Source organism: Nesoenas mayeri (assembly GCF_963082525.1).
Source record: "Nesoenas mayeri genome assembly, chromosome: 26".
Taxonomy (NCBI): Eukaryota; Metazoa; Chordata; class Aves; order Columbiformes; family Columbidae; genus Nesoenas; species Nesoenas mayeri.
This window is the reverse complement of record NC_137552.1, coordinates 3,955,046-4,005,661: the sequence shown is the minus strand read 5'-3', so window position 1 is coordinate 4,005,661 and position 50,616 is coordinate 3,955,046. Positions and strand designations below refer to the sequence as shown.

At 58.5% G+C, this 50,616-nt stretch overlaps 1 protein-coding gene across 1 annotated transcript; it reads left to right on the top strand.

Moving 5' to 3' along the window:
• Nucleotides 1–10,854: 10,854 nt before the first annotated feature.
• On the top strand, nucleotides 10,855–47,271 carry SRCIN1 (SRC kinase signaling inhibitor 1; the record flags this gene model as incomplete). Its single annotated transcript, XM_080359857.1, has 18 exons — nucleotides 10,855–11,133; nucleotides 21,759–21,782; nucleotides 31,107–31,299; nucleotides 31,606–31,804; nucleotides 31,971–32,064; nucleotides 32,417–33,246; nucleotides 33,961–34,053; nucleotides 34,233–34,276; nucleotides 34,825–35,003; nucleotides 35,200–35,375; nucleotides 35,906–36,036; nucleotides 36,777–36,924; nucleotides 38,077–38,389; nucleotides 38,734–38,986; nucleotides 39,494–39,648; nucleotides 39,738–39,890; nucleotides 44,581–44,718; nucleotides 47,140–47,271. The coding sequence occupies exons 1-18, from the start codon at nucleotides 10,873–10,875 to the stop codon at nucleotides 47,269–47,271; spliced, it is 3,516 nt and encodes a 1,171-aa protein (XP_080215983.1). The 5' UTR covers nucleotides 10,855–10,872.
• Between the last annotated feature and the right edge of the window lie 3,345 nt (nucleotides 47,272–50,616).

The window sequence follows — 50,616 nt, the reverse complement described above, 5'->3', positions numbered from 1 at the left end:
CAGGGACCTCCCGCTGCCAAATCTTCCCCTCGGCTCCACCTGCTACCGCTTGGCAGCTCGCAGGTGGGATCTGCGCAGGGTCCTGCCGGCGCTGCCAGCCCGGGCAGATGTTCCTGCAGCCTCGGCAGCCATGCGGCCACGGTTTCTCTCCTGCAGATCCATTCCCCCGGCTCCGCCGAGGAGGCTGAGCCATCTTCAGAGCTGCCTTGACACCTCCGGGTTCTTGCTGGGGGTTTTTTATTACTCGAGAACTTATCAGCCATCACTTGGCTGAGTTTAATAAGAAATTACTCTCTCTGGTCCTTCAGCTGTGAAGTGCATTTAGCCGTGTGATGTCAAAAGGCCTCCAATGGATTTTTTTTATGCTTAATCTGGTTTCCTCCCCATTTCTGATAGCAGCAGGTATATGTCTGTGGGTATGGTGCAATCTGAAATGGGAAAGGCCTTTCTGTCCACCCAGCTTGAAGCTGCCAGCATCCATCCCACAGGTGATGCTGAGCGTCCATCCCGCAGGTGATGCTGCGCGTCCATCCCACAGGTGATGTTGAGCATCAGCCCACACGTGATGCTGGGCATCTATCCCACACGTGATGCTGGGCGTCCATCCCACAGGTGATGTTGAGCGTCCATCCCACAGGTGATGTTGAGCATCCATCCCACAGGTGATGTTGAGCGTCCATCCCACAGGTGATGTTGAGCATCCATCCCGCAGGTGATGCTGAGCGTCCAGCCCACAGGTGATGCTGGGTGTCCATCCCGCAGGTGATGCTGGGTGTCCATCCCGCAGGTGATGCTGGGTGTCCATCCCGCGGGTGATGCTGGGTGTCCATCCCGTGGGTGATGCTGAGCATCCATCCCGCGGGTGATGCTGGGCGTCCATCCCACAGGTGATGCTGAGCATCCATCCCACAGGTGATGCTGAGCATCAGCCCACAGGCAGACCAAACTGCAAGCCTCTCAGTGTGGATTCCCTCCTGGTTGACTCTCCTTTGCCGCCCAGGGAGCAGAGCGCTCGCTCCATCCCCGATCTCGTGCGGCTGGAATGACGGACAATAGGCGCGCTGTGTGCGGCGTGTCAGGGCACCGCATGGTGAATGTTGCTGTATAGACTGCGTGCGCCGAGCCCGGCTGGGAGCGGACACAAAGCCGCTGGCTGTCCCCCCTCATGACTGTCTTACTGTTGGCTGTGCCAGTGGGGCAGAGCAGGGCTGCTTTGTGCTCGGGGCTGTGCACGGGCATTGTGAGCAGAAATTGTGCTTCTGAAGAGCTTGTGGATTAAATAGGAGCAAGAAGAGGTAGCGGGGAGGAGGAGCTGAGTGGTGCAGCGACCCTGGGCTGGCACCAGTGACCGCAGAGGGGACACAAGTGTCCTTGTCCCCCGCAGGCTGGTGACGTGCTGACACTGGCTGGAAGAGGCTCCTTGGGCAGCTGCTGAGAGCAAAACCATGTTTGCGGTTGCAGGTGTAAATGCAGAATGTCTTACCCCGAGGCGTGAGCTGCTTTTTCCAGCCTTTCCCTGGGAATTGCCTCGTCGACATGCACTGCTCTGCCCAGCCAAGCCCGGCCCCGGTGACAACAAGGTGTCACCTGGTGATGGGCGCTTTGTGCACGAGTGGCTCTTGGCACCTCGCTGCCATGGCAGAGTGCGCGATGGATCCGGCGCCTGTGCCAGCCGTGACTCACGGCTGCGGCTGCTCCAGCACCTGGAAGGGCTCCAGCCAGAGGCTCAGCGCTCCCAAATTTCTCCCTTCTTGCTCTGCGCTCCTGCGGCCCCCGCCTCCATCTGTGCCTCAGTTTCCCCATCTGTAAAATGGAGATAAAGCCGACGTGCGTGTCTTTGGTGTGAGGTTTCATGGGAGCATGGGGAGGGCTCTAGGAGTGGTGCCAGTAGCTTGTGGCACATGTGTAGCCCATGGCACACCAGTAGCCCGTGGCATGCTGATAACCCATGGTGCACTGGTAGCCTTTGGCACACCGATAACCAGTGGTACACCAGTAGCTTGTGGCACTGCAGTAGCCCATGGCACACTGGCAACCCGTGGCATTCCGATAACCAGTGGCACATCGGTAGCCTGTGGCATACTATCACCCCATGGCACTCTGATAACCAGTGGCACATCGGTAGCCTGTGGCACTCTGGTAGCCCATGGTACACTAACAACCCATGGCACTCTGATAACCAGTGGCACATCGGTAGCCCATGGCACTCCGGTAGCCCATGGCACATTGCCGATAGCCTCTTGCTTTGGCAGGGCAGGGGCAGCCGGCGCCGTGCCGGCTCTGCCGCGGTGCGTGGCTGTGCACCGGCTCCTGGCTCCCAGCCCATGTGATGTGTTTTGAGGGGGCATGCTGACATTTCAAGAGGAAGGGAATAAAGAGAAAAAATAATACCCAGAGACCCACGGGGAGCTCGGAAACGCCTGAGCCAGAAAAGAGAGCAAGAGAGACAGACGCCCGCATGGAGCGGAGGAATAAAACCCAGCAGGGGGGGAAAAGTTGCCGGGGTTGGGGAAGGATGTGAGTGAAAGCGCTGGCGCGGAGCCGGGAGGATGCGATGGCCGCTGGCAGAGAAACGGGGACAGCGACTGGCGGCCATGGAGACAACCCCACTGCGCGTCCCCCTCTAGCTCGGGGACAGCAGCGGGGACCGGCGGGTGACAGGGTCCGGGTGGCAGCAGATCGTGAGCTCCGCTCCCCGGTGCGCAGGATTTGGATGTGAGGCGACGGCGGCCGCGCGGTTGAGCACCGGCTTCCCCGAGGTCAGCGCCGCGTGATAAGGTCGGTAACAACCCACCTCGCTGCTCCCTTTCGCTGCAAATGTGCTTAATAATGAACCGGTTCTGTATTTAATTACCATAAACAGCCAACGCAACTCGAAACGTCTCCTTAGATTTAACTTGACAGAGACGGCGTGTTGCTTTAAACGCCAAGCGATTAGTAAAACCATATTTAATTTGGTTCCAACATATGCCATCAGCCGCGTGTGTTTGTCACGCAGATTTTGGGGAGCCGTGCTCCGAGCCGCCTCCTGGTCCCTCTCGCCTGCCTGGGTGCCACCATGCTGCCTCGCTGGGCACAGCATCCCCTCGGCGCGTCCCCGAGAGCCGTGCCGAGACCCGCCGAGCACGGGGACTACCGGCTGCATCCCTTGCTGCTGGGTATGGATTTGGGGGAGACACAGAGGGGGACAACGGGTGATGCTGGCCCCTTGGGGATGGTACCAGCCCCAGGCTCTGCCCCGGGGGGCGATGGCGCGGGCAGGGCTGGATGCCCAGCGCGGGTGGGAGGATGCGGGCAGGGCTGCAGGCAGCTGCTGCTGCCCTCCTTTTGCTTGAATAACCTCCCTGCCTGCGCAGCTGCTGACGGGCGGGGGGGCTGCAGTGGGCTGGGGGGGTCAGAGGGGCAGGAGGCAGCATCAGGGCTTGTTTGGTGCTGGTGGGAACCATAGGGGTGGCATCCATCTCTGGGAACAGTGCGGTGACCTTGTCCTGGTGCCACCCACGGCAGGACATGGGAATCAGAGGTGGGATGTGTTGGGGGATGCGGTGGGTTGGGTACCTGGGTGTCCCCATGGGCGGAGGGGGGTGACACATCCCTGTGCCATGGTACTGGTGTCTCTGATCAGGCTGACAGCAAAGCTTGGGTGGATCTTAGCCCATGTTTTCAAATCGTGTGTTTTCCTGCGTCTGAGACATGGATTCGAGCTCTTTTTTTTCAGCGGTTTTGATTTTTAACTAGCTGTGACTAACCAGGCTGGCAGAGCAGGCGGTGACCAGCCTCCTACGTCCTACCTGTGTGCTCCTAAATAGGCTCTGTTCTCCGCACCCCATTTGGAGCATTCCTGAACCCTTCTGTAACACCAAAAATCTTCTTCCAGCCTCTCCCCGGCGGCTGCCGGGGCGCAGCATCACCCCACCTCATCAAACAGGCCGTATCCCCCAGGTTCCTGCCCGGAGGCTGTGGGATGCTGGAGGAGCGCTGGGCTGTGTGTCCAAGCACGTTGTGATGGTGGCAGTGGGAGCCAAGTCTTCGAAAGAGTTTGTTCCCCCTGTGCCAAGGCAGAGACGGGCCAAGCGTTGTGCCGGGCTGAGCGATCGCCGCGATCCCATCGCACCGTGCAGGGAAAACCCCATCTCCTGGGTGCTTCCCCATGGAGCCGCACTCTCTGGTGACTCCAGCCAGAGGCTCTGACCCCAAGCTGCAGGGCAAGGGCTGGAAAAACCATGGGTTTGGCTTAAATTCTTCCCTTAGTGGCTCTTTTGCAAGGAGGGGGCGTTGCGTCCCTTGGCTCTCCCATGTGCTCTCAGGTGCATTTGCTCTTGCTGAGGTGTGGTGCGCGGTCGGAGCTCCCGTCAGGCGAGCGAGTGGTTAGCGTGACCGCGTTAATGGCAGGAGATGAGAGGGAGTGATTAGCTTGCTGGAAAAATTGCACCGAGTGCATGGAGCAGAAGGGCAGCGGCAGCGTGGTGCATCGCTGCGTGCCGGCCAGGAGCATCGCCCGCTTTTCCCCGCTTTTCGCTGCTTTTCTCTTGTCCTTTTACCTTCCTCTCCAGCGACTTGTGGCCTTTTGCCTCTGGTTTTGATGGCAAGCTCTCTGAATCGGAGCTTGCCGGTGTTTCCAAGATGGTGCGGTGATGCTCAGGCTGCTGGCGCACGTCCCCCGTGGATGTGCATCCCCTGTGGATGTGCATCCCCTGTGGATGCGTGTCCCTTATTGCTGTCCCCAAGAGTGGGACACAGCTGCAAACGGCTTGGTGCCTGGCTCTTGGCGCTGCCCGTCCTCCCACGCAGCCCCTTTCCCCACCTCCCTCCCTGTGCTCTGGGCTGAGAGGAACCATCGATTTGGTGTCTTGAGGGGCAGTTTATCGCTTTCCTGATGCCTGATAGATGGGAATTGATTTCCTGAGCAAGTTGCTGGAGCAGCTCAAGGCAGAAACGCCCAGGACCCGGCTTTGTGGGAGCCGGGCGGTGGCAGCTGCATCCCTGGGGCTGTTCCTGGATTGTGGGACTGGTCTGTACTGGGAATTCTCCAGGGACACCCAGAGGGCAGGGGGGGTTCTTGGAGCAGCAGGAATCCACCTGCCCGCACGCTGGGACAGACCTTTTCCTCCTCCAGCCCCGTGCCTCAGTTTCCCTCTCTCATCAGGGCCAGGGGGGATCCCCAGGCTGGCGCCAGCAGGACTAATCCCACCCCGGTTGCCAGGCTGTGCCGCCCCGAATTGCCACTGCTGTGTGGGTGCGAGACAAGCCCACAATGTGGCTTGTGTTTGTGCTGTAAGGAGCCTGGCCCCTGCCATCCTCTCCTTTTATTTCTATCCGGCATCCCCGAGCTGCTGGCATCTCCCCAGCCGAGGATGCGGCCCCTTGCCAGCGGCTCCTTTCTCCTCCGGTCCCCAGGCAGGGATGCTGTCCATGCAGAGGGCACTGCTGACTTCAGCCTCATGCCGAGGGTCGGAGAGGAAGCTGATGGTGAGGGAAGCTTTGTCCCATCTGCCCCAGCTGTGAGCCATCCCTCCCTCCATCCCTCCTGCTTTCCCTTTCCAGTGTTGATGCTTCACCCCGCCAGGGTGTCCGGGACAGCTGGGGACAAACCCTCCCTCGGTCACTGTCCTTCCCGCAGGGCGATGGGGACATTCCTGCACTGAGTGCTGTGTCCATAGGACGTGAACTCGCCTCGCGTTTCAATGTGCGTGGGTGCGATAACACCCAGCGAGGTGGGAAGTAGCTGCTGCTTTTTACAGGGCTGGCCAGATGGGATTTCTCCTTCGGTTTGGGTTTTGACAGTGACATGGGGAATTTATCCGGCTGGTTCTCTGCTTCCAAAGCCAAGGAGCTGCGTGTCGGGGCAGCGTTGCGGAGAGATGCCAGCTGGAGCCCCCCGAGCTCCGGGAGCAACTGGTGCAACCAACGCACTGGTGCTCGGTTCAGTTTTGGGTTCAGTTTTGGGCCCCTCATGCAAAGAAAACCCTTGAGGTGCTGGAGTGAGTTGAGAGAAGGGAACGGAGCTGGGGAAGGGGCTGGAGCACAAGTGTGATGGGAGTGCTGAGGGACCTGGGGGGTTCAGTGAGGAAATGGCCTCAAGTTGCGCCAGGGGAGGTTGAGGTTGAATCTGGGGAACAATTTCTTCCCCAAAGGGCTGTGGGGCATTGGAACAGGCTGCCCAGGGCAGTGCTGGAGTCACCATCCCTGGAGGGCTGGACAGACGGACATGAGGTTCTCAGGACATGGGGCAGTGCCAGGGGTGGGGGAACGGTTGGACTCGACGAGCTTGAGGGGCTTTTCCAAGCAAAATGATTCTATGATTGCACAGCTTTGGGCTGGCTCTTCCTCCCTGCACAGCTCCAGGGCACACAGAGGCTGGGGACAGGCAGGGCCAAGTCTGCAGGGTGACATCCGGACTGTCACCTCCTGCGGGCACTGTGCCCCTGCCCGCCTTCGCGGAGCGGAGGGAGCCGCGGTGCCGGGGGTTCTGCACAAACCCTCTGGGGAAGTTCCCAATGAAACGCTTGGCGGGTGGTGTTTTATTTTCCTTGGTTCCGCTTGAATTTGGGAGTGAAAGGCACGGTGGGGAGCCTGCTGCTGAGCCGGGGCTGCCGGGAGGGACCCTCGCGATGGGGCAGGAGATGGGGAGCTGCATCCCGCCTGTCCTGGGGGGCTTTGTGTTGGGACGAGTGCTACTGGTTCCTCCCAGGGGCTTTTCCTAGTGCTGGTTGTCCCTAAACTGTGAGGAAGAGGATGAGGAAGAGTCTGTCCCGCTCCCAGCGTCCCCAGGAGAGAGGGGCACCCGCAGCCCAGGGGCTGTGTGGAACAGGGCTGCATTTCTCTGCAGATTGATTTTAAACGAACAAAAATCCGGCTGCAGCAGCCGCAGCCTTCGGGAGGAAGGCGAGCGCATCCCTCTCTTCCACCACTTTAATGGCCGGGTGCGCGGGAGCCGCGTCGCTCCGAGGGGCTTCTATTCTTTCGCTTCCCTTTCTCCCCAAACGCACTCTCGCCTTCCCCTCCCCTCGCCCCTTTTTTTTGAACAATCGCTTTCTGGGGCTATTTTTCATGCTCCGCTAACCGCCGTTTGCTTTCCCGGCCTCGCTGCCTCATGAAGATTTATGAAACTGCAGTAATAAACCCGGTTTGAGAGATCCTCTTGATGATAAACCCCCGCCGAGCTGCCGGCGGGGGGATCCGAGCGGACGGTGCCACCGACCCTGCGGCTGCTCTGGCCTGACGTGGCTCTCAGGGGGCCGTGCCTGCAGCGCGGGGCAGGTTTTTGGGGACATCTCCCACCCCCGTCTCGCAGCGAGGGAGGAGGGAGCTGCTGCTTGGGCTGCAAAGCCTGAAGAGCATCACCCAAAGCTCAGTTGGGCTCCGGTGCCTCTGGTGTCCCCAACCTCCAGGGAAGGAGGTGATGGATGTGTCCGGGCTGTGTCCCCGGCACGGGTGACATCTCTGCTGGTACCTAAGGAAGATGGATGGATGAATCGGCAAAGAGAGACGCGCTCCCCGAACCCCCCACTGCTCGTGGAGGGGCTGGCCAGGATTTTCCGTGGGATTTTGGCTGTCGTGAGAGCGCTGCGCCCGGCCAAGGAGCCGCCCGAAGCCCCCGCGGACCGGGGGGCTGCGTCCCCCGTCCCGCCGCAGCGCTTTGCCGCCCGCCGTGGGAGCTGTCCTGCGCCCGCGGGTAAGCGAGGGGACGGTCCCTGCGTGGAGACACTTCCCGCAGTGTCACCTCGCTGGTGACAGTGGGGACAGCGCTGAGATGGGGACCCTGGGGAGGCTCCGGCCGCTGGTTCTGCCACCACAGTGACCTACTTGGAAGCAGCCCCGGGAAGGACTTTCCAGGGATGTGCTGCTGCTCCTGCATCCCTGAGCGGGAGGAGAAACAACTCGGTGGAGGATTTGGGGTGCAGGTGTAATCATTGATATCCCCTTGGGGTGAGGCCAGGAAGGAACGATTCGAGTGCACCGGGGAGGTTTAGATTGGATATTAAGGCAAATTTCTTCGCGGAAGGGGTTGTTGGGTGTTGGAACAGGCTGCCCGGGGCAGTGGTGGAGTCACCATCCCTGGAGGGGTTGAATGGACAGAGATGAGGTTCTCAGGGACATGGGACAGTGCCAGGATGGGTTAAAGGTTGTTCTTGAGGGTCTATTCCAAGCAAATAATTCTGATTTACACTCTCTGTCGTGCATGAACGAGCACCGAGGGGTTGAAGGTCCCTTTCTGAAGAAGCCCCCATACCCCAGTTGTCTGTTCCTTTATCAAACGCTCTCTGCCCGCTCCAGCCTGCGATCTGGAGGGGACGGTCACCAGCGTGGGGACAGGTACACGTGTATCCGCGGTGGCTTTTCCTCTGGTTTGTGGTACTGATGCTGCCCCCCCCCAGCTCACTCCGGAGCCTGGTGACGGATGCGGGAGCGGATGCGGCGCAGCCGGGGGGCGGCAGAGCCCCCAGCAGTGCCCAGCGTTGCGCTGACCCCCGCGCAGCTTGTGCAGGGCTTTTCAAATCAGCCTTTTTAGTAGTCGGAGGAGAGACAGGGAGCTGGCGCGTTCTGCTCGCAGAGCATGTAATTAGGGAGCGGGGAGCTGCATGCTGATGTGCTGAGAGGAGGAGGAGGAGGAGGGTGGGAAGGAGCCAGGGCTGCTAAACCCAGGGCTGGTGGAAGCAGCTGCAGCGAACCAGCCCCTTTTGCACCCCAAACCTCCGTCCCTGTGCTCAGGCCCCCTCGCTGATCTCCACGGTGAGGAAGAGGAGCTGCAGCTCCTTCCTCCCAGCCTGGCTGCTCCCAGCCCTGTCACCGCTGCAGCCGGGGGATTTTGGGGTTCCCTGTCACCCCTCTTTTGCAGCTTGTGTTCTGGGGGGCTGTGACATGAAAGGAATGGGGGGACGGCAGCTCCCAGGGCTCTGCAGGCTGGGACAGGAGAGATTGCTCCGTCTGTGTCTCCCATTACTGCTGGTGTTTGGCAGAAGCTTCTCAGCCGGTGATGCTGGAGACCCTGGGACGATGCTCTCAGCCCCGCATCACCTTGTCCCCTCTGCAGCAGAAGGGTCAAGGTGGCTCTGCTGGCATCTCTCCGGTGCCACCATCCCTGGAGTGTGTGGCACGTGGCGGATGTGCCACCACGACCTGCCCCGTGCAGCGGTGACACTGGGACTCAGCGGAGACGAGGAGAGACCGGGATGTTCAGCTCTTGCTCAGATTCTGCTGTTGTCTTCTATATACAGGGGTATATACAGTCCCCTTGCCAGGGTGATGGAGCTGTGGGGGGAGCCGGACCCTTGTTTTCTGGAGGAGGAAAGTGGGAGGATCAAGCTTTGGAGGGGAAGAATGTCCCTGTGGCATTTACTGAGTTCGGTGTCCCCTCCTGGCTCATCGCAAACCTCTTGTATGACCTTGAGCAGAGGAGATTTGTGTCTGTAGCACACGCTGGAGTCTTGTCCTACATTAATACCACAATCAGTTGTTATAAAGCTAATACGTTGGGCTGATAAATAATTGAGGGGAAAGGAAAAACCCTCTATGATTTGCTTAACAGGAGCTCGGGTAGGAAGGGACGGGGGGAAAAAAAGGAAGAGGAGAGAGATGAATAATGGATCAAGGTTAAATGGGGAGCAAAATGAACACTTCAACATGGCAAATCCCTGCAACACACGCTGCGGGTTGCCAAACTAGTGAGTGGCAGCGAAGGCAGCTCGTGGCCTCAGCCAGGGTGGTGTGACATGGGCTCAGGTGGCATCAGGCCCTCAGAAGTGGCTTTTTGGGCTGGGGTTGGGTGCCCCGCATTGCTTTGCAGTTGGGTGTGGGGCTGGGGACCACAGGGTGGCCTTATTCCCTGAGGAGGTACCAGGGGACACCCTGGAGTTCGTCACCACTCGCCTTGTGTGTGCTCGGCAAAACTTCCTCAGTAATTAAAATTACAACATGTGGTTAATGAATTATTAGCAAAGGGATGAGTCTCTTTTGCTGCGCTGGGTGTGTGACCCCCTGCCTGCCCTCCTGCCTGTGTTGCCTGCCCAGGATGGGGGGAGCTCTGCGATGGGGCAGAGCATCCCGTGATGCCAGGTTTGGTACCCAAGGGCTGGAATGGGTCAGAGCATCCCATGATGCCAGGTTTGGTACCCAGGGGCTGGGATGGGGCAGAGCATCCTGTGGTCCCAGATTTGGTACCCAAGGGCTAGGATGGGTCAGAGCATCCCGTGATGCCAGATTTGGTACCCAAGGGCTGGGATGGGGCAGAGCATCCTGTGGTGCCGGGTTTGGTACCTAAGGGCTGGAACGGGTCAGAGTATCCCATGGTGCTGGGTTTGGTACCCAAGGGCTGGGATGGGGCAGGATGGGGGGTGCAGACCTCCTGGCAGGGGTCTCCGGCAGGACATGGTGGGACAGACATGCTGACGGGCAGACATGAGCCTCCCCTCACTCTGGCCCCTATTTCATTTTCTTTTTGGTTTGTCCGTGTGTCCATGTCCCTCTGTCTGTGCTCTGTAGTGGTGCCCAGCTCCTGTGTCTCGTCTGTGCCGTTTTAATGACCCCAACGCTGCTTTATTCATGTTTCGGTCTGAACGTCGTGGTCCCGGTGGCATCCCAGCCCCTCCGTCCCTCCTGCTGCCCCCTGCCCCATCCATCCGCTACCACCACCGTCCCCAGGAGTGGTGACACCGCTACCACCGCAGGGGACAACCCTGCACCCTCCAGCCCCCAGTGTATCCCATTGAGGGGTGCCCCCGCTCCCAGCTGGGCTCAGCCACCACTCCTACCCCAAAACCCTGTCTCCATCCTCAAATCTCAGCACCCCCCTGTGCCCCATAGCAGCATGGGTGTCCCTGACCCCACTTTTCTCCCCCTGCCCGCGCAGATCCCGAGCGGACCAGCACCCACATGATCTCGGCGGATGATGCCGAGTACCCGCGGGAATACCGGACCCTGGGCAACGGCACCCGGCGCTTCTCCAACGTGGGGCTGGTGCACACCTCGGAGCGGCGGCACACCGTCATCGCCGCCCAGAGCCTGGAAGCCCTCACTGGCCTCCAGAAATCCGAGATGGAGCGCAAGCGGGACGCCTTCATGGACCACCTGAAGAACAAGTACCCGCAGCACGCGCTGGCGCTGCGGGGACAGCAGGAGCGCCTGCGGGACCAGGTAAGGGACATCTTGGGGTGCAGGGGGACCCTATCTGGTCCTTGGGGGCTGTCTGGAGGAGAGGAGGGTCAGCGGCTTTTGTCCTGAAGTGTCACAGATCTCTGGGTTTTCCCCAATGTAATGTGTTTAGAAGCACGTGTGAGCAGCACGCTCCCTCTGTCACCCTTCCTGGAAAATGCGCTGTGTGTTAGACCTGCTTTTGATAATCAGAATGGTCAAAAAAATAACATATTGCAAAGGAAATGATCTGAAAAGGTGACCATTGATAAAAAAATACATACATCTCAAATTTAGCTTTATTTGATGGTGTATGAAATGGGTGGCTGTTTGCAGCAGCCTCCGTGGGGAGCATCCCCCAGGTCTGAGGAAGAGCATCCCCCGGGTTTGAGGAAGAGCATCCCCTGGGTTTGAGGAAGAGCATCCCCTGGGTTTGAGGAAGAGCATCCCCAGGTCTGAGGAAGAGCATGAGGCAAGGGACACCCAGTTTGGTCCCCACATCCATGTGGGGATGTTCCTTCATTGTGTGTTCCCTGGTGACTTGATCCTCCCTCAAGGACCAGGACGGTGCATGATGCACCCGGGCACCCTCGTGCTGAGCGGTCCTGGGGACAATGTCCATCCTGTGTGCCCAGGGGTGTCCCCAGGCCAGGCAGCACCCCGATCACTCCTCCTCTGGGTGACAGTGACTTCGCAGCCCTGGGACAGCAATAAATCCCCACCTGAACTGTCACTTATACAAAAAGGCACCGGGGAGGGCGAGCGCGGAGCAGCCGGAGGATGCGGCTGGAAAGGACTCTTAGATCATCTCCAACTAGACACCTCCCCGAGGACGGAGCCGGCGGCTCCCAGACTTAGCGCAGCGGGAAGACATTGAGTTTTGTAAGGAAAACCGGCATCGCTGCCTCCGATCCGCCACCCGCTTCGCATCCGCCTGGTTCGGGAGCACCGGGGGGTCCCCGCTCCGCAGCCCCTCTCTTTGCCAAAAGCTGCTGTGCAAAGGGAAGCGGCCGAATCCTGCGCGGCTGCGGTGATTTGCACCAGCCCAGCATCCCGATTTTGGTTAATTATGGACTTTGCCATCGCTCTTGGCCGGAGCGGGGCCAGTACCACACGCACGGTCCACATCTGCTTGTGAGCGGGAGCAGTGACATTTCTAGCTGTAGAGTGCTATTTCTCAGTAAATAACTAGAAATCTTTCCCTTATTATTACAATTTAAAGATATTATTTTTTAAGCAGTAGCTCTAAAGAATTCCGGTTTGTGTTGACCTGGGGTCTGATAAGTTTTGGAGGGTTTTTGGAAGGTGAAAGGAAGATGATCTGGATTCTGGAATGATCTGCTTGCCTTCTGCACCCCGTCACTCAGGGTCATGGGTGCCCAGTGGGACTGGGGGGTCTGTGCATCTATTGGTACCAGTCAAACCCATTTTTCCCCCATTTATCTTCATTTTCACTGCAGGTGGTAAATAATAATGGGGAGACAATGACATTGGAAACTAGAAACCCAGGGTGCCAACCTTTAAATGACATTGAGATCCAACACTCGGGGTTCGCCTGAGATGTTTGGAACTTGCCTTGCTGCTCTAGGGGAGCCTGGAGGGTATTTGGGATCACAGGCTTTGCTAGTTCTTTATTATCTTCTAAAAAATCACATATGAGAGAGTTTACAAAGTCAGAGGTGAATAGAAACATGTCATAAATGTCAACATCCCTTTCAGCGTGGCGAAGCCTCCAGCAAAATGCCGTTGTACTCGTGCATAGGAACGGGAAAGCAAGCACAATATTAATGTTAATCGCATGTGTATATAACAGAGTGGAGAAAAATCACACAAAGAAGGGCAAATAATTGTACCAACACCCTACAGACTGTGAGCTAATCTGCGGAGGAGTCCGAGGCGGCTGGTAGCTGATTTAAAACCCAGATGGGAAGATGCGTTGAATGGGCACGTTAATGACGAAAAGGATGGGAATGGGGCGCTGAATTTGGGGTCAATCCGGCAAGAATGGGATGGATGGCCAAGTTTCCCATCTCTGCGTGTGCACTGATGCTTTGGGACGGGCGACCCAGCCGAGTCCACCCCCGTGGTGGCCGATGCCAAATGTATAGAAAGTTAAGAACATTTAGAGAAATAATATGAGGGTTTAAGGGAGTGACCTCAAACCCCCCTCCCTATTTCTCACATTATTCTGCATGGGGCTCCGAGGGAACGTACCAACCGGGACCGCGTGTTTTTACACAGACAAGTGATAAACCCTGGAAAACGAGGGATTACAAACCCTCGTAACCAGTTAAACACCCGCCCGCCAGCTGGATCACAATTAAGCCGTGTCTACTCGGGCACCTCGCAGCTCCTAAGCTGCAGCGTGAGGTTAAATACCGCAGCGGGGCTGGAGCAGAAACATGCCTCTCTCAGGGCTAAAGAAAAGTCTATAAAAGCTGGGATTTAAGCTTGTCCAGTTCTGCTGCAGGGGAAAAAATATAAATAAAGAAAGGAAAAAAGGCTGGGGCTGAGTGTTAACGTGCCGGCGGCTGCCTGACAGCAGCAGATTTGCAGCTGCCCAGAATAAATCCGACTTTGGAATAAATAAATAACAGGCAGCGCAGATGTATGGACAGACCAGGCTGGGCAGTCGCCAAGGGGCCCCCCAGTATCGCTGCTGGGCGCACTGGTGTGAGTGGGGGGGCAGGCTGGGGAGGTGCTGCTTTGCTGCAGCTTTGTGCCTCAGTTTCCCCAAATAAAGCGGGGGGTCTCGGCTGCTTCCCCACCCTGCAGCGGGGTGCGCTGCCACGCTGGGGACCCAGCGGGGGCTGGAATTCGAGTGCACGTGGCTGGGTGTGCAGGCAGGGCCGGACACGGGGCAATTTTTCGCACGGGTCATTCTCAGTGGTGTTTTGGCCGGCTCTGCAGCTCTTGGGGTTCACAGTGCTGTGTATGCTCGTGGTTTGGGCTGGGGGGGGCGTTGGGGGCAGGCAGGATCCAATCTGTGGATGCTCAGACCCAGATCCCACTGATTAAAGATATTAGAAGAATATTGCACCCGCATGCACCCCTGCCCCATTGCACCCCCAGTCGCCCCAGCACCCACCCCTTGCCCCATTGCACTCCCAGTTACCCTATTGCACCCCCAGTTCCCTTCAACACCCTCCTGCCACATGCACCCCCAATTCCCCCCAGCACCCACCCCTTGCAACCCCAGTTCCCCTCAGCACTCTCTTGCCCTCTTGCACCCCCAGTTACCCTCTTGCACCCCCAGCTACCCCCTTGCACCCCCAGTACCCTCTTGCCCCATTGCACCCCCACTTACCCTCTTGCATCCCCAGCTCCTGCAGCACCCTCCTGCCCTATTGCACCCTCAGTTGCCCCCAGCATCCTCTTGCCTCAATGCACCCCCAGTCACCCTCTTGCTCCCCCAATTCCCCCCATCGCCCTCTTGCCCCAATGCATCCCCATTTCCCGCCCCCCAAGCCCCGCCCCCCAAGCCCCGCCCCCACCGTGCGCGCGCGCCCCCTCCTGGCCGGGAGGTCCCCCCGCCGCCGCCCCCCCCCCCTCCCCCGGCCCGCAGGTGGAGTCGCCGTTGCCGTGGCGACCGCGCCCCCTATCAGCGGCGGGCGCGCGCGGGGCCGGCGGCCGCAGCGGCGGGAGGTGGCGGGAGGTGGCGGTTCCGCTCCGCGCGCAGCGGCCCCGGCCCCGCCCGCCCCCCCCCCCCCCCACCCGGACCCCCCCCCGGGCCGCGCTGCCCAGCGGAGCGGAACGAACGGGAGGAACGGGGCTCGTCCGCGCTGCGGAGCCCGGCCCGGCTCACCTGCCGCAGGTACGGGGGAGCGGGGGGTGCGGGTCCGGTGTCGCGGTCTCCTCCTGTCCCCCGGTGTCCGGCTGTTGCGGTGCCCCCGCCTCTCCTTTCTCTGCTATCCTGGTGTTACCCCCGCCCCGGCGTCCCCTTCTCCAATCGTCCCGGTCCCCCTCGCCAGCCGGTGCCCCTGGTCGTGCCCTTCCCACGGCCGCGGCGCTCAGCCCCGGGGGGGTGACACCCCCCTTTCCTTCCACCCCCCCCTTTCCTTCCACCCCCCCCTTTCCTTCCACCCCCCCCTTTCCTTCCACCCCCCCCTTTCCTTCCATTCCCCCTTTTCCTTCCATCCCTCTTTCCCCTCCAACCCCCCCTTTCCTTCCATCTCCTCTTTCCCCTCCAAACCCCTCTTTCCCTCCATCCCCCCTCCCCTCCAGCCTCCCGACGTTCCCTTTCCTGGGGGTCCCCCCCTCCCATTGGGTGGCCATTTGTGGGTCCCATCGTCCCTGCGTTGCCCTTTGGTGCAGCAGCTGCAGGCTCCCCCTGCTCCTCCCGTTGCACATGGAGCCATGCAAACCCCCCCCTCCAGCTCCCACCTTCCCAGGGCAGCTTCGTGTTGTCACCCGTGTCCCTGTCCCTCTGCAAGAGACACCGCTCCCCTCTGCCCTTCTCGGGCTGCGGAGAGGGACAGATGGTGGCCTGGCTGTGCAGCATCCCTGCGCTACGTGGGGGCTTGTCTCACCTCCAGCTCGCTTGGCCGAGCGTCCTGCCTGCTGGGGGGGACCTGCTGGCACCAGGAGGACCCCCCGGGCACGTATCGGGGAGCGAGACCTGCATGGTGGAGGAGCAGCTTGAGAGCATCTTGCTCCATCCCCCCGAGAGGTGCAGGGGCAGCTGGGCACACGGCGAGGTGCCCGTGACCGTGACGTGAGGTTGGCATCTCTTTGTCCTCGCGGGGCGCCTGGCCGGGCTGGGGGTACCCCCCGTTGCACCCCCGGGGCGTGGGGTACCTGCGCGCTCTGCTGTTGCAGGACCCGCGGTGACGGGCGGCAGAGGCTGCGGGACGTGAAGCGGTTTTGGGGAGCTCGCTGGGGTGTCGGGGGCGAAACGTGGGGCACTTGGGTGCTCTTCCCAGGGTCTGCTCTCGGTCTCGGGTGTTGTGAACCGTTGCAAAGTGCTGTAATGGTGGAGGAGAACGTGCCTGGCTGTCAGGAGTAACATGAGCAAGCGTGTGTGTGTGTGTGTGTCCCTGCGACTGCAGCCTGAGCTGTCTCTATTGATTCTCTTATTTTTCCCTTGGTGGGAGCAGTTCCTGGCTGATTCAAAGAGACCTGGCCCATGTTTGGGCTGGGAATCAGGTCCTGGGGAGTCACGCAAAGGTCTGTGGGTCACCCCACTTCTCCTTGGGCTTTATGCACAGAGCAGAGGGGAAGAAGGGCTTGAGGTGCCTGAGAAGTGGGGAATAAATAGGTGATGGCAGCCCCGGGGAGGGCATCAATGAGCCCGTGGTGTAACCCATCGGGTGCCGGTCAGTAGCTGCATCCAACTCCATCCCAGTGGCAGGTGGGATGTTCTTGGCCTCCCAGTGCTCCCCAGTTCCTCACTGTGGTTTGGGGGATCACGGTGCCGGTGCTGCCATGGGGGTGTGGGTATTGCTGCCTCTCCGGCATGCACGTGTACATCCATCCCCATCCTGCCGCCGCCAAAAGTTTCCCGCTGTTCCTAACCCCAATTCTGCCTGCTCTGCTGCCTGCTCTGCTGCCTGCTCTGCTGCCTGCTCTGCTGCCTGCTCTGCTGCCTGCTCTGCTGCCTGGTTTACCTTGCACGTCCCCATTGTGTTGGTCCACCTACGCCTTTGCCGTTGCCATAGCGACTCTGCAATCTGATCTGCCCAACTTCTGTCTGATTTTCCTGCCTTCCCCCCAAAAAACCTTTGGCCCCGCTGCCTGGCTGCCCTTCCCACGCCCTGGGAGCAGGATGGGGGGGTGGAAGAGACCTTGCCCCCCCATTTTGGGGTGCACGGTCATTGCCAGCGCAGGGGACAAGCAGAGACCATCGCGAGCAGGCTGGGAATGTGCTGCGCACCAAACCCTGACCCCAGGGAACCTGCAGCACAAGAAGAGCCCTTGACCTTGGCTGTGGGAGGTTCGAAAGCCTGAGCAGGCAGCGGCACGGCTGATCCTCAGCGGAGCGTTTGTCCCCATGAGTCGCTCTGAACGGACGTTGTTGCTGATGAGATTTGCGTTGGTGCCAGGGAAGGGTCAGGAGCGCATCTCGTGATGGCCAGCGGAGCATCTTTGGGCTGGAGGCTGGAGGCAAGTGCAGTACAACCCAAGTCCCTGCCTAAATTTGCCTGTGTCTGCATGAGGAGCAGCAAAGCAAGTGTTTGGTGGCCGTGTCACCGTGGGGTCCGGGTTGGGTGGTCCCCAAGGCCTCGGGTTTGATGGGAATTAGCCCCAGGGCTCCTGCATCCCATCTCGTGTCACACTGGCCTCTCTCCTCTGTGCTTCGAGAGGCTCGAGAGCTCCTTTTGCAATAATTACGAGACCTCAGGTGACAGTATCTGCAATGCACAGCGGCGGTGTCGCTCTCCTCTCTATCTGGTTACTGTTTGCATTCGACTCTCCGTCTTGTCATCTCGCTATTGCCACTGTAATTCAGTTTCTCTTGTGCTGGAAAGCATTTAAAAACCTTTAATAAGGAGAAACAGATTAAATTCACTTTGCTGTTATTTTTCAAGGAGATTTTTGTTTGTCAAGACATCCTGCCTGAGGGGGATTCTATCAGAAACTGGAACTCCTGAAAATGAGTTAATTAAAAAGCCAATGAAACTGCCTCTGTCCTTCCCTTCGCTGGAGCGTGCTGGGGATGCTGCTGCTGTCCATTTTCGAGGGACGAATTTGGTCCTGCCTTGTTAATCTCTAACAGATTTGTGTTCTAATTGCTAACCAGGAGAAGTTTGCCTTGGTCAAGGCGGTGACTCAGTCGGATTTCTTTTACCTCCTGCTCTTCTCCTGGGACAATCACAAAGACCATATATATATAGATAGATAGATATATAGATAGATAGATAGATATTAAACTTAACTACGAAATGTTCTCAGCCACATTTCATTCCCCCAGCTCTGGTTTTCCTCTTGGCCGCAGGTGCGTGTGTGTTTGCAGGTGCATCCCTCTGAGCATCCATGTGTACACGGGTTCCCTCGTTACTGGGGGCTCGTGGGACCATAACAACCCCCATTTTACCCCTTGCACACGAGCTCCGGCCCCTGCGCACACACGTGTGCACACGTCTGTGCTCTGGGAGAGCCTCCAGTCCTAATTCATTCACCCGTTTGCAGCATCATGGCCATGACTTTCATTGCAATTTTCATCTCAGCCTTTGTAATTCTTCCTACCTTCTGCTGCCAGCGAGCCGCCCGCTTTATCGGCTGTAACAAGGGCTGTCGCTTCAAATCCTCTCGCAGACCATTATCTCCCTTTGATGCTTTTGAAGAGCCAGCGATATGTTAATTCTACCTTGGCCCTCTCCTCTTGGTACAAATCCAGCCCAGCCGTGCTGTCCCCTGCTGTTTGGGGACCTGCTGGCAGGTCCAGCATGTGCTGCCCTGGTCCCCCCATCCCTGCCAACCCTCGGGGTACCAGGAACGTGTCCTTTGGGAGCTTTGGGATGGCTGGAGGATGAGCGAAGGGCTGGGCAAAGCGCCGGCGTGGGGACAGATGGAGCCCCCCCGAAAACTCGGCGGGGTGCCATCCTGTGCCATCCCAGCACACCCTCCAGGTCCTGCTAACCAGCCCCAAATCGCTTCCAGAACGTTCTCATTCCCCCCCCCAGGCACTTGGGGTTCAGACAAGCTCGTCACCGGTTTGATGTGGAGCGGTTGTGCGCGGTGGGGATGTAATTTATGGGCTTTGTGATAAGCCTGTCCAGTCATCCTAAAATAATAAATAAAATACATACCAAGGGCTGGCACGAGATAGGATCAGTAATATCAGCGTCTGAGGAAAATTACTGAGACTCTTCAACAGCAAAATAAAGAGCGTGGAGGGGAAAAAAGTTGCAGAAAGAAGAAGTCAGGAGCATCATCTCCCACCACAGACTGGGATGGGGTCTTTGGGGACTGGGACACACTGGTTTGGCCACTACCCTGCAGCTTCTCCAGCCCAGGTGTGCAGGGGTCGGGTGCTTTGGTACCGGTGCTGCCAGCCTTGCCTTGCACTGGCATCTTGCACTGGCATCTTGCACCCATATCTATCTTGCACCGGCGTCTTGCACCTATATCGTGCACTGGCATCTTGCACCTGCATCTTGCACCCGCATCTTGCATTGGCATCTTGCATTGGCATCTTGCACCCACATCTTGCACCATCATCTTGCATTGGCATCTTGCACCCACATCTTGCACCATCATCTTGCATTGGCATCTTGCACCCACATCTTGCACCATCGTCTTGCACCCACATCTTGCACCCACATCTTGCACCATTGTCTTGCACCCACATCTTGCACTGGTGTCTTGCACCTGGATCTTGCACCATCGTCTTGCATTGGCATCTTGCACCCACATCTTGCACCATCGTCTTGCATTGGCATCTTGCACCCACATCTTGCACCATTGTCTTGCATTGGCATCTTGCACCCACATCTTGTACCATCGTCTTGCATTGGCATCTTGCACCCACATCTTGTACCATCGTCTTGCATTGGCATCTTGCACCATCGTCTTGCACTGGTGTCTTGCACCCGCATCTTGCACCAGCATCTTTTACCAGGAGCTCAGGCTGCAAAGCGCTGCTGGTGCAGCTGGGCTGTTAATTGCTGGATCTGACGGACAGTTTCATTAGCACCCAAAGGTGTTCTGAAGTGGTTTCTCACTTTCAAGCTCCTGATGGTTTGGAAAAGCTTTCGGTGCCCAGGACAGGCTTGGATCCGGCTGGTTGTTATCTAACAGAGCCTGGTAATCACAGCTCTGGACTTCTATTTCTGGTTCTGCTTCTGAGTCACGGCGTGCCCTTGGAAAAGACCTTTGTGCCTTGAGGCTTGTCTGCATGAAAACCTTGCTCTCATTGGACTTAAGTCACCTTTTAAACAGTTTTAGTTTAGTTGAGGCAGAGTTTGGTTCAGGTCTATTGATATCTTACGGAATATTGATATGAACTGCACCTTGAGTTTGGGTAAGAGTATCCTGTAGGTGCTTGAGATGAGTCCGACAAGTGAACGTGTGTATATACACATAGACTAGAGCTCTCTTCACCTTGGCAGCAGAAGGGTTAATACCCCAGCAGCAAATCTGCTGGTGGATTGTTAAAGTCCTTGAATAAATACTCTGCGATGGTCTAATGTTATTGCAAATTCTTCCTCTGCTCCCTGAGCACTGTGATGGGAGACTCCTTGGCAGCAAGCGGGGCATTGCAGGGGCTGGGAGCTTGCTTCCTATTTAAAATAATGATAATAATAATCAAATAATCATCCTCGAAGCGATGAGCTAGATTTGCATCTGCGGTGGTTGCGGTGAGGAAATAAACACTATAAAAAAGCGACAAGCGGGTGTGAGAGGGGAGAAAAGAGACGTTGAGAACTTCGCTCCCAATAAAAAGACTGTTGAAGCCAAAGCTGCTCTGCACCCGTTTCCCCCACCCCACCCATTGACTGCACCAAAATCCATCCCCTCCAAGCAAGGTGGCTCAGGCTTCTTGTCACCAGGGTGTGTGGCAGCCCGGGGAGGGGGCCACAGTGGGTTTTGCAGTGAGCGGCAGCGCCGAGCATCCTCGGGACATTCGGGGCCACGTCCCACGGGTGCCGCTCGGGGGGTGGCAGCTCCCGCGCCCTCCGGTTCGCTGGGCTGCGAGCGGTGCCAGCTCCCGTCACTCGCTGGAGCACATCGGCTTGACACCGGTGGCAACGCGGCGAAGGAGCCGCAGAGGGAGGTGGAAGAGGCGGAGAAGGGGGATTGCAAAATCCCTTTTAAAATAGACATTGTTCTGGCTGCCGGGGCAGCAGCCTGACCACAGCATCCCAGCTTGTGCTGGGTGTACTGGTGACCCCAGTAGGGATGCTGGGTGTACTGGTGGCCCTAGTATGGATGCCGGGCATACTGGTGGCCCTAGTATGAATGCTGGGCGTAGTGGTGGCCTCAGTAGGGATTCTGGGCGTACTGGTGCCCCCAGTGGGGATTCTGGGCGTACTGGTGCCCCCAGTAGGGATGCCGGGTGTACTGGTGCCCCCAGTAGGGATGCCGGGTGTACTGGTGACCCCAGTAGGGATGCCGGGCATAGTGTTGGCCCCAGTAGGGATGCTGGGCGTACTGGTGCCCCCAGTAGGGATGCCGGGCGTACTGGCAGCCCTAGTATGGACGCTGGGCATACTAGCGACCCCAGTAGGGACGCTGGGCGTACTGGTGCCCCCGGTAGGGATGCTGGGCATCCTGGTGCCCCCAGTAGGGATGCCGGGCGTACTGGCGGCCCTAGTATGGACACTGGGCGTACTGGCGACCCCAGTAGGGACGCTGGGCGTACTGGTGCCCCCAGTAGGTATGCTGGGCATACTGGTGGCCCCAGTAGGGATGCCGGGCTGTGGTCCTGCCCCCCACTTTGCTCTGCTTTGGTTCCCTTGCACCCCGCTCTGCATTCAGTCCCATCACCATCCCCGCATGGTCCCCCCCGAGCAGCATGAAAATCAGCGACCCGTTGGGAGGGGACTTTAAACAGAACCCAGAGCAGGTTTGATGTCGCAGTTTAAAGTCAACAATTCTCAAAAGGAAAACGAAAAGTCCAAACCAGAATCTTAATGGTATTTTTTTTTTGTTTTGTTTTGTTTTTCTTTCGTTTTATTTTTTGTTAGCAACCCAACTACTGGAGCTTTAAGGTCAGTACTTCTGATTTTTCATGCTTCTGTTTGAAATGCATGCATTTTTCCAGCCTTGCCTCATCCCCGTGTGTGTGGAGGGGGGTGGGAACTTGGGTGTTTCGGTGAGGACTCCTGTGCCAAAGCAGTTTGTTCTCAGCTCAGCAGCAGCTTAAGGTCGCGCGAAGGCTCTTTGTGCTTTTGGGTCGGGTGGTCGTGCGGATACAAACCTGTTCTCCGAGAGGGATGAATCTGCATCCTGCCCTCGTTTCGATCACTATCACCCCACCGTCACATCCTGCTGCTTTGGGGTCGTTTCATTGCAGCGGAGACCTTAATAGTGGGAAAAAGGACAGAAAAGAACCAGCTGGGCGCACAGACCCCCTGCGGAGCTGCCTATGGGTGCCAAGGGTTGCTCTGATTTTTGTCCCCTGTCATCATAGCGTGTCCGTCCCTTCTCTGCACAAAACAAGTTTTCCAACAGGAATTCCACGCGGAACCCCAGAGACCGGCTTTGGTTTGGCGTGTTGAGGGAGAACATAATAAACCAGCGAAGTTATTTGTTGGGCTGGTTGGGAGGGGCAGCTCTGTCCCACGTTGGCCATCGCATCCCTGTCACTGTCCCCTGTCGCTTGGGTGTTGTGGGACCAGCCCCGTGTCACGAGGCTGCTGCGGGAGGAATCATTGGCATTCGCTTTATCGCACCTTTGTGCCCAAACCCACCCGTCCCTGGGGACGCCGAGGGGACCCTGGGGCTGTCCCCACGCGGTGGCTCCTGCCAGCACCTCGCCAACAGTCGCCCCATTGTCTGGCGGGGTGACGTGCGCATGTCACCGCGCCTGCCCTTCCTCCTCCTCCTTCTCCTCCTCCTCCTCGCCCAGGCATGTGGTGGCACCACTTCAAGGTCAGGCGCGTTGCTGGGTGACCTTGGCGTGTTTGTCCCCGGTGGGTTTGCTCTTCCTGTGATAAAAAACCACCAACAAAACAAGCGTTTTCCTGGCGCTGGCGGCAGAGAGCGGAGGAGGCGCAGAGCAGGATACGTGCACTTGTTCCGAGTTTTCATTCTTGAGGCATTTGCAGTGTAAAACACGTGTGAGCGGCGGCTCCCTGAATATTCAGCTGTCCAAGTTCTCACCGGCTGATTCCAGCCACATGTTCTTGGGGACATTCCTGGGGGGGTGAAGGCACAAAAGCTTCTTTTTCCCTTTTTTTATATAAGTAAGAAATAAAATGGGGCTGAACCTCAGGGTCCACCCGCCCCAGCGGGTCCCCAGCTGCAGACAGCACATTTTCTATAACTATATTTTTCCACGTAAACCTGGAAATACTTTGCATTGCGAATGGCGCATCTTCCCCGGCTGTATCCGCTGGGGGATGCGTTATGGGTTAAATCACCCCCATTCCCTGGCCGAGGGGGGGTCCCAGCTGCCTGACCCCGCTACCAAGTGGGGCGTGAGGCAGCTGAGGACGGCTTGTCACTTGTCACAGCAGCGCCCTGCGGGGACCCTGAGCCCGGCAAGCAGGTGCCGGGGGCTTCCTCGAGGCCACCGCAGCCACCTGCGTCCCCCGGGGTCCCCTGGAGCTGCAGCCTTGGCCTCCCCCCCTGCTTCTTTCCCCAAGATGAAAGCTTCATGACCCTTTAGGTTCCCTGTGTGTGTCCAGCTGCCAGCAAAGGGGCCGAGCCGAATTCCTGGGGACATCCAGGGATGTGGTGAGATGCTACGGGCCCCCCCGGGCAGGACCCGCTCTGGTGTCCCCCTCCTGGCCCGGGGACAAGTGGTGACAGGTGCTGGCTGTGATTTGGGGCTCCCCAGGCCTGGGTTTGGGGAAAGGGGGGTTCTATGTGGCTGCAGTGCTGGGATGAGCAGACGCTCTTGGATGTCGTTGGCGGTGCCGTCATTGCGGAGAGGGGTCCAGGACATGGCCCTGTCCCCATCCCCATCCCTGCCTGTCCGTGGGTCCTGCCCTGCGCCGTCCTCCTGTCCCAGCGCATCCCTGGGGCATCTGCATGTGCTCTGAGATGGGGACAGCCCCACTCGTGTCACAAATGTCCCCTCCTGGGTCGGGCTGTGCGCTCGCACGGAGCCATCGATCCAGCCGCCCCGTGGCTGCTGTCACGTTGCTGCCGGTCCCCAAGTCCCTCGGCTGGGACAGCAAGGTACCCACCCCCTCTTCCATCACCTGAACTGTGTCCCCTGTCCCCACCAGCCTGGCTTCTGGGTGTCACCCCTCCAGGGCAGTGACATCTCAGCCTGGGGGTCTGCAGGGCTTGGGGGCTATGGGGACACATCCCTAGACCTGGCCGGGGGGCAGATCCCTCCCCAGGGATGCTGTGAGGTGGTGCTGAGGGGGGGTCCTACTGTGCTGACACGGGGGGTGGGCTGGCTCCCGACTGTCACCACAGAGCTGGAGATGGAGTGGGAATAACCGATGGTTATCCTTTGGTGTCAGGGCCTTAAAAGAACATCAAAGGCACTAGAGAAAAAGCTACTGGGGGAAAAAATGACTTGGATGTGGAGGGGAGAAAGAGGGGGGCAGGAGGCATTCATCTTTAAAACATATTTTGCTCTCTGCAACTATCTGAAAGGAGCTTGGAGCCAGGGGGGTCGGGCTCTGCTCCCCAGGAACAAGCGCCAGGAGCAGAGGAAACGGCCTCAAGTTGCACCAGGGGAGGTTGAGGTTGGATCAGGGGGATGCGGGTGTCAGAGGGATGCGGTGTCAGGGGGATGCGGGTGTCACGGGGTTGCGGTGTCAGAGGGATGCGGGTGTCACGGGGTTGCGGGTGTCACGGGGTTGCGGGTGTCACGGGGTTGCGGGTGTCATGGGGATGCGGGTGTCATGGGGATGTGGGTGTCATGGGGATGTGGGTGTCATGGGGATGCGGGTGTCAGAGGGATGCGCGTGTCAGAGGGATGCGCGTGTCACGGGGTTGCAGTGTCAGAGGGATGCGGGTGTCACAGGGATGCGGTGTCAGAGGGATGCGGGTGTCACGGGGTTGCAGTGTCAGAGGGATGCGGGTGTCACAGGGATGCGGTGTCAGAGGGATGCGCGTGTCACGGGGTTGCAGTGTCAGAGGGATGCGGGTGTCACAGGGATGTGGGTGTCACAGGGATGCGGTGTCAGAGGGATGCGGGTGTCACGGGGATGCGAGTGTCAGAGGGATGCGGGTGTCACGGGGATGCGGGTGTCACAGAGATGCTCGCTGTGGGGATGTCCCATTTCACCGGTGCGGGGGGGATCCATTGCAGGGCAGCAAGCGCCTGCCCGCCTCCCGCGCACATCTGGCTGCCCATGGCGGGCTGTGCACATCTGGTGGGGACGGGCCCTTTCCTTTAGTCAAGGGGTCCGGTTTAAAAAAAAAAACAAACCTAATCCGATTTTAACGCTTAATCCTGTTAACATTGAGATCAGGATTAATTCTGAGTTAATCGGGATAATCCTGACAAAATGTTGAGCATTAGACACTGGATGAATTATTGCTGCCGGGAGCGCTACGCTTTTAATTCGGTGGCGAGACCCATGGCGGGGTGAGAGGGGCGGGGGCCGGTGGAGAGCGACGGAGGAGCCACAACCCCCTTGGATGTGAGATACTCGTCGTATATCCCATCCTGTGATGCACAGAGCGCCCTGGGCCTCTCATTTCTTCCTACTATGCTGCTACAGTACCAGTTACCTCCAATTTTCCCAACTTCTTCCCAGATGGGCATCTCCTGGCTCTCCTGCCTCCAGAGGCAGGAGCTGTATCCTGGTCCAGGATGCTGTGTGCTGGTCCAGGATGCCATATCCCGGTCAGGGATGCCGTATCCCAGTTGGGGATGCTGTATTCTGGTCGGGGATGCTGTATTCTGGTCCAGGATGCTGTGTGCTGGTTGGGGATGCTGTGTGCTGGTCAAGGATTCTGTATCCCAGTTGGGGATGCCATATCCCAGTCGGGCATGCTCCCCAGGAGGGATTTGCAGCCAGACATGGGATGAGGAGGTACCTGCTGGGAAAGTGTCCTGTTACCTGAGCTCCTCTCCTCTTACAAAACAGCCGGTAGCTCTTTGCTGACTCGCTCCCTGGGAGCATCAATAATTAAGGACGAGTGGAGTTGGTTAGGAATGAATGAATGAATGAATGAACGAACGAATGAACGGAGCAGTTTGCGATGCGCTGGCATCTTGGAGGGAGGGAAGGGCAGATACCGCCTTGCTGAGACCCCCAAGCAAACAGATGGGAACAGGCTGGTCTGGTTGAAACCCCGCAGTGATGTTGTGATGGGGTCAGGCAGAGAAAGCGGGATGGGGGGTATCTGGAAATCCCTCCCTCTGTTTCTTTAACAGCTCTCAGAGCTGCTTCCAAAAAAAAGTTTCAAATTTCAATTAAAATCTTCCTTGGCACTGTTGACAGAAGCGGAGCGGCCGGAGGGACAGATGTTGTTTTTCTCCCAGCTTTGCTCGCAGCTTTATTTGCTGCTGAACCTCGCCAGCAGCACAGAACACGCGGCTGAGGCTCCATCCCCCTTCCCTGCGAGCCCTAAGGGGGTCCCGGCAGTGATGGGGTCCCCACGTCCCTTTGGTGCATCCTCTGCTTCTCCAGCTCCCGGGCACTGGGAGCATCTCCAGCTCTGCAGGGAGAGGTTTTCCCCATCGAGTTCTGCAGGCACAGACACGTTTCTCTAAGGATGGGATGGCATGGCATGGCATGGCATGGCATGGCATGGCATGGCATGGGAGAAGCTCAGCTCCCTCCCAGAACATCCCAAGGAAGCAGCACTGAGTCACTGTGCTTAGGGACAGGTGTTACACCCACAACATCCATGGAAAGGCTTTTCCAGCTGTGGGGAGGGCGAAGGGACCATGTCCTTTTTAGCTCCGGTGGGCTGAAACTTGGGAATTGGAAGCAGGAAGCACCAGCCTGCGGGGATGTTCATGCAGGCATGGGGAGGGATGCCTGAGAGGAATAGATATTTTAATTATTATTATTTCTTTATAGATAGGGAGACAGAGGCAGGGCTGGAGAAGAGCGATGGGTCCAAGCAGCGTTGGAGGGTCTCATTTCCCTCGTCTCCCTCTTGTCTATGGGATGCTGTGCCCGGAGATGGCACAGAAAGATGCGGCGGCTCCTCCATCCCACAGCGGAGCCTGCGGTGGCTCCCGGCACAGCTCGGTGATGCCCAAACATCCTCCATCCCTCCCAGCACTGCAGCGGGAGGCTGGGTGGTCTTCTTGCCCCCTTTTGGGGTGCTGAGCTCCTGCGCCCATCCCGAGAGCTCCGTACAGCACCAGATGGGACCCGGAGTCAGCTGCTGGATTAACTGATGAGAGGGGGGGATTATGAGGAATTAATCCAGATCAGTGTCCAACCAGGGGCTGCAGCCGGGGCTTTATGTACTCGGTAAATAAGCGGCTGCGTTGCTTTGCGCAGGGCCGGGCTCGCCAGCTCCTCGCCAGCTGTTTCCCAAGCTGGCCGGGGTGTGTTTTGGGGGGTCCATCGCCTTTATCCCCATCATGCGGCGCAGCAGAGGAGCTGCAAACGGCCGGAGCCAGGATGGTGACAGCAGAGCGGGGACATTCGCAGGGCTCCATCCACCCCTGTGAGGGTGATGCCTGCTCCAGCGCATCATCCCTGCCCGTGGGACAGGATGAATGAGCTTGGGGGGTCTGGGGGGCTGCTGCCGGACCCCCAGCCTGGGGCTGGTGACAGCAGGGGACAGCTGAGCTTGGGGACAGCCGCTGCCTGTGGCATTAACCCAGCGCCAGTTAATCCATCCCAGCTACGAGGACAGGTCGGTATTGGTGCTGGTGGGCTGTGTTCTGCCTGTCCTGGCTGGTTTTGGGGGGGAAAAGGGGCTGGTTTGTTCCAGGACAGACTGCAGAGCTCGGGCTGCGCTGGGTGCATCCCAATAGGGCTCTTGGTGATACCGCGGTCTCCTTGTTGCAAATAACATTCAGTGCAGGCTGCTGAGCGCTGGTGTGTGCGATGTGCAGAAATGGGCCTGAAAACAGCTGATTTTACCTTGGGTCGAGCCCGACATTGCCCACGGGGGCAGGAGCGAGGTGGCTCTGCTGTGACAAACCCTCTGCTCTGTCCCCAGGGTCCCTTTGCAGGATCAGGCTTGCTGCGGTCTTAGGAAACGAGGGGAAATATTAATGAGCTGTGGTGGCTTGGAGTTCTGCACGGGAGCAGCTGTGGAGTGTCCTCCTCTGTCCCAGGGCGGGATCCTTTTCCCCACGCATGTTTTTCTTACTTATTTTTATGTTTTCCTCCTATCTTTTCAGTTTCTGCCGTAGGTCCAGCCCTGAGCATTCAGCCTGCAAAGCTGGGGAGGGTCAATCGGAGAGGGGGTGCAAGAAGAGAGGGGAGGATGGGGACAAGAAGAAGGGAGGGGAGAGAAGGAGGAGAGCAGCATCCTTATCTAGCCAGGCAGATATAATGAAGTTGCTTCTGTGCTGACAGTAAAAGGGATTGTTGGGATTTTTCGGAGCTAAAAGAATCGCTTAATTGTATCTTTTTATAGCTCCAGGGAGATAAGAGACAAAAAAACCCCAAGTCTGTTCCCTATCCCACCTCTTCTCTATGAGGCCCCGAGGGGGTGGTGGAGGTGCTGGGGATGCTCCCGTCCCCACCGGCGTGGGGAGATGGATGTTTTGCTGGGTTTTCCCTGGGACGATCGCCAAAAGAGCCCCCCCGGTGCCCTCCCAGGCTGGAAAGGCTTTACCGATGCTTCCGCACCAACAACAACCTTTCCTTGGCTCCATCACGCAGGGGCTTGAAAAGCCCTTCCTGGCAAACAGCACAGCGGGTTTGTTCCCCAGGACTGGCTGTGGACACCTTCACCTTGGTGCCCATCAGCTCTACCCCCCCAAAAACCGCTCCCCACCTTCCCCACCCACGGTACCACCCGGGGCCAGAGCTCCCGCGCCCCTCCCTTGGTTTATTTTATGGTTTATTATGGTTTATTTTTTGGCGGTTTGTTCTGCCCTTGAACCTGCTGCTTCCCACACCAGGACCTCGGGGTTGGGGGTGATGCTGCCGTCCCCCCGCCAGGCACTGCGGATGTACCAGCCCCGCTCCCATGGCCCCAGCACCGTAAGAATCATCCCGGCGCCGTATTAACCCTGTGGCTGGTTCAGCGAGAAATGGGTCATTTCCCAGCGTGGCACCGCTGCGGCGTGGGGACAGCGAGCGCGGGAGCGGCGTCCCCCCCCAGCCCCTCGCTGCCACTGTGGGGCAGCCCACAGTGCCTCTCAGTGTCCCCAGAGAGTGTCGGGTGGGGTCCTGGGGGGGATTCCTGTGTAGGGTGGGGTCCTGGGGGGGATTCCTGTGTAGGGTGGGGTCCTGGGGGGAATTCTTGTGTAGGGTGGGGTCCTGGGGGGCGGTCCTCTCTTCTCACCATGATGTGGCTGTGGGGCTTTGCTAGGCAGCAGGATGAGCCTGTTCCCTGAGCACTTTGTGCTGAGCATCGGGCCAGAACGGTCCCTTCTGGGCTAAAAATCCATTAATTTCCATCTTGCCCTTTTTTACCTTTTTTTTTTTTTTCTTTATTTTCTTTTTTTGACTGGTGCCATAATTAGCTCCATTAGATGAGCTTAATTACTTGAGGTCAGCTGCAGCCCCGGGGTGGAGGCAGGAGGGGTTTGGGATCACCTGGAGCAGCCGGCTATAAGGGTGATACACTATAGGGACCGAGGTGCATTGGGGTGCTGGGCTATCGGGATTGCAGTATGATGGGGTGCTGGGCTATAGGGGCTATAGGGATTGCAGAATATTGAGGTGCTGTGCTATAGGGATTGCAGAATATTGAGGTGCTGTGCTATAGGGATTGCAGTATGTTGGGGTGCTGGGCTATAGGGACCCAGGCTCCAGCCCTGTTTCCCTTTCTTGCTGTAAGACTCCAGCATCTCTTGCCAACCAGCTTTGTGCTCAAACAACAACACAACTAAGCAGTTGATTTTCCAGCAATTAGCTACAGCAAGAACATTTCAAGTCCTAAAAAACACCGCCCCACCAGATTAATTAAATCCTCCAATTAATGTCTCATTTAAATGATGATGATGGCTGTTATCATTTCATATTGATTATATTATTTTTTTATTTTTTGCCTTTTTGGTCTTAAAATTGAGCTGCTGTCCCTTCCACGCTGCCTTTTCCACACCCCGGGAGCTGTTTGTTCTCTCTGTTTGATTTGCCGGTGTTAAACGCGCATCTGGAAACCCATACCGTGTATTTGGGGTATTGATGGGCAGTGGCTCCGCCACACGGGCACCTGTGACCAGGGGACCCGGTGGCACGTTTGGAGATGTTCGAGCAGAAAGCCTGTGTCTGTAGCCTGAACTTTGATGCTGTACGCTCGGCCAGGTGAAATTGGACTCCTGGCATATTAAATTTTTACTGCTATAAACCCAAAGCCATTACTTCCCTCCCCTGGCTCAGGCAGCCATAAACCTTGCCGCTGCTTTGCTTCCAGAATAAGCCGGGCATTTATGTTTCCCGGGAGCCGGTTCATTGGCGTAATGGATGTGTAACCTCCCGTAATTGCTAAGGTTATTCCGGCGCTTACATGCGAGCCCGGGCTCTGTCACCGCCGAGCGCTGGTTTTATTTCCAGTGCGTTGCTGGTGAGGGAACTCAAAGGCACCCGGAGGCTTTGAAACGCTGCCAGCCTGGAGTGGAAAATGTGAGCGAGCGATGGCAGGAGGCAAAGGGGACAGTAAACGGTTGTATGTGTCCCTAACGCCAAGAAAGCCCTTGAGGTGCTGGAGCGAGTTGAGAGAAGGGAATGGGGCTGGAGCACAAGTGTGATGGAGCGGCTGAGGGACCTGGGGGTTCAGCTGGAGAACAGGAGCTGAGGGGAGACCTTCTGATCTCTGAACTGCCTGAAAGGAGCTTGGAGCCAGGGGGGTCGGGCTCTGCTCCCCAGGAACAAGCGCCAGGAGCAGAGGAATCGGCCTCAAGTTGCGCCAGGGGAGGGTGAGGTTGGATCTGGGAATAATTTCTTCCCCAAAGGGCTGTGGGGCATTGGAACAGGCTGCCCAGGGCAGTGCTGGAGTCACCATCCCTGGAGGGTTGGACAGACGGACATGAGGTTCTCAGGGACATGGGGCAGTGCCAGGGTGGGGTGACAGTTGAACTTGATCTTGGGCGTCTTTTCCAACTAAAATGATTCTATGATTTGATGCTTAGAGCACAAGGTAGAGGAGCCTTGAGCTGGCGCCATGGCTGGACCACGTCAGGGATGCAGGACTGAGCATCCCTGGCCATGGCTCAGCCTGCCAGCGCTCCGGAGCAGCCCAGTGCCATGTCCGAGGAGCAGAGTGGGGCTGCGATTCCCAGCACAGCTCCCACCTTTCCTCTCCCCTTCCAGACAAGGAGCTCCCGGCACTCCCAGGGCTCCCAGCCCGGCTTGGCCGATCAAGCCAAACTCTCCTTCGCCTCGGCCGAATCCCTGGAAACCATGTCGGAAGCGGAGCTGCCCCTGGGGTTCAACAGGATGAACCGGTTCCGGCAGAGCTTGCCCTTGTCCCGCTCCACCAGCCAGACCAAGCTGCGGTCACCAGGTACCCAGGCGCTCCAGCCCCTCCAGGACAGGCGGATGCTGCATCTGCTGGGTGGGGAGTTGGTTTTTATCTGCCCACATAACCCCAGGAGGAGCTGGGGGTGCTGTGTGGGGTGACTGATGCCTTCAGCCTCACTTCTCCAAGGGGAGGTTGGGTGGCCAGAGGTCCCCAAACCCCCATCTGGGTGCACACAGACACTTCCAAGCAGGTGGTCAAACTTTCATCGCCAACCTTGGCCCATCCTTGGCATCACATGGAGAAGGGAAGCGGGCACATCTCACCGTTTTCTGTTCCTTCTGCTTCCAGGGGTCCTTTTCCTGCAGTTTGGGGACGAGACGAGGCGTGTCCACATCACCCACGAGATCAGCAGCATGGACACCCTGCATGCCCTCATCGTCCACATGTTCCCCCAGAAGCTCACCATGGGGATGCTGAAGTCTCCCAACACGGCCATCCTCATCAAGGACGAGTCGCGCAACGTCTTCTACGAGCTGGAGGATGTCCGGTGAGGATGGGGGCTCAGAAATCCAGCGCAGGTTAACTTTTCCTTTCTTTAAGAGCAATCACAAGTGAGGAAATTAGTGGGGTTACAGCAGAAGGGGGTGGTGGGTGCAATCATGGGGCTTGGCGGCTCCTGGCTGGGATGCTCACAGTCCTGTCTCCACTTTCAGTGATATCCAGGACAGAAGTATCATTAAAATCTACCGAAAAGAGCCACTTTATGCCTCATTCCCAGCCTCACACATCGCTAACGGTGACCTGAGGGTAAGGGGGGACAGGGTGTCATGGGTGGGGGTGCCCCGGGGGCGCTAGGATGGATGGAGATGGAGGGATGGGAATTGCCTGCATTTGTGGAAGGAGTAATGACCACAATTCATCTTGCCCGGTTCCAGCGTTATTACTTTAAGAGAATAGATGTTTGGGGCTTGACAGCAGGGCAATCACCACGATAATTAGGGGATTCATCAGAATAAATCATCCCAGCCCCAGATGGGGAGGAGGGAGCCACCGTTTGCCAAGGCCAGGTGACGATGCGGTAGATGGAGATCTTGGTCCTTTGTGGGGTGAAGCGAAGGTGGGGAACGTGATGCTGACCCCCCCCGCCCCTTTTTCACAGCGAGAGATGGTGTACACGTCCAGGGAGTCCTCCCCCACCCGCCGCCTCAACAATATGTCCCCGGCGTCCCACCTGGCCTCGGGGTCCCCCCCGCCGGTGCTGCAGTCCTCGTCCCCATCCCGCTCCCGCATGTCCTATAGCGGGGGCCGCCCCCCATCCTACGCCGGCAGCCCCGTCCACCACAGCGAGCGCCTCTCCAGCCTGCCCCCCGCCCAGGGGGTGTCCCCCAGCCCCAGCGCCATCCTGGAGCGGCGGGACGTGAAGCCGGACGAGGACCTGGCCGGGAAGAACGTGGTGCTGGTGAAGAACGAGGGGCTGTACGCCGACCCCTACAGCATGGTGCACGAGGGCCGGCTCAGCATCACCTCCACCCAGTCCCTGGCCGGCATGGGGGACCCTTTTGGCTACTCGGGGGGGCTCTACAAGCGGGGGTCCGTGCGCTCCCTCAGCACTTACTCGGCGGCCGCGCTGCAGTCGGAGCTGGAGGACAGTCTGTACAAACCCAACGCGCCCATCTACGGCGAGACATACGGACCCGCCTTGGGGTTCCGCATGCCCCCCTCCTCCCCGCAGAAGATGGCCGATGGGCGGCTGGTGGATGTGCAGCCGGGGCAGAGCCCCCACAGCCCCTACTCGGGACCCCCCAGCCGCTCCTCGCCCGTCCGTCAGTCCTTCCGCAAGGATTCCTGCTCTTCGGTCTTCATGGAGAGCCCCGTCAACAAACCGCGCAACCCCGGCTCCTCCGGCCCCCCAGAGCTGTTCCCCGGCCCCGGCGATCGCCCGCTCTCGGGGTTCGGCTCCCCTGGACCGGCCAAGGACACAGAAACAAGGTGAGAAGGGTTCAGTTTGGGGCTTCTCACGACACAAAAGCCCTTGAGGTGCTGGAGCGAGTTGAGAGAAGGGAACGGAGCTGGGGAAGGGGCTGGAGCACAAGTGTGATGGAGCGGCTGAGGGACCTGGGGGGTTCAGTGAGGAAATGGCCTCAGGTTGCACCAGGGGAGGTTGAGGTTGGATCTGGGGAACAATTTCTTCCCCAAAGGGCTGTGTGGCATTGGAACAGGCTGCCCAGGGCAGTGCTGGAGTCACTATCCCTGGAGGGTTGGACAGATGGACATGAGGTTCTCAGGACATGGGGCAGTGCCGGGGTGGGTTATGGTTGGACTCCATGATCTTGAGGGGCTTTTCCAACCAAAATGATGCAAAATCCCCCCAAGATATGAACTTTGCTGCTCTGTTGTCATCCATGGGTGCAGCTGAGGAGGGAGAGAAGGAGCAGAGGAAGGTTTTGACCCATCTCCACAATGGCAGAGGTGCTGGGATGGGTAACGAAGCACCAAATTGTGCAGGACTGAGGGGTACGATTGGGAGTGGCTGGGGCAAGAAGAGAAAGGGAACAAAGGGGGTGGATGTGGCTGATGACAGCAGCGCTGCCATGTCCCCGATGTCCTTCCTTGGACTCGCGGGGACACGGTGGGTGGGTGGCGAGGGTGTTGGTGGTGCCGGAGCCGATTCCTCAGCCTGTCCCTCTCCGTTTCCCCACACAGGGAGCGCATGGAGGCGATGGAGAAGCAGATTGCCAGCCTGACCGGGCTGGTGCAGAGTGCGCTGCTCCGCGGCTCCGAGGCTGAGACCCCCAGGTACGGAGCTGGGGACAGCGCTGGGACCCTGGGGGCTGCTGCAGGGAGGGGGACTTCCCCAGCTGGGCTGTTTGCTGCCAAGGCTGGGGGGTCCTGTCCCCCTCCCAGGGACCATATCCCCAAGCTGGTGGGGATGGGGGTGCCTGGTCCACACTCACCCCCTTCCTCTTTCATCACAGCGAGAAGACAGAAGCCACCAACGGCGGGACCCCCCCATCAGCATGTAAGTGACTGCAGAGGCAGCCCCCCCACCATGCAGCACCCCCCAGCGCTGCTGGGGGTCTCGGGGGTGCAGCAGCCCCCACCATGGACTAAGGCTCTGGGGACACCTTGTTGTGACCTTTCAATACATAAAAGGGGCTTATAAGAAAGATGGAGGCAGACTTTTTAATAGGTCCTGTAGCGACAGGACGAGGGATGATGGTTTTAAACTAAAAGAGGGGAGATTCAGGCCAGATATAAGGAAATTGTTGGCCCTGAGGGTAGTGAGAGCCTGGCCCAGGTTCCCAGAGAGGTGGTTGATGAACCATCCCTGGAGACATCCCAGGCCAGGCTGGACGGGGCTCTGAGCACCCTGAGCTGGTGAAGATGTCCCTGCCTATGGCAAGGGTGACACTGGATGAGTTTAAAGGTCCCTCCAACCCACATCATCCATGTGCAGGCAGCCAGTGGGACCCCCATCCCAGTAAGAGGCATCTCCAGGGTGGTCTGCAGCCCCCGCCCCGGGCTGGGTTATCTCCCCTCAGCATCCTCTGCCTGTCCCCCCCGCAGCGACCAGCCGCAGCGGCACGGGGACACCGGTGCCTGCGCCGCCGCCGCCCTCGGCCAGCAGCACGCCAGCGGGCCAGCCCACGGCCATCACCCGCCTGCACATGCAGCTGCACCTGCACGACCTGCAGCAGAACGCCAGCGACCTCCGCAACCAGCTGCAGCAGCTCAAGAAGCTGCAGGTGGGTACTGGTAGGGGACACCCCAACCCATCCCAGCTCTTATTGAGGTGGCTCCAGCCCCGGAGCAGGAAAATCCCCTTTTGCTGGTGAATTTCGTGTGGGAGAGCATGGGGATCCTGCTGACCAGCCCTGCACCCACACCAGTGCCCGTCGAGGGGGGTCTTGCTTACCCTGAGTCCCACACTTATCCCTGCAGCTGCAGAACCAGGAGACGGTGAAGACGATGCTGCGTCGGACCGAGACGGAGATCAGCGTGCGGGTGACAGACACCATGCGCAAGCACGAGGACCCTCTGCAGCGGCAGCGCAGCTTGGTGGAGGAGGAACGGCTGCGGTACCTCAACGAGGAGGAGCTGATCACCCAGCAGCTCAAGTGAGCCGGGACTGGGGACACGAGTGGGGACAGGGTCCTTGCATGCTGACCCCCATGGGTCAGATCCTCCATGGGTATGAATCAGCAGCTCTGCACGGTGACAGGTCACATCCTGCAATAGACAGGAGCAGAGGAAACAGCCTCAAGTTGCGCCAGGGGAGGTTGAGGTTGGATCTGGGAACAATTTCTTCCCCAAAGGGCTGTGGGGCATTGGAAAAAGCTGCCCAGGGCAGTGCTGGAGTCACCATCCCTGGAGGGCTGGACAGACGGACATGAGGTTCTCAGGGACATGGGGCAGTGACAGGGGTGGAGTAGTGATCGGATTGATGATCTTAAGGGGCTTTTCCAACCAACATGATTCTGTGATTCCGTCCTTGCCTGCTTGTCTGGCATGGTGAGGGGCCCCCAGCCCCCCCAGCCCAGTTGTCCTCTCCCCTCTGCGCATGGGGACCCACCAGGCTGGTCACCCTTGGGTCTCACCAGCATCCCAGAGCAGCAGTGACACCCCTGCCCTGTCCCTGTGCTCACAGTGACCTGGAGAAGTCAGTGGAGAAGATCCAGAAGGACTTGGCCCACAACCACCGGCTGATCCCGGTGCAGGAGCTGGAGGAGAAGGCCGTGGTGCTCAAGCAACTGGGGGAGACGCTGACGGACCTGAAGGGTGAGGAGGTGGCCGGGGCTGGGTGACATCTCCGTGCTCCATCTTCACAGCGAGGACACTCCAGGCTGCCCGTTGCCTCTGGGTTTGCATCTTTGCAGCTGCTGGGTGTTCACCTCCATCTGTCCTCATGCTGTCCCCGTCCTGTCCCCATCCTGCCTTTCACACACAGACGCCCTGCACCTCGATTCCAAGTGCTGAGCTCCTGCCTGCCAGAGCATGACAGCCCAAAAAACATGATTTGGCAGCAGTTGCTGAGGTTGTAAGAAGCAGGGATGGGGAGGGAGGGCTTGGGGAGAGATGAGGACACAGCGCAGGCGTAGGAGCATCTCTATGTTCCTGCAGCTTTCGCATACATTCAGGCTGATGCTGAGCAGCTGGGATGGTGGGCAGAGCATGAGCAGGGAGCCAGGAGCAACCTGTTCCGTGTCACCGTGTCCCCAGGGTCCTGGGTACCAAGTCCCCAGCTCCAGGGCAGAGTTGGGTGCCCTGGGTGTGGAGGGGACACTTTGAGGGGCCAAGATCAGTGCCTGTGGGGGGATGATGGGCACGGGGAGCAGGAGAGACACCAGCCTGGTGTCCCCAGGGTTCGTCCCGCTCCAGCCAGCGGGGTGTCCCTGCCATGGGTACGATGGCCAGGGTGGCTTTGGTGGGCACGGCATCCCCTGGCATTGCCAGCCGGGCACTGGGAAGGGGTCCCTGGCACGCCAGGACCCTGGTGACCTCCATTTCTCCCACTGCAGCTCAGTTCCCCAGCCTGCAGAGCAAGATGCGGGTGGTGCTGCGGGTGGAGGTGGAAGCCGTCAAGTTCCTGAAGGAGGAGCCCAACCGCCTGGACGGGCTGCTCAAGCGCTGCAAGACGGTGACGGACACGCTCGCCCAGATCCGCAGGTCAGCCCGACCCCCTCCCCGGCCCCGCAGACCCCAGCGCTGTCCCCAATAACCACATCTTAGGGGAGCCTTGGGGGACACGGCCAGTCCCACCGTCCTCTCTGCGTTACGGATGTAAATCCCAAGGGGAAAAAAAGGCTTGTTTTTCTGCTAAGAAACTGAAAAACGCCCTCAGTCCTCTCTGGTGTGTATGTGGGAACCCCTCTTTCTAAACTGACTTTTAAAGCGTGGTCGTGTCCAACCCTTGGTGTGATCAGAGATCTCTTTTGCAAGGGCAGCGTCAGGCCGGGGCTGGCACACCTGCCTCTTCCCATCACCGCACACTGGGGATGGGTGAGGGCTCAGCCGCGCTGCAGGAGGAGGTTTGCAGCGCCGGGTTTGCCTCGGGCTCAGCGTTAGCCTGGTTTGCTATGGAAATGAACTTGGATGGTCAGGCGGGGTCTGAATCTGCCTCCCTGTCATTCCCTGGCCCTAATCGCTCCTGAGTCCAAAGGGAAATCTCAGCCAGAGGGGCAGGGTTGGGCGAGATCTCATTTCCCAAGAGGTTCATGAAAAGGGACAGCGGGTCGGGGAGCTCCGTGTGCTCCCCGAGAGGCTGGAGTGTCAGCTCCAGCCCCTTCCCAGACACCAGAGAACCCAAACCCACAGCTAGAAATATACATATATATTATAACCTCAGCTTGTCTCCTCACCTGGAGAACAGGAGCTATGGGGAGACCTTCTTGCTCTCCCAACTGCCTGAAAGGAGGTTGGAGCTGAGGGGTTCGGGCTCTGCTCCCCAGGAACAAGCACCAGGAGCAGAGGAAACGGCCCCAAGTTGCACCAGGGGAGGCTGAGGTTGGATCTGGGAACAATTTCTTCCCCAAAGGGCTGTGGGGCATTGGAACAGGCTGCCCAGGGCAGTGCTGGAGTCACCATCCCTGGAGGGGTTGAAAATACACATTGATGAGGTTCTCAGGGACATGGGATAGTGCTGGGGTGGGTTATGCTTGGACTCGATGAGCTTGAGAGTCACTTCCAACCAAAACGATTCTATGGTTCTATATAACGCGCAGTTACAGAAGAGCGAGTTTCTTTGCGGGGTGGCTTGGTGAGGGTGCAGAACCCCCCTGTGCCATGTCCCCCCCAGCCCCTCCGCTCTGTCCCTGCCAGGCAAGTGGACGAGGGCGTGTGGAGCAGCCCCAGCACCCTCAGCCAGTCCCCCAAGAAGGTGCCCCCCGAGACAGACTTCAGCAAAGGGCTGGACCTGGAGATGCCCACCAGCCCCCCCGTCAGCCTCCACCACCTGACATCGGGCACCGAGGCCCTGGGCATGCCCAGCTTTGGCCACAGCCCCCCCCAGACCCAAACCCACCCCTCCAAGAGCAATAACCCTGCCCGAGCTCCAGAGATGGTGCCCGCCAAGACACAGACGGGGCCCGAGACCCCCAGCAAGAAGAGCGCGGACAAAGCCGTGTCTGTGGAGGTGAGAGCCTGGGGGGCTTCCTCGGCTTGGTGGGGGGCTCCAGAGGGTCTGTCCCAGTGTCTCCCGGCTGAAACTGGGAACAGGAACCGGGTCCATCCTCCTACTTGCTGAGTTTGTAGCCGATGGGTTTGTCTGGAGGGTGGGGAGCCCCTGGTGATGCCTTGGGAGCACCCCCAAGTGCACATTGCAGGGGGTGCAGCTTGGGGAAGGGGTCCATGCTGCACCCCCCTACTCCTTCCAGGCTCAGCAGTGTTTTGGGGGGCCGTGGGTCACATCCTGCCTGCAAGGGCAGGAGAAGCTGTGGTGTTTGGGGGGCTGCAGCGGGGTCTCCGTGCCGTTCCCAGGCAGCTGAGCGGGACTGGGAGGAGAAGCGGGCGGCGCTGACCCAGTACAGCGCCAAGGACATCAACCGGCTGCTGGAGGAGACGCAGGCCGAGCTGATGAAGGCCATCCCCGACCTGGAGTTCGCCGCCAAGCACAAGCAAAGCCCGGGTGGCAGCAGCAGCACAGCCTCCACCCCCGAGCACAAACCCTCCAAACCGCAGCACGCACCCAAATCGGGGGGCAAAGGGGACCCCAATGGCCGCCGGGGCTCAGGTACGACGTGGGGAGGGATGGGGGACGCCTCCACATCCCTGGTCCTGCATTTGTCCTGGTCCTGCTGTCACTGCTGGGTCCCCTGGGCTGAGCTCTGCTGTCCTGGGGGGCGTTTATCAGAGTCATGGGGTGGTTGGGGTCGGAGGGACCTCTGGAGATCCCCTACTCACATGTCTCCAGAGGAGGAGACTACAGCAATTCCTTGTCCTTCTTGAACCGGGAAGCCCAGAACTGGACCCAGAACTGCAGCTGGGGCAGAGCAAAGGGGGGGGATTCACCTCATGACACCACCGGCCCCAAGGACACATTGGTGGCTCATGGTCACCCTGTTGTCCCCCAGGTCCTTCTCCGCAGAGCTGCTTTCCAGCAGCTCAACCCCAACCTGTCCTGGGACACGGGGTTATTCCTCCCCAGGTTTATGCTTGTTGGGGGCAGCGGGCGAACTGGGGTGTTGTATTAGAGGGGCAGGGAAAGGTCTCGTGCCCTCACAGCACCGTTTGTGCCCAGACGAACTGACGGTGCCGCGGTACCGGACCGAGAAACCCTCCAAATCGCCACCGCCTCCCCCTCCGCGCCGCAGCTTCCCCTCGTCCCACGGGCTGACCACAACCCGCAGCGGCGAAGTCATCGTCACCAGCAAGAAGGAGCCCGGGTTCATGAAGGTAGAGAGTGGGGCCATGGGGTGGGGCCATTGCTGGGCTGGACCCACCCGGCGCCCCCCACCCCTCACCTCCCCACTCCCAACTTGCAGAAAGCCGAATCGGAGGAGCTGGAGACCCAGAAGCCGCAGGTGAAGCTGAGACGGACGGTGTCGGAGGTGGTGAGGCCGGCGTCCACCCCTCCCATCATCGCCTCTGCCATCAAAGACGACGACGACGAGGACCGCATCATCGCGGAGCTGGAGGTGAGCGCGGGAGGGGCCGCGGAGTGCCCCAGCTCACCCACACCGGTGGCGATGCCCCCCCTGCCCCGTCTGCTCCCAGCTCCAGGCATTTTTGGGGAACGCTTTGGGGTGGGTCCGGGGAATGACATCCCCAGCATTGGCACAGCAGTGGGCTCCTTGCTGGTCCCCGACAGGAGCACGGTGCCGCGGCGGGGGCAGCACAGGGCGGCTGCACCCGCCAGCCCCGAGCTGGCTCCCGTTGCCATGTGCCTGGTTCACCATCGCTCTCCTGCAGCACTTCCACCCCATCTTGGGCTTTAAGCCAAACTCATTTGTTTTTTAACACTACGCAGCTTCAGCTGGAGGTTCCTTGGGTTTTGTGCACGAGGCACCCTGCAGAGATCCCATCCGAGACGTCACCCTGAGGCTCTGAACCCCCCAGGCTGCCTGTGCCCCATGTCCTCCCCCCATTTGCTACGGTCGAGGTGCCCAAGTGGGTTTTGGATGGTTTTGCCTGGTTGGTTTTCTCCCAGGATGCTGGGGGACCCGTGATGCTGCAGGCAGGGGGTGGATGACGCTGCAGGCAGGGGGACAGGTGACACTGCAGGCAGGGCATGGATGACGCTGCAGGCAGGGGACAGGTGACGCTGCAGGCAAGGGATGGATGATGCTGCAGGCAGGGGGCAGGTGACGCTGCAGGCAGGGGATGGATGACGCTGCAGGCAGGGAGCAGGTGACACTGCAGGCAGGGGATGGATGATGCTGCAGGCAGGGGGCAGGTGACGCTGCAGGCAGGGGATGGATGATGCTGCAGGCAGGGGGCAGGTGACGCTGCAGGCAGGGGATGGATGATGCTGCAGGCAGGGGGACAGGTGACACTGCAAGCAGCAGAGGGACAGAGATGCCTCTGGGCTGATGAGAACTGTGTGACCACAGCAAGCATCCCTGGGCTGCGTCGCCGTTTCTCCCAAGCCTCCCTCCTCCAACCCGCCGTGTTTGACTCCCCAGGTGTTTCAGAGAAGCTCTGCCTCCCCTTTCCTCCCCAAGCTCCGTTCCGCTCCGCTCGCGGCTGCCGTCTCCCCTGGGCGCGCAGCCATGTGGCCCAACGGAGCCTCCGGTGCAGCCGAAGGATGGAAGGTAACAGCTCGCTCCCAGCGACGACCCCTTCTCCTGCTGCACTTTCACCGCCTCCTCTCCCACCTCTTTCCAACTCACTTCTGCTTCTTTCTCTGATTTAACAAACTAACGGCTTCTCTCCACCCTCTCGCTCACCGCCACGGCCCGTCCGGCACCGCCGCGGCACAGGACCGAGCACTAACCCCCGCGGCACCAGCACGGGGCTGCTGTGGCTCCCAGGGGCCAGATCCTGCAGCCCCGCAGATGGGGAGGAGGAAGGGGCCACCCCAGCACCCCCCAGCAGGGCACGGGGAGGGCTCAGTGCTCTCCCCCTGGGACAGGGTGGCACTGCAAGGGGACAGTGGTGGGTGATGCACGTTGTGCCCTGCGCAGGGACATCCTGCTCCATGTGTATGATGCGGGTGGACCAGGGGCTGGTGGCTACTGGGACCCGCTGGGTTTTGGCCCCGTCAACCCCCGCCGTGCTGAGCAGGGACACCTGGGCACAACTGGGAGGAAGGACGTTGTTTTCCAGGTGAATTCTGCCTGCTCGGGGTTTCACAGACCTGCTGTCCCATGGCAGTGTGTTTGCGATGGCTGGTCCCTGCGTGCGGCTCTGCTGGGAGCACCAGCGTCCTGCTGAGCGCTGGGCTCTGCTCTGGCCCCAGTGCCCTCCCAGTTTACACCAGCACGGGAGCAATCCCAGCTGGACTGTGCGATCAGTTTTCCATTCAAAAGGTGCGGCAACACCGACTCGTTTTTGCTACAAACTCCGACTTCTTGCTGCGGTTTCACAAACCCAGGTTGCCTTACGCAGGGTAGAAAACAGTCACTGTGCCAGTGGGGACCGAGGTGACATCAGGGCTGGGCAGGAGGGAGCTGAGAGCCGCGCATCTCCCTGGCCAAACCGCGATGCCTGGAGCCACCAGCGATGGGGACACAAGCGTGTGGGGACACACAGTGCGCCCCCGGCAGCTCCCCGCGTTGTCCCATCGCTCCCCCGGCTCTTAATCTCTCTGAATTCTCTACCCAGGCGCCGCTGGCCCCGGCGGGGAGCCGGGCTTTCTCCCTCCCGCAGATCGTGCTCACCGAGTGGGTGTCGGAACCGCCGTCCCCCGAAGCCGAGGCGGAGGTTTGGGTGGAAAGGGGCCGCTCGGAGCGCGGGGACCTGCCCGGCAGCGCGGCAGGAGAGCTGGCACCCCGGCGGGGAAGGAAATGCCGCGTGTCCCCTGGCACCTCCAAAAAGTCTCCGTCTGCAGCAGGGTACCCTCCAGCCTTGGCCCTGCACCCCCCAAACACCCCGTCTCAGGGTTGTGCCCTTGCAGCAGCAGAGACTTGGGGGTTCCCATCTCTCTCAAGGCACAAAATGAGCCGTCCTGTGGGGGGAGAAGGAGGGGACGCTGCTCTGAATGCTGACAGATGGCAAGGAGATGGCAGCAAGACTTGTCACCAAGGTCCCCTGGATGTGCAGCCTCCTTGTCCCCAGGAAAAAGGAGCTGGCGAGGGGGTGATGACCGGCACCGCTGGCAGAGGGTCTGGTGATGTCCCTCAGCTTCCTGGTGACAGGGACCCCCCAGGAGGAGCCAGGCGGAGTGCGCGGGGGACATCGCTCCCTCCTGGGGACTCTGCTGGGGTTTGCAAAGCAGCGCAGAGAGAGGAGGGTTCGCCAGCCCCAGTCTGCCCAGTACCACATCCCAGAGCTGTCCCGGGCAGAGATCTAGCCCTGCGGGGACACGGACAGTCCCAGGATGAGCATCACCAGGAGCAGGTTGCTGCGTTCTCAAGCCTTTGCTCAGCATCACTGGGAAGGGACAGCGTGGCGCCGGCTGCTGGGGGAGAAGGTGGCGCAGAGCGGCTCTGCAAAGAACAGGTGTCCCCTCGCTCCGTGACTCCGCGCAGCAAGATCTGTGAAGGCACATACCAGCGACTGGATAGCCTGGAAGAAACTATCCGTGAGCTGGAAATCACCATCAGTGAGATCAGCAGCCATCCCTCCGTGGAGTTTGTGCTCCCGAAAGAACTGCGGGGAGCAACGGGAGCCAGCAAGGAGCCCACGGGAGGTCTAGGGGACCTCAAACCCATGAGCTGTGACAATGGGACCGTCCTGGACCTCAGCCAGCCCAAAGATGATGCTCCCAAGGGTCCATCTCCAAGCAAGACCAAGCCACCTCTGCTACCCAAGCCGCAGGTCCCCGCCACGCCGCAGGTTTATTTTCAGTTCTCTCTCGCTGTGCTCTGCCCCGGACTCGCTCTGATGTTTCTCTTCCTCCGTCTCTACCTGCTCCTTCTCTGTGACTCTACCTCCAAGCAGAGCCAAGGTGGAAAACCAATCTCCTTTTCCTCCCTTGCACTTGGATCTTGTCCTTGGATGTATTTGGGCAGCGGACAGGCAGGTGGTGCCGGTTGCTGGGCACAGCACCACATTAGACCCTGGTATCTTCTACCCTGTCAGGCTGTGGGGCTGAGCGTGCTACTGGTGCTGAGCACCCCCGGGGCTGGGTTCATGTGGTGATGCAGCAGCATCCCTCGTTTATGCTGGTTTGTGCATAAGCACTTTTTTAACACACTGCGGTTTGAGCGTGGCAGCTGCTTCTCCTAATTAAATCACAGCGCGGGCTCCCCGAAGCCATCCAAATTGCTTTCTGCTGGAATCCGCAGCTGAATAGCTGGGCAAAGGGAGGAGAAACGCCCTCAGCCGCTCCGACGCCGGCCTGCTCCTTTATTAACAGCCAGCGCTGGGGAATAAATCTCCTTGTTCAATTGCAGCAATTATCTGGGCCCCGGTTGCAATGATGCCGCAGCCCCGGCACGGTGCTCTGGCTGGGAGAATGGGTCGTGGAGTGGGTGTAGCTGCGATTTCTGCCCTTGGCAGCTCCCGCTGCAGCGCCGGAGCCCGGCGAACGAGAAGCGGAGCTGCGGGATGGATTGATGGCTCCGGGCTGGCGCCTCTGTGCGTACGCACAAAGCTGGTGCAGGACTCGGCACTTGGAGGTGGTGGTGGTGGATCTGGGGTGCCCCAGGCAGTGAGGGGACAGGTGGTGATCCTGTGACATGTGGCACTGCCCAGGCACCCCGTGGGTGCTGCTTTAGGGACCGGCAGTGCCAGGGGACGTGGGTGCAGGTACCTGCTGCTCTTGCAAGTCTCTGTATCCCGCTCTGTGCTCCGCTAGTTAATAAAATCCTCTATATTCCCACTGCCGCCGTTTCCACCTGGAATCTGCTTCTGCCTGCCGTGGCCTCTGCTCCTTCCTCTTGGTTGTGCATCCTTGTCCTGGGGAGGGAAGCTCCCTCTGTCCCAGGGGGATGTTCCCCCTGTCCCCCGTCTTCCGGTGTTTGCCGTGTTCTCCGTTTTTTGCCTCTAACCCCCTGTTTGCGTTGCAGCGGTGGCTGTCGGTGAGTCCTGGCCAGTTTGAGCTCCCCCATGATGGCACACGGAGCCGGTGACCTTGTCCTCGCTCTGGGTTTGTCACCGCAAGCTGTCCGGGCAGGGACATCACGGCTCCAGCCATCGCTGCCCAGCACCGGCAGTGCCCAGCGGTGCGAGCTTCCATCTGCCGATTTTAACCCCTTTTCCCCAAATTCTGTGTCCCGGCAGAGCGGTGGCGTCTCCATCCCCGCCATGAAGATGGTGAACCCTGCGTCCCGCCTGAAGCAGAGCCAGCAGGGCAGCCCCGACAAGGGCAAGCACGTCAAGCCGCGGATGGAGTACATGCGCATCCAGGGCCAGCAGCAGGTACTTTAGCACCGTCCCCACTGTCCCCACCGTCCCCACCGGCAGCAGGATGAGCCCGCGGCCCCGGCATCTCCCTCGCTGCCTCGCACGGGGGGCGAGGGGGTGGGTGGAGGACAAGGGCGATGCTGCGGGTGCTGCTTTTGGGGACCGGGCGCTCTCGTGTGTCCCTTGGCTGAGCCCAGTGGGGCTGGGGACATGGGGACGCAGCTGTTGGGGCGCAGAGGGGGATCTCACCCCAGTTTGTGCCCAGTTCGGTGGTTTTCATGGGGACACGGCTTTGTGCTGAGAGTGGCCGACTCATTACCGGTGTGGTTGGTGTGAGGCTGAAGCCACTTGTCCCCCAGCCCCATGAGCCACCGCTGAGCCCCAGCATTGGTCCCCTCGCCCTGAGGGATCCCAGGATGTCCCTGCAGGACAATTTGGGTGCCGGGACGGGTGCTGCAGAGCCCTGCGCTTGGCACAGGGGCTTCAGGGGGCTTCACCTCTATGGGGCTGGGGCTGCCGGGCCCCTCGCGGGAGGTTTAGGGGAGCGGGACCCTCCGTGCACCACGACACCGCGGCTGCAGAAGCAGCTGGTCCCGGGATGGGGGCTCTGGGGCAGGGTGATGGTTTGGGGGTGTCTGGCAGCGTGGGGATGGCGGGGGCAGCTGGAAGAGGCCAGGATGGTGTGTGTGTGTCCCCCAAGTTCAGCACCCACCCCTCTCCCGTCCCCATGGACAGTGGGGGTCGCCCCGCTCTGTTCCTGCTGACACCCCAGTGCTGGTGGGGGGGCTCCAGCTGGCTCAGGCCCTGGGCGAGGTACCCACAGCCCCCCACCCCCCGGCCTCTCCTCCCCTTTCCAAGACCCCCCATCCTACCCGTGGGGGGCAGCACCCCCGGAGCGGGTTCACCCCCATCTTCTCCTCCCCACTCTGTGTCTCGACCCCCGTCCCCGGGCCTGGCGTTAACAAAACCACCCAATAAACCCAATTTTGCTCATCCTGTTGCATCCATAAACCCCCTTGGATAAGCCGAAGGTTTTCCCAGCTGCCTGGAGCTGGATTCGGGGGGGATTTAATGCAATTTGGGCAAATGGCGCATGAGCAAAATAGACACCTTGCTCCTCGCTGGCTCCGACAAGAGGGCTCAGCCCCCCTGGTCCCCCTTCAGCTGGTCGTTGTGACCACAACAAGGGTGGTCCTAGGGTGGTGGCACTGCCATCCTTGAGCTCGGGGTGTCCCTGCCTGTCCCCCAACAGGACTGGTGGGTTTTGACACCCCCCGAGGGGTCGGGAAGCATCTCCTGACCCTGGGCACCCCAGGGAGGCCACCGTGTCCCCACTGTCCCATGTCACCACGCTCCTCCTCGCCCCCACCCCGGGGCAGCATCGCTCACCAGCCCCCACTAGGGTGACCAGACCAGGAGTTTTCTGTGTCACTTTTGTCCCCGCAGCCCTCGCTGGGCAGGATTTGGCCATGTCCCCCCCACCCCAGAGCCCACCCCTGTGCAGGGGGGCTGGAGGAGCCCCCTCTCCATCCCGGGGGGTTTCCCGAGTGGCGATGGGTCGGGTCACCGCTGGCGGGGACCGAGGGGGGCACCGGCACCTCTCGGAGCTCCCCCCATCTAACACTGCCCTTCTTGTCCCCCTCCCCGCCTTTCTCCCCTCCGCCCGCCCCGCTCTGCGTCTGCCTGTCTGTCCGCGCGTCCGTCTGTCCGTCCGTCTCTCGCTCGTGTCTCTCTCCCCTCGGGGGACGTCCCGTTCCCGTCCAGTGACGCGAGGGACCCGCTCGTCTCGTGCTCTGTGTGTGGTGGCCCCTTTTCCAGCTGCTTGACCTCAGGCCTGAACTCAATGCTGCTTCTGAACAATCCCCTCCTTGGCTCTTGGTTCTTTGGGTTTTAATTTAATTTAATATTTTATTTTTTTTTATTTTTATTTTTATTTTTATTTTTTTATTTTATTTTTATTTTATTTTATTTTATTTTATTTTTATTTTTTATTTTTATTTTATTTTTTATTTTATTTTTATTTTAATTATTTTATTTTAATTTAATTTTATATTTATTTTAATTTTATATTTATTTTATTGTATTTTATATTTATTTTATTGTATTGTATTTTTATTTATTTTTGTTTAATTTTATGTTTTTAAATTTTACTTTATTTTATTTTTAATATTTTATTTTTTATTTTATGTCTTATTTTTATTTTCTTTCATTCTGTTTGATTTTGTTTATTTTATTTTATTTTTAACTTTATTTTAAATTATCCTATTTTTATTTTTTACTTTATTTAATTCTATTTTCTTTTTAATTTTTCTTTCATTTCATTTTCCTTTTTTTTTTTTTTTTCCTTTATCCCTTTTCCTTTTCTTTAAGAAACTCTTTGACTTCTCCTCCTTCCTCCTCCTCCTCCTCCTCCTTGAATCTTGCTTTTCTTTCTAGGCCGCTAGACCACCTAAAGATGCTAGCGAGACTCCTCCTTCCCCCGCGGTGTCCGACAAACCCGCCGCTGGCAGGACCTCCATCCCCGTATTGACTTCTTTTGGGGCGAGGAACTCGTCCATCTCCTTCTGAGCATCCTCTCCTGCTCCCGGGGCTCCTCTCTCTTCCTTGGGCTCCTCTTCCCAGGGGACTTTTGGCTTCTTGAGGCGCCAGGAGGGACCGTCACCCCCGTCCCTCCCTCCTCCTCCTGTTTTTCTCGCTGTTTTCGCTCCGGTGTGGCCGACCTCGTGTGTCGCCTCCGCTCCGACTCGTCACCCGTCTCGCTCCGCAACGGCCAACCAGCCGCTTTCCGTTTCTCTCTCTTCTTTCCCCCCCCTTTTTCTCTTTTTACCTTCTCGTTTCGCTGCCTTTTGGGTTGCTGTTGGTTTGGTTTTTCTATCCGCCCCCCCGCCCCCGCCTTTCTCCAACCTCCCTCTTCCCCCCCCAACTCCCATTTTCTGTTTATTGAAGAGCTCTCAGAGCTTCACTCCACCAGTTTCACCAGTTTCACCAGCTCCAAGCCAGGAGGAAGCCGGGCGGCCCCCCCGCGGAACGGCGGCACGCAGCCGAAGAGCCCCCGCCGCCCCGTCCCCGCCACCCCACGAGGGGACGATGCTCCGTGTCCCGGGGGGCGGCAGGTGACACCGCGGGTCCTTCGCTGGCCGAGGGGTCGGTGCCGTCCCCAGTGGGGGGGTCACTGCCGTCTCCAGGGGGGGCTCACTGCGGATGTAAAATAGGCGGGGCGGGGGACGATAACAGGTCACATCGTCACCCTCCATTTGTAACATAGCACTTTAAATGGCACCCGGGTGGGGATGCGGTGACACTCGGGGACCTCTGTCCCCTTCCCAGGGACAAGCGGGACCCCCTGACCCGCAGAAATGTCCCCGGGGGAGCAACCCCAGCCTGGGGGTGCCCCGGGGGGGTCACTGGGGTGCGTGTCCCCCCATCACCCCATCACCCCGGGTGCGCGTGTGTGTGTCCCCGTGCCCACCAGATCAAATCACTCCTTTCGTTGGCGAGTTCGTCCTTGGGTTGCTTGGTTTTGTTTGTTATTCTTTCTCTTCTTTTTTTCCCCCCCACCTCTTTTTTTGTATCTCAGTCATTTTTGTACAGCAGAACGAGCCTTTTTTGAATAACAAAGAGAAAAAAAAAACCAACAAAAAAAATAATCATGATGCAATTTCTTTGGATTGCAAAAAGCAACTCTTTACATTTAAGTGAAGTGTCTTAACATTTTATATTGTTTTAAAAAATATATTTACATATTATATATATATAGTATACGTAATATAAATATATATATATAAATATTTAAGAGAAGAAATAAATCTCTTCACGTCTGGTATATTAGGGGGTGGATTTTCTTCCCTGGGTAGACTAGAGCTCCTTGTGCTATTTGAGGGTCGGTTCCTCGTGCTGAGTTCGCATCCTCCATCCTCATCCCCAAACTGTTCCCATCACTTGGGGGGGTGGGTGACACCCCGGGGTGCTGCAGCCCCCCCCCCAAGCAGCAATAGCACTCACTCCATGCGTTTGTTTTTAATTTAATTGATAAATTATTCTTTTCTTGGTACCAAAGTGAAATACTGTAGCAAAGCCGCAGCTTTGGGTGATGGGTTGCTTAGGGGGGCACCTATTTCTGTCCCCCCGCCCACACACACACACCCCATTGCCCATCAAGCTGGTTTGTCCGTGAGCGTGTCCGCGTGCGTGTGTCCGTCCTTTCATGGCACCAACCCTGGTGCTTTCGCTGAAGCAAGAGGAAAACAAAAAAATCGAAATAATAAAAAAAATAATAATTAAAAAAAAGAGCAAAATGTTCAAAATGACAAAAATGATTAAAAAAAGAATAAAAAAAATTAAAAAAAAAATAAAAGGAAAAAAAAATATCAAGAACAAAGCGCTGCCTGCATCGTGCATGTGTCGGAGGCGCCCGCTGCATGCACACCCCGCTTTTACTCTTTAGAGGCTGTTTTGGGGTTTCTACGCCGTCGTGTGTCTCTGAGCATGAATTTTCTCGTGAACTGTTTGAAAATGAAAAAAAAAATCATAAAAAAAAACCTTTAAAAAAATAAAAGAGAAGCGAGGGTGTCGGGGGCAGCCCACCCCCCCCCCCCACCCCGTCCCTGTGTCGCTGTGGGTGCCATGGGTAGTTCTGTGCGCAACGTGACCATTGTAACTTGCAAAAAACAAAACTCCGATGACAAAGGGTTGCTTTTTAGTTTCCTTTTTCCCTTTATTACTTTTCTTTTCTATCAGAGTGTTTGGCTTTAATAATAAAATTACTTTTTTTTTTTTTAATTGCTCTTTCTATGGTATTTTATTTCCACCCCCCCCCCTGCCCCAGGTTTGGGGTCTTGTGTTGTTTTGATGGGGTGGGAATGGGAGGTGGGGGACTCGCCATCCCTGGAGGTTGTTAAGCTGAGCTTGGACATGGCACTTAGTACCATGATAGAGTTGGACCAAGGGTTGGACTTGATCTCTGAGGTCTTTTCCAACCCAGTCCATTCTGTGATCCCCAAATCACCCTGGTCCCCCCAGGATGGGTCTGGGGGTGTTGGGGGGGTGCATCTCATCCCCCCCACACTGATAGCAAATCCACAATAAACCCTTCCATGTGCTGACTGCCCCCAAGCAGGGGGTGCAATAACAGCAGGAAAACACCTTGAATAACCAGTTTATTTCCAATATATAGACTGGGATGGGGGGGGGGGGGGGGGGCAGCATCCGAAGCGGGGTGTTTGGGGGGGTTTTTTTTGCAGTTTTGCATATAGCGGCTCTGCGGCCGACTCGTACAACACGGGGGGGCCTGGGGGGCACATGCAGGAGGGTTTAAAAAGTCAACACTGGTCCAGCACGTCCCCTGGGAGGGTTGGGGGGGGGGGATGAAATGGCCTTTCCGCTGAGCAAAACGTCTTAAAAAATCCTTATAAATCCTTTGGAATATGTTACACAGTCAGAGACAAATATTTACAAAGAAAGAAAAACAACTTTACAGCAAATATTTGCATAACGTATAAGAACAACACCGAGAAACAGTGACGTGACTTGACATCCCCCCCCCTCCCTGCGCCCCCCCCCCAAGCCCATGGCACAGCGAAGCCGGGGGTCCCCGTGTCCCCCCCCCGCCCCGTCCCCAATCCTAAAGTGCTTCTGGGCTGGGGAGGGGGCTGTGCGGAGTGCGGGGGTGCAGGTGACAGCAGTGTCATTCCCCCTCCCCCCCCCCGCCACCACTGCCAGCCCCTCTTGTCACACCCAGCCCGTGGGGACCCTGTCTGTGGTGATGGGCTACCCCAGCTCAGCCCCCCCACCCGCACAGCACAGAGCCAGGTCAGTGCGATGGCACCGTGGGGGTCCCCAAGGTCCCCAATATCCCCAAGGTCTCACCGCAGCACCCAGGGAAGCGCCCGCACTTCGCGCCGCCGCGGTTGGGGA